This window comes from Chanos chanos, chromosome 11 (genome assembly GCF_902362185.1).
Source record: "Chanos chanos chromosome 11, fChaCha1.1, whole genome shotgun sequence".
In the NCBI taxonomy this organism is placed as follows: Eukaryota; Metazoa; Chordata; class Actinopteri; order Gonorynchiformes; family Chanidae; genus Chanos; species Chanos chanos.
Genome location: NC_044505.1, coordinates 1,647,501 through 1,707,500, shown reverse-complemented (window position 1 = coordinate 1,707,500; position 60,000 = coordinate 1,647,501). Strand labels below are relative to the sequence as shown.

The window sequence follows — 60,000 nt, the reverse complement described above, 5'->3', positions numbered from 1 at the left end:
TCCAGCCTGACTTTGACGGCGCTTTTCTGCTGAGAGGGTCTGAACCATCGTCCGTGTGCCAGCGCGTTTTCATTAACGGATGCTTTTTTCTAGACTGGGGTTTCAGTCGCTGCATTGAAATGGTTTCTCTTTGTCTCTGTCAGGAGAGTTTCAGTGACGGCACGTTCACATGGTAATGTCACATATGCATGTCATTTAGCTCACCGGAAAATTAGAAAGTGTTTGTTTTAAAATTGGATTTTAGAAGAGATGCAACACATGAATTTTCTTTTGTGTTAAAATTGAATATTGTGATGAGTGTGGCGTTGTTCTGACTCGGGGACAGCACAGTGGGTCAGGACTGGGCAGGGATGCGGTGGATTACCGCTGATCGTTCCTCAGATGGAATACAGCGACAGATTCATTTTGTCTGTCTTCTCAGATTATAATCCCACGCCGACCCAACCCAGCACAACTCTCCCCCGTCATCTGGGCCAGCTCTCTCTCTCTCTCTCTCTCTCTCGCTCTCTCTCTCTCTCTCTCTCTCTCTCTCTCTCTGTGGCCTAGTTAACTGCATATTACAAAACAAACAGAAAGCAGAAGACTACAGCAATTCACAATGTCAAATATCGTTTTCATCAACATCCCAGTCAGTCTCACCAAGACAAATCCTAACTTTAGATTCCTGAATTTTCCGTGGCATTTTGGAGTGAGCTGTGAGCAGTGGAATTTTTGAAGCCTGTATTTTAAGGTTTATATTAAGGTTTAGACATGAAATGAAAAAGTACCTGATGTTTTTTCTTATGTTTTATTTGGGACACAAACATTTGGTCACAAACACACTTATATGATGGGGTGCGTAAGGGGTGGTAGACACTGGGTTTTCTGTGTTGGCTTTCCCCACCGTGTCTCTGGTCCTACATTTCAGCAAGTGGTTTTTGGCCAGTTGAGGATTGTAGAGCCTTTAAGTGAAGATTTATACTGTTCCTTCTGTCTGTGATTTTTGTGTTTGGACAGTAGCTGACGGACAGCTCTCAGGGCCAATGAGACTGGACAGGGGAAGAGAGACCTCCCTACGGACCAATCAGGGATCTCACAGACCGGTGCTGCAGTCATCTGCCAACAGACGTACGTTCACACGTACACATGCTTGATGTGTCTGACGTCTTCGATAATTAGGATTGCAGTCATTCTAACTTTAAGTAGTCATTTATGTGTACTTTCAAAGTCCGATTAATCTCGTCACACAATCCGTAGATTAATCTTGTCAAACGATCTGCAGTGATACTGGGACTGTGTCTGTGGTTTACTGGTCAGAGTTAACTGGAATAGTTTTCATATTTTACTGGTCAGAGTTAACTGGAATAGTTTTCATATTTTACTGGTCAGGGTTAACTGGAATAATTTTCATATTTTACTGGTCAGAGTTAACTGGAATAATCTTCATATTTTACTGGTCAGAGTTAACTGGAATAATCTTCATATTTTACTGGTCAGAGTTAACTGGAATAATCTTCATATTTTACTGGTCAGAGTTAACTGGAATGGTTTTCATATTTTACTGGTCAGGGTTAACTGGAATAATCTTTATATTTTACTGGTCAGAGTTAACTGGAATAATCTTCATATTTTACTGGTCAGAGTTAACTGGAATAATCTTCATATTTTACTGGTCAGAGTTAACTGGAATAATCTTCATATTTTACTGGTCAGGGTTAACTGGAATAATCTTCATATTTTACTGGTCAGAGTTAACTGGAATAATCTTCATATTTTACTGGTCAGAGTTAACTGGAATAATTTTCATATTTTACTGGTCAGAGTTAACTGGAATAATCTGCATATTTTACTGGTCAGAGTTAACTGGAATAATCTTCATATTTTACTGGTCAGAGTTAACTGGAATAATCTGCATATTTTACTGGTCAGAGTTAACTGGAATAATCTGCATATTTTACATGGCATGACTCCATTTGTCAGCTGGTGGTTATTTGCTGGGAGAACCACTCACTCACTCACTCACTCACTCACCCACTCACTCACTCACTCACCCACTCACTCACTCACTCACTCACTCACTCACTCACTCACTCACTCACTCACTCACTCACTCACTCACTCACTCACTCACTCACTCATTTTCAAAGCCGCTTATCCTAATTAAGTCGCAGGGCTGGGAGAACTAGCTTTTGTGTAACAATAATAATAATAATAATAATAATAATAATAATGATAATAATTATACAAGTTTATTTAGAGCCCAGTATCACTATTTATAGTCTCAAAGGGCTTTACATGTCCATAACAAAGTCAAATCAAAATTATATTATTTATAAGTTAGAGAAAACAGACAAGTCTTGAGTGTGGTTTTAAAGGTGTGAGGAGCATTTGCCTCCATTGGGGAGGAGTTATGTGCTGCTGTGATAAAGGTGATGCAGGGGGGGGTGACGTTTGGGACCTGTGATTTTAGTCAAAGGGCTTTCGGGGAGTCCAGGCCGCCTGAGAGAGAGATCACAGAGAGGGGGAGAGATGCAGCGAAAGGAAACGGAGAAAAACCATCAGAGAACAGAGCACAGAGGTACAGCGCTTCTTTTCACTCGCACAACTTTACCACAACACCGCGGATACTCATCTCTGTGTCTTTACACCATTAACTACTGTTTTCACCCAAAAACTAGCCTTAATCGCCATATGAAGGAATGGTTCTACATATGACGAAATTTCTCTGTGACATCACGTAAAGCACTGTCGTTATGCTTTTATCTGCCATTTACATGCCAAAAATACGGTCTCCTCTCACTGTGAGAAAAAGTAAACGGAGAAAAATAATCGATAAATCAGTCATAAACGACACGGGGAGTTGGTGAAGGCAGAGGAGCCAGAGCCGCTGTGATGCGTTGGCGTCTGTGATGTGTTGGGGTCTGTCATGCTCTGTGTGATGGAGCTGTCTTGTTCTGAGACTGTAATCTGTCAGCTGGTTTCTTTGTGAAGTAAATGGAAGGTGCAGCAGAATAATCCGGATTACTGAACGCAAACTCCTTTGCGTCGGCCGGCGTTTGAAGGGGGTTTAACCGTCAGACGCTACGCTTAGGGAACAGTAGAGATGACACAGCGGCTTGGGGTCAAAGGTCACACTTAGGGGTTAGGGGCACGGTGGCAGCAGTCATGGGGTGTGCAGAGCCCGTAGAAACAGTAGTGCCCAGGTATGCTGTGGTTTTCTGCTGGTCAGTCAAACCGGGAACCTCCATCTCTTGGACTGCAGCCCAAGCACAATGTGCTACAGCCATTAGTGACTTTAGCCCAACTGAGCGTGCTCAGAAAAACAGAAGAGCAGTAGTGGATCCTTGTGGATCTCGTACAGATTCCTGATTCCGTGGGCTCATAGTAAACCGTTTCTTTATTTTTTTAAGATCTGATTCAGACAGACTCACACTTGCTTTTGGTGAAAAGCGTATGTGAATTTATCTGTAGCCCAGGAGGTGCATCTGGGCACACCCACACGATTTGGTCTCTTTGTTATTTTGAAAAGCTGCTTTTCTGTCGTTTCTCTTTGAGAAACATGCGGTTAGAGTGGCCGGAGTGTGACTGCAGTGAGAAGCTAAGACGAGGGTCTCATTGCTGTAGAGCCCGTCACTAAAACCAAACCAAGAGCATGTTCTTCTGCTCGACCCACTGCTGGACAGCTCCTCCCTCCGCTGTGTCGCTCTCTGTGAAAAGTTCAGCCGATGACATTGGAGTGAGGGATGTAAGGGGAGATCTGTAGACACGGTCGTGTGTTTAAAAGTCTCGACGGCTCCGCGGTGGAGTAACACACACATCACACGCGTCAAGTGACCCTTTTTTTTTTTTTTCGGAAGTCATTTTCGGACCGGGCGTGGGCTTTAGCGGAAGGGCGTGCTAAGGGTGAGTCAGAGCCAGAGCCAGGGCGCGGTTCGCCCAGCGGGCACAGGTCCAAACACAGACGGCAGCATCTCAGAGCATCTCAGAACTCGGCCAAATGGCTTTTTAAACCCCAGATTTGAAGCTCTGTGGTGGTCGCTGACGGGAGGGGTTTTTTAGGGCTATGCACGCTGTTCTCAGCCTACTAATTTCATCTGATTAGGTTGTTTAATTTCTGTGTACGCTGCTGGTTAATTTACACCCACATGAAACAAACGTTAAAATTATACAGACACAGTGTGGTTGTGGTTGTTGTTGTTGTTGTTTGTGATTACAGTGATTTTTTTAGTCATGCTGTTTCATCTCACAGTTTAATGGTCGTTTTAAGTTGACACACATGACACTAAACATTCCTGTTCCACTTCCTGTCAGATGTCACATATCCTGGGTCGACTTCCCCCTCTGAGAACGGCCTCAAATCGCACTCGGAGCAGAGGTCACGTAACCTCCAGGTCAGGGGGTCATCTCGGCCTCTTCACCCCAGGGGTTCTCCCCAAGAGTCACGCAGGCATCCCGGCATTCCCGGCGACGGGGGCAGGCGCCACGACTCTTCCTCCGGCGGCCACCGCGAGCCGGACGCGACGGAGCGGGGGAGGAGCCGGTCGTCATGGAGACCTGTGAGAGAGGTGTTGAACGTGGACAGAGTTCTGAGCGAGCTGGAGAGGCGGAGGCAGCAGCAGCAGGTGGGCAGCCCACGCTGCGCGCGCTCTGCCGGCCAGGAGAGGGCGCTGTTGGACCGCAAACAGAAAGGACTGATGACCATTTATGAGGATGAGTCTCGACACGAGACGGAAAGCCGCAGCTCCCAGGAATCTCAGAAAGGGACGCGGCAAGAGTCGCAGCCCAAAGGGGGCGCTAACGCATCTGCGCGCAGAGATAACTGGACCATCCAGCGCACGGAATCGGGTTACGAGAGCAGCGATCGGCTTAGCAGCGGATCCACTAACCCAGACTCTCCTGGCGTGGAGAATCTGGCTGGAAAAGAAATCCGGTCAACGCCAGAGGCTGAGCATCTGAGGTACAAAACCAAAAACAGGCCCAGTGTCTGCCAGTGCTAACCGATTCAATTTGAGTTCATTTACAAACAAATGATAAATACATTAAGATGAATTAGACTATGATAATTATGTGATTGACCTAAACAATGCAAGTAATTAAATGATACGCACTCTAACTGCATAAATTTCAAAAGCCCTGGATTGATGGTTTCTGTGTTAATTCACTGCTCTCTGTTTTGATCTAAGATCATAATTCTGTAATATTGCACAAAGTCCTCTAGCAGAATGTAACTGACATATTAGCGGTACAGTAAGATGGTTCACGCTGTGTTAATGAATTTTAATGCGTAGTTTGTTATCCTGACTCCTACGGCTGAGATCCGTGATGCTGTTCCCTCTGACAGAACTCTGCCTTTCCTTACAGCCGTGCTTATGAATGAGTAAAGGCAGTTTAATGTGAAACAGTGCTGCCTGCCTGTACACTCTGCCAGAGAGGCCCACAGACATGTGGGATACACTGACCCATGTCAGGCAGTGCGTAAAAATTCACTCTCATGTTTTGCTCCCAGGGGCCGGCCCGAGCCCAGGACTGACCCTGGGCGTTCTGCCTCTCTCTACCACAGTGAGTGACTGCTCCTCTCCATTCAATTGATTTGGTTTTTAAAGGAATGGTTTTTACAAATACTGCAATGACACTGTGCTTTGATACTGGGGTGAACTGTTGTCTTGATTTAGTGTGTAATGTCAGATCTCTGCGTGCTAGGTCACGCTAACGTTGTTGTGTTAATTACGTGTGCTAATTTCAGCAGGCCCTCAGAAACAGTGAAACTATTTTAAGCTGTATTCTAATTTTGTGCATCTGAGATGCTTTGAAGTTGTTATAAAAAGCAGCATGCCTCTTGGTGAAAAGAATGAAATCTGTTTAACCCACATAGTGAAACCAAAGGGGGGGGGGCGGTGTTTCTATGGTGACAGAGGCTGATGATAGCGCATAGTAAGAGATTATGATGGAATGAACCTGAGTGATGATAACTATGATGATGATGATGATGTGGATCTTCCTCACATATGCGCTGGGAATGACAACCAGCCTTGTAAAGCCGACATACAAATCAAAATCTTCATCTCTCCCTGATCCAATCTGCATATGCTCTTTATAAATAAGTAAATAAATAAATAAATGTCCATTTCCAAGAAGCCAGAGTCATGGAAATTGAACTTTTTACTCGGAGAAGGGAAAATCAATTTGCCTGGGCCAGTAAACAAACAGGCATATGGTTACTGTAAACAGAGACAACATAAGCCGACATAACACCATGTAGACATACAGGGAAACTAGAACGCGAGTTTCATCTTTGTTAGTTCAGGTGTCTCAGTTATATGTAGGGACTGACAAAACAGTTACAGTTGCAAATGAAACGCAAAAAAGATTTGGGCCTCTCTGTCTAGACGATAAACTCTAGTTTTACCCTTCCCAAGGCTTGTGTTAGCCGGAGCCCAAAAGCACTGGGTCACATGACCGTTAGCCTGGTGTGTTCCGCTGAGTGCCAGCAGGAATCGCTTACCCACTGTCTATTTATAAAACAGGACGACTTCAGTGTCTCTGCCTCCTCCACATGTGTGTACCCGTCTCTCCCTCTCTCTCTCTCTCTGCCTCTCTCTCTCTCTGCCTCTCTCTCTCTCTCTCTCTCTCTCTCTCTCACTCTCTCTGTTTCTCTCTCTTTCCGCCTCTCTCTCTCACTCTCTCTCTCTTTCAGCCTCTCTCTCTCTCTCACTCTCTCTCTATCTCTCACTCACTCTCACAGTATTTGGGATAGAAATCCCTTTGCTGCCACCATGTGTTCATTTACTGTAACAACATCCATGTTATTGTGCGTCATTTATTCTAGACCAAGGTTTGGGAGCCTCTACAGTGAGAAGAGCCAAACCATACAGCATTTTGTAATGAGCTCATTTTGCCATCTGAATGTTTTATAAATGTCCTTAAAGACTTTATAGTAATGACAGTGTGTTCTCAAGTGTAATCTCAACCGCAGTGATGAGTGAGAGACAGAGTAAACCAGACTTCTGATGTGTACAGACAGACACTGATACAACACAGGCCAACTGTACACAGTACAGTCAGTACCACAGGCCCCGTTTCATGCCCTGAAAGGATACAGGTTCATAGAACTCTAAAGCTGAACAATGCTGTCATAAACAACCCATTAACATGTGTATTAAACACTACATACATTAATCATTCATGAATTAAAGTGTGTTGAACATTAGGATCTTCTACTACACTGAGCATCTCGGAGATTCTTGTTTGACTGAACAAACTGTCATGTGCACAGTGAATGAGACGTATTATGAAACTTGACGTTTCCACAGCCTGGCTTGGATCCACCCTGCAGACTCAATCAATTACTCTGGTCATCTTTTTTCCCTTTTCTCCATTCGCTCTGTTTAGGGATTTACATTATATTTTTAAAAAATCCAGTTATGAAACTTGAGCCGAGTATGACACAGTTATGAAACTTGAGCTGAGTATAACACAGTTATGAAACCTGGGTTTAGTATGACACAGTTATGAAACCTGGGTTGAGTATGACATAGTCATGAAACCTGGGTTGAGTTTGACACAGTTATGAAACCTGGGTTTAGTATGACACAGTTATGAAACCTGGGTTGAGTTTGACACAGTTATGAAACCTGGGTTTAGTATGACACAGTTATGAAACTTGACCTAAATATGACACAGGCTTAGATGTCATCCAGTTAAATTCCATCACCCTGTATTTCTTATCAAATACAGTTTACACTTGTCACAGGCATCTGTCAGTCACACTGGTCCACGGGCCAATCCAGTCACCTTATGACGCTGTTTCATCACACATGAATGACATGTTATGCATGTGTCATGTCAACCATTTCAAATCACTGTGAAATTAATTTCACCGTCATTTCTGAGTGTGTTTGTTTGTTTAACTTCTCGAATCTTTAGGGACCGTGTACGGCCCCCAGGCATACACATAAAACATTAGACATTAAACTCAGTTTATGTAAAGTCATAAAAACACAGCATGGCCGGGGAGTGTTTGGTCATCTTGGTCGAGCATTAGTCTAGAGGATCAGTGGTGATTATAGATGATCAAAGCATTGTTCCGTTCTGTTTAAAAGGGGACCCGTGTGAATTTATGTCGGGAACTGTTGTTTTGATGTTTTTTGTCTTGTAGGTAAACATCTTCTGAAAAATCAGGCCAAGAACCCAGAGCAGTTGGCAAGATGCAGTCCAAGTTCAAGGTAGTGGTTCCAGTTCCGATGGCGTATGTACTGTCTGCAGTGTTTTTGACGGGGGGTATCGTCTGGGGATGTTAAATGTGAATGGTATTCTCTGCCACAGGAGAAAGCTGAAGTACGGAGGATCCTGCAGTTCCAGGAGAGGAAATAACACAGAGAGGGATCCGAACGGCACTGAACCGTGGACGGAGCCGCAGGAAGTTCCCGCGAGGACGTGTCACCCTCACCCTGACGCTGGCTCCCTGCGTCACCTCGCCAAGATCAGCAGCTCCGAGTGCAACAGCTCGGACGAACTGACCAATCAGCTCTCGGAGCAAGAGGACAGCGCCTACCGCTCGAGCACGAGCGAGACCGCTCTTCCCGAATCACCCCGCCCCTCACGCGCCGCCTACCCATTAAAGCCACACCCAGACTCTCCGCTGACCACTCCCCCACCGCACCCCAAACACACCCCCGGCTCAGCCAACGGCAGCCGCCCGCCCCCTTTCCGACCACGCCTCCTCCAGAGTCCCCGCCCCTCCCACAAGAGCACCGCTCCGGCCCACGCCGGAAACACCCACCGCAGGACAGAACCCGCCGGCACGTGGCCAAAGTGCTCGGACGTCAGCTCCAAATCCGGATCGGACCACGAGAGGGGCGATCAGGGGTCCACAGAGGGCGAGGAGAGGTCCCATGGCTCGGATCGTTTGGAGCGCCCGTCCACAGAGCCTCAGGGTCCCGCAGTGGCTCTGACCACCTATTTCTCAGTGGACAACTGCATGACGGACACCTACAGACTCAAGTATCACCACCAGAGGCCCCTGGTCTTCTCTCTACCTGACGCAAAGGCAGGAGGCCGCGGGAGTGAGCCCCGGGACCCCGCCCACTCCGCTCACACAGACAGCCACTCCTCATCTGAACACAGCAAAACCAGGCCTGACACAGGTACACCACCACAGCCACGCCCACACACGACAGTTTCAAATACATCTCCATAGATTTACCAGAGTCCCACCTGAGTGTAAAGTGGGGGTGGGTCAGTTCCAGACCTGGGGGCCCGCTATATGTGCAGGTTTGGGTTCCAGTCATAAGCAGTCAAAGTTTTTTTTTAGTTACAAGAGGTCTGAGAATGTTAGACTTGGGTGTGTGTTAAACCAAGACTGGACCAAAATACTGTTTGAGCGCAACTCTGCAGGTGAGAACTGTCCAGCCAGGTTCAAAACCCAGTCCACAGACGCAAAACTCCTTCAGGACAAATCTGAACTGCGCTTATGAGTGGAGCTCATCGTTCTAGCGATTTAGTCGAAAAGTTCTGAAGATTAAGACTTAAAGGCAGTTTGAAAAAAAAAAAAAACAAAAACGTTTTTGCCTGAGTGTCATCATTTTTGTCTTATATTCTGCGATCTTGTCTTTTCAGGTCACAGCAGCAATAAGGCCACGGCCAAATGGAACGCGGTGGTTCCGAAGGGTCTGGACGAGCATGGCTTTCTCTGAGGCCAACGGTGAGAACCCGACTTCACGTTTCAGCCCTCTTAAAGCTTACACGACCGGAAAAAACAATTGTATAGACATGACAGCTTAGTTTAAGAGAGACTAGAAAACAGAGAAACTTTTCAGTTCATCTGTGTTGAACTGAACACCTATCGGATAGTTCTTGTCTGAGCACCTTTACTAAAGTTCAGTTTTTCAAAATACTGTTTTTTCACACTTCTTTATCCTACTTCAGATAGTGACTACATAACAGAGTATCTGCTAAAACGTAGTCTAAATATTCAGAAAATAAATTACCATAGCGAAGTACAAGTAGTGCAAATCTATGCTTGACCGTCTTTAAAAAATGTTAAATGTTAAAAAGTTCCCTTTAAAACCAGAGAGGATCAGAATGACAAATCTCAGGAAACAGACTCCCTCAAAACCAGTGACTGTCCAGGTTACAACATTTTTGATGAAATGTCGTTTAACAGACTACATTTAACTAAGTGAGTGATCAGCAGACATTGTGACTTTTATTCGTTAGATTTCCATGTGGCAGTTGGTTTGACAACTCCTTGAGTTAATGGTACACGTTGAGAAAAGCTGTTACCCGTTTATAAGTCTTTATTTTTAACTACAAATTGTTTCCTGGCCTTTTTGTTTGAAGGTGTGATGTTGTGTGATAGGTGATATGCATCAGGCGTTTATACCGAAGAGCGACCTGGGAAAAAGAGGGTTGTTTTGACTCAGCGGGGATCTCAGAGAACCACATGCCAAATTCACCCTGCGTTCTCCTGTACAAACTGTGGAAGGTTCAACAGTTGGAGTGGATGTTCAACAGTTAACCACTAGATGGCAGTATGCACCTTGGCTTGTAAAAAATTTTTTTTTTTTTTTTTTTTTTTGCTTGCAAACATGGCTGGCCATATTCAGCGCTTTAGTTTAATATTACAGGTGATGTGAGTAATCAAAGAGTAAAAACTATTTGTCTTACAGACAAAAGGCTAAAATCGTGATTGTTTCCTGGAGTGTCATTTTGTCAAACATTGACTTTGTACAAACTCCTCAAGAGGCTGTTTATGGAGTGCCTTCTCTGAGTTTTTTCATGCAAAAGTTCAACACGATTCATAAAGGATCAGTATTGTAAAATGATGTCACCAATATATATTTTTGGAGATGCCTATGCATTTATTTTTATTCTTTGTTTAATAAACTTTACTCAAACATACACAGGACAGTTTCATTCTTGGTTTGTGTCTTCATTAGTAGCACTAAAAACACATGTGTTAATTTTATGAATCGCTTTCAGAAATGTAGTCCATGAAAAAGGTAAGTTTCATCACTCTATGAAGAATGCATGACCTCTAAAAAAATATGTTTTTAATAATCCAGAATCTATGTATTCCAGTACTCTTTTTCTTAAAGTGTTGTAGTATTTGAAATACTCTGTGGTGGTTTGAAATGATTAGACAGGCAGGACAGTGAGACAGTTTTTTTCATTTCTCGGAAATGTCTTTATTTCTTTAAATATGAAAACTCTCAGTGCAAATGGATTCTGTTTTACAGACGTGTTGTGTAAACGACTGAGCTGTTTGATGCCAATGATATCTGCCAGACTAAGTCCAGACCAACACAATCTTCACATTTCAGGCTAAACTCTTCTCAAGCGTGAGCCCTCGATGGGCTGAGCTCGTCTCAGTCGGGCTGATATAACTCGTGGTTCCTGTACTGCGTCGCTGGCAGAGTTTGGGTTTGGTTTTTTCCTTTACTCCTTCTTAAAAATCCTCTTAGCGTCTACTCCCTCGTAGTTGTAGCTCTGCAAGAGAGGGGGGGGAGAGAGGGGGTCAAGGACGAGAAAAATAAAAGTAGAACGACTCAGACGCGTTTCATTTGAGTAAAATGGGAAAACTGCTAACATCTCGCTTTGAACGTAATTTTGTATCACCGTAAAAGTCATCGGCATCCCTCATTCACTCATTCCTTTCAGTCACTAACACACTAACTTGTTCAGAATAATCCTGTAAATGTTCTCCACATGCCACAGAGCTCAGGTGTGAAGTGCTCTCTCACCTGGACCAGCTCACCGCCCACGATGGTCCTTGTGGTGGTCAGGACTTTGCCGTTGTCCTTCCGGGTGAAGGTTCCCTTCAGCATGTCACCCTCCATGACCCAGGAGCCCTGCGGGTGGAAGGGTTCAAAGGTCAAGTGCATGTGTCGGTGGCAATGTTGGAACAGCGTTAAGAGAGAGGGAGGAGCCGGTAAACACGGCAATGTTTGATGTCAGTGTGGCAATATGTGCTCTGTCCACAGCTCAATGCAAACAGAGCAGGATCAGTGTGGACGTTCTGTATCTCCACCTTTTCACCCACAAAACCTCCCATATCCAATGCATAATAATGAGGCAGTGTGAATATAACAGCGTAAACATTTAATGAACAACAGGTCAGGTGAGAATGTTTTTTGTTTCTTTAAGTTTAGGAGTGTTCAGTCACTGATGTTGCAAGAAAACAGACTGCACCCAGTGGTTTTTCCAATATGACTGGTTTTAGAGGCACAACTACAATAAGAACTGTGACTAGACAGTCATGTCTGTGTCAGGTCCTAGTTACGCTCAGTGAAGCTCTCTCGACCTCTGTTTAGTTAGGCTAAAGCACGATTAAATCCTCTATTTACAGATCAGCCAATCAGATTGCAGAGCTGTGTTAAAGAACTCAGCAGTGATGTTCTGCGTACCTGACCGGTCTATTACGCCCTTACGACGATGACTAATGGAAATATACTGGAATTTTCCCCAGATTTTGGACAGCAGTGGGAGCAGAGCAGGCAGCTGCGGCTGTAGATATGGTCGTGAGTGGAGTGGTGGAGCTTTGGCTCTGGTATGTTACTAAGACGTTGGCCACGCAATGACTCACTCACGAGGCTTTTGTTCAGACAGGTACACACTCGGCATTATTCGTCTGAACGTCAGTTTTCAATGCTTTCACAACCACTCTGTGTACAGTAGTGTCTGTGTGTGTGTGAAAGGTATTGTACATGAGAGGGTGTGTGTAAGTTTGTGTGAGTGCTTCTGTGAAGGGGTTTTACCCGCAGGGGTGTGTGTGTGTGTGTGTGTGTGTGTGTGTGTGTGTGTGTGTGTGTGAGGGGTAGTGTACTTGAAAGGGTGCATGTAAGTGTGTGCGAGTGCTTCTGTGAGGGGAGTGTACTTGCAGTGAAGAGTGTGTGTGTGTGTGTGTGTGTGTGTGTGTGTGTGTGTGGGCGCGCGTGTGTGAGGGAGGGGGCTGTACCTGCATCTCGGTACCGTCGGCGAGAGTGTATTCAAAAGCCACTCCCAGGGTGAAGTCGATCTCCAGAGTGCGAAAGGTGCTGCTCTCCTTCACATGGAACTTATCGCCGGTCTGCTCCAGTGTGATCTTCAGGTTATCATGGGCAGCAAGCTTCCTTTTCACCACATTAACACCTTCACATATACACATAAACACACAAATAAACACATGTCTTCCAGTCAGAGCCTTGAGTCTGGATCAACTCCAAGACAGCACTGACTTCTAATGAAGTCTATGATGATTTCAACATTTTGCAGCGCATAAACAGCCACGCCGTTTGACTTACTGACTGGGTTTTAACCATTATGCAAACTGCAGCATTCTCGCTTAAATTAATTAACAAATACATGCAAATTTGCAGGAATGCAATAATTAGTAAAACTAGTTTCTTGATTGTTGAGTGTAGTAATGTCACAGGAAATGTCAAGTTTACTGTGTGTTGCACAAAAAAATCTTCCTTTTTTTTCTTTGCAGACCTGTACGACAATCAGCAGGTCGCTCTGTACAAAGTCCTCGACTATTGTCAACACACACATCATTTGTGCTTACAAACAGCTCTCTGTCTGTCATCTGTGACCATTCCCTTACAGAAAGTCTTTCCTCAGGGTTTATAGTAAACATGCCAAAACACAGCTGCCAGAACAAACATTCTTCTTACCCATCTGCTCCATAAACTTGTCATAGTTCTCACTGCGGTCCACTTTCCATGTTCCGTTGAAAGTCATTCTGACCAGTGGCTTGTGGAGGCACAGGCGAGGTGTGCGTACGCGTGTGTATTTGGGTGCGTGAGAGGTGAGAGTGTCGTTAAATCGCTGTAAGTCTCCCTTTTTATAATGGGTAGTGTGGAGAAACAGCCTCCCCCTTATCTGTGAATATTATCTTCATGCTGATGTGGCTGTTTAAAGCTCACAAAGAGTAAATGCTTTCCCTCAAGGCTACTCCACGTCCCAGCATGCAACAGTGTGTTCATAATGATGTAGGGCTGGGCAGGTTGGGTGATGTCTGATCCGCGCTCTGTGGAAAAACGAGTCCGCACTTGTGAATGAAAAGGAGACATTCGTTTTGTAGCAAGAGCACTTTGAAACTGGGGCTTCCTGCCTCTGTGTATTGACGTAGGTGTGTGAGTGTATCAGAGAGAAAGTTTCGCAAACTCACAGTGGAAATTTCTGAAAGACTAAACCTCACTTAGTCATAAATTACAAGGGAATGCCATTCTGGAGTGGAAGTTTTCTGACAACATATTTCATTGTCAGTTCATTAATGTGGACATAAATGAATTATTATTAAACAAATCTCAAGTATACAAAATGAGTTCCATACTTATGAGTTGTGAGATGTATACTTAATGAATGCAATTAAAGAAGCATTTGTGCCTGTTCTCAAATAATGTGTCACTGGGCTGCAGAGCGATTAAGCGGTCCTGTTGCTTCAGAACTACACCTCCCAGAATGCCTTAAGATTATTTTCTGCCTTGCAGTTAGAATGATGCTGGTGGCAATCGGGACAGCAAACGGGTGGTCACAATTCATACAATTAAAAGCTGCTAATAAATGAAGCATTCAGTGGGACACATGCGAGTGCAGGGGATGGGAATTAACCGTCACGCATGTTGCGGAAAGAAGAAGCCGCTGTTGGACTTCGCTTGAGTTTTCCCTGTCTAACCGTCTCAGTTACCTCGGCGCACTGAAACACGTTGAATGAAAACGGATGTTTTGTCGCTATTCTTCCCTTCTTGGACCTCACAATGATTTTGATCATGTTACCAGAATTACAACTGTCGTAAATTAGCTATGCCGTGACCATGACCTCTGCTGACTTGCTTAACTCGTCTAGTTGGCTGAGATGGAGGTGAAAGGTCGCCACCCTTTAGAAAACTGTCACTGTCATACTACGATAACGACTTACTAGAGAGATGGAAGAAAATCGTAGTTACCGAAGGAATAAACATAATATTAATACCAGTGCAACCCGACCCCCCGCGAAAAAAAAAAGCAAAACAAAAGTGTTTTATATCATGTGATCCAGTTTTACTGACATGAATGGGCTCCCTCCCTTTTAGTAATGATAGCCAAATATATTTAATCTCTCTTTTCCCAGCATCTGGTTATCTGTACTTATAACAATATAGCGCAATATGAAATCTCAAATCGTTATTCGATAGTAGGCTTCAAAGTCAAATGGAGCCGTATAGGAGTCGCGTTTAGCGGGGGAAGGGGGACTCAGTAAAACGTACACGGTATGACAAATGCACCCCTGTTCAAAGTAGACTGAAGATATAACGATAAGATTAATCTGTCATTATGAGCATGCTTAAGTGACCTTCAGTTCTGACTTTGGCTTTACTTAGTGTAACTCCATTACACTGCTTATCTTTCGACGAGATCATAAACGCGACCTTTATATCTTTAATAGTATTTAATCTGATCAGAGAGATGTGAATCAATGAATGACTTAAACGCATTGTGTAAAGGGAGTAAGTTTCACTTTTTTTTTTTTTTTTTTACCTTACTTTAGGTTAAAAAAAATGAATTTAATTTAACATTGGTCCAGATCAGTGACGGCTGGTAAGTGAGAGACAAACAAACCTCCCCTTAAAATCTATCATTGTTTTCAACCTCCCTTAATCCGCTTCGATTAGCAATAAAACGATTCGCAGGATTCGCAGGGTAATTAACACCAGTCGCGTGGAGTAAATGATTGTCAGTGTCATTTCGTGATAGAGTTACTGTTTTTTGCAAACTAGTTGAGGCCTGAATGCTAAACTTTATTGTAAATTGCACTCAACGCTGATGCATTATAGCCTACAGATAAAATGTACTGTTTTCTCTAACCCAAAAGTTTATTATCAGAAACTGATCATTTCAATAACTTCCGTTTTTTATTTGAATTATGTAACACAGGAAAGCTACAATGTAAACACACTGAGTGATTACTTCTCCAATAAGTTTTCAGATAACTGGCATCCCTGTTAAACATATTCACGCTGTAGAATTCGCTTTAGCACACAAGCTTCAGACAGTCCACGGTGTGTCGCAAGCATTTAAACGGCAGAATCTTGCAAATGAAATGAGCGCATTTGACATTAATGTTCCCTGACGTCGGGCAGAGAGCGAAAAATGCAATTATCCACAAATTACAAGAACGTGTATGTTAAAAAGCGCTGCACAGTTCAGTAAAGAGACATAGTACTATCACGAGATAACATTAGTAATCATTTACTCTGTTAACGCGATTGGTGTTAATTATTCTGCGACTCGTTAGTTTTATTGTTAATCACTGGAGCAGGTGGAAACTAATGACAGATTTAAAGGGGAGATTGTTCCTCCTCTGTTTCCAGCTCACCAGCCGCCACTGGTCTAGATCCTATAGCCTACGATGCTTTCTTTAAACTTCAGACTTCTGTCTTTTACAAAACAAACAAAATCTCGTGTCTGAGTTCTTTTAAATACACAAGTAAAAATGCCTCTAACGCCGAAGTGGATCTTTGAAACAATTTCAGAGTAGTACATCAGCGGACAAACTTGGAGGTGTTAGGCTACAGGTCGAATGTACCGAAAAACTTGACACCGTGCCTGATGTCAGACCATGGCGCCGTCTTTCCTTTTACAATTACATTATCTTGTCACGAAGTTGAACACTAACTCCAGCAACAACAAAAAAACATTCAGCAACCTTTTTACAGCCTATTTATCATTACTCCTTGGCACAGATGTTGCGTTATGGAAATCGATGACCTTTCAGCCTCTTGCACCTTTTGCTCTAGTGATGTAATGTGCTAGAGATGGGTTGGGAGGCGGGCGCTAGATGCTGTTTTAAGATTATTAAGACTCAAGATAAATGAGAAGACTTTGCTCTAAGACAGATCGTTGATTTAGCAGTTGTCCAGCCGCTCATGTCGGAGCGTAAAATCAGTGAACAGTGTTTGAGAACAGTGAGGAGCTCAGGACCCTGTTTCAGAAAAGCGGGTTTAGTGAAAACTGAGTTGGTTAACTCAAAGTAGTAGCCTAAACCTCTTAATAGAACAGCCCCATGGCTTCATTCTCCTAGCAAAACAAAGCCATAGGGCTTTTCTATTAGGATGTTTACTACTTACTCTATTTGCACTAAACCCGCTTTTCTGAAACGGGGCCCTGTAATCTGAAAGGTAGCCTGATTGCATCTCCTAGACTACACTTATTTGCATTAACGGCCACGAAAGAAAGTCTGACAGCACGATGCTGGTGATGTGCTTTAGTCAGTTCTAATGTTTATGTATTTTGCCTTTGGACACGCCCCCCCCCCCCAAAAAAATGTGTATTTCCGGCGCCGAGTTACCACTTGATGGCGGTCTTTGCACAGTCTTCGTCAACTGCTGCAACTACCCATCAAAAGTGAACACTGTCCACCAGGTCAGTACAATAGAAATGGCAGGATTTTGGGTGCTTCTTTTCGGTCTAAAAACTTTAAAAAAACAAACAAACAAAAAAAAACATGGCCCCACGACAACAATCACAGTCTGGACGTTTATATAAATAAAAACATATCGAATCTGTTTTGCCCGCCACTGCTTGAGAAACAGACCACAGGATACGCCATGTAGCCTAACGTTTGTGTTCTGTATTAACCCTTTTCCTTAATAAAGACTGTTTACCGGTCTATTAGACGGTTAACACATCTTTAAGTACAATGTACAGGGCGTTGTTGATGTCGGGCGTTCTTTAGAGCAGGGTTTAGCCAGTGTTTCTGTGTTAGAGGGGAGACGCTTGACATTGTCGGTCTTGACAATGTTAGCAGATGTAGTACCTCACAGAGTACCTGGAAGGCAAAGAACGTTAACATGAGTCTCTTGCAGGAAAACGCGATTTATTTATTTATTAACTATGCAACCATTCGCTATCTGCACTGGTTTAGTGATTTAGTCCTTACATTTCCTTGTCCTTAATGTGTACTGAAAAAAACCGTTACTTCTGCTCTGAGCAAGAACAATGAAGGCTACCCTTAAGGACAGCTCGTACCGACAGACTGTTCCTTTACACGAAATGTGTTTGAATTTTTGGTAAATATTTGCTACTATGTGTATTACTGCTTTTCGTTTGCTGTGTGCTGAAGTCAGACGGCCTTGCAGCATGGTTAAATCTCAAAGGCAGGGGCGACATTTGCGGCAGTGTTTACCGTAAAATGCCTCACACATATATTTTTCCGTGGTGTCAGCACAACACAAATGCCTTGTAATCTACTCAAAATCGCACAATGCAGTCCATGTTATTTTACGCGTTGATAATTCGTCTAAGGTCTAAAAGGCTCTGGATAACGAAGGCCCAACTTATGGTTTAAGTCAGCTGTTCACCCGAGGGGCGAAATATAGGCAACATAATCCTAGTCATACAGAGAAGGAAAACCATGCAAAACAGTTGAGATATCGTTGACATGTTATACTTGTTACACAGAAGAGTTATAATATTACTTAAAAGAGAAGTCGGCACACCATCCTTGTAAAAAGTGATTTTTATTGTGCACGATGGAGCAGAATATTTTGTTTATCTTAAAAACTTTCCACTCATTAAAATATGTCATAACTTTAATAACTTTAAATGTTTACATATGTGTGTGAGTGTGTGTGTGTGTATATACATACATACATACACACACACATACATATGTATATTTTTATATATATATATATCTTTAATAGGCCATAATGTAGAGTCAGTAGTTTGCCTGGAACATTGTCAAGACCATTCCAAGCCAGTGTATGCCTCTGTTTCACTCACTAAAAGCATGGCTGTTATACCGGAATTTCAGAAGTTTCTGTAGTGCTACTTCTCAGTGGAAAGTACACAAATGTTGAAAACACAACTAAAACGTACACTTAAGACAAGTACTTCTTCCCATACAGAACAGTTCTCACACGGTGCCAATAAATTATTTCAGTGAATGGTAAATATTAAAACGTTACAGGAAAGATGGAATGGTTAAGTGTTAAAGACAAGTGTTTGTATGCCACTATGTGTTTTATGCTGGCACGTGGTGACATGATTTTAAACCCTACGTAAGAAACCATTCAAATTGATCCTTTTCTTACCCTCTTACCTCACACAATCACTCTGCTTACTGTCTCTCTTATATTTATTGCAAAATCATTTTTATATCTCTTCATATAATCTGAATACCAGCAGCAAAAATATATGTGTATATATCTATCTATATATGTATATGTATATATATATATATATATTTTTAGCTTTGTGATGTCCTGATGAGAGTTCTACTGATGAGAATAACAGTAACAGAGCATGAGCAGTTGTGTTATTGATTTGGCACAGTTAATCGATTAATCTATGTAACCAGTGTAAAAATAGTGATTGGCAAAAGGTCACATGGTTGCGTTGCAGATTGGCCAGAGCTGGTGACTGGTGATGCTGGCGTTAGTGTGATGATACTGTACCATACACCCTACAGAGACCAAGACAAGACTGGAGTCTAAGTGCAGGTACACTGGGTTTGAGAGGGCAAAAAACTGGAATGGCTCACATGTTCAAAACTGCAGAAGTTTTACACTCTCTCTCTCTCTCTCACTCTCTCCCTCTCTCTCTCTCTCCCTCTCTCCAGCTGTAATCAGTCACGTTTTTAGAGTGTGAAATTACAATGTGTTTGGCAGGTGAGGGGTGAACAGGCTAGCTGGTTAAATATACGGTGTGTCTAACGACACAGTTTAAAACTCCCCGTCCGGATGTACCCTGTAAGACATAAAATAAACTATTTGCTAAAATACTGGTACGAAGGGCTCTGAATCACAGACTGGGGAACGTTGAGAAATTTGGCCCATCAGAGACGTTTAGAGTCCGGCGGTGGCTCGTGGTCGCCAGCGCGGTCGCCAGCGGAGAAAGAGGGACGTCTTTGTACGGAATGACAGCATAGGAGAACAACATGAATACTGACCACAGGGGACAACAAAATGAAAATGTGGCTTTTTTTTTTTTTTTTTTGTGATTCTCCCCCCCCCAGAATCTACTGTACGCTGGTCAGTGCACTCTTTCGTGACAGAAACCACACTTTCATGGGTTCTTTTTTGCCCTTCATGGTAACTGGTCCTCTGTATTCCAGGTGGAACTGGGGATCTGCGTTCTCTGCAGACTGCAAACACCTGCAGTCAGAGCACAGATGTTACATATACACAACGTTAAAATGCAAAGTAAGGCATTTAGAACAAATCCCCAAACCGGACTAAAGCCAGGCATTTAGAACAAATCCCCAAACCGGACTAAAGCCAGGCATTTGGAGCTGTTAGTTAATACATATATGCCATAAACATAAAGTAAGGTATTTAGGGCAAATTCTAAAACCAGAGAACAGCTCTAACCAGACTAAAGCCAGGTGTTTGGAGCTGTTAGATTGGCCGATGTTCTTGCGTGTGTCTGAAGGTTTCTGCTCACCTGTACGTGTACTCGGACACGTTTATCTTCCCTTTCTCTCCCGTGGTCTCTGTGCGACTTGTAAGGTTGACTGTGTTTCCAAACAGGCAGTAGCGGGGCATCCTTTGACCTATGACCCCTGTTACCACTTCTCCGGTGTGTATACCAATGGTGATCTGTTCACAGAAAACACAGCCAGCACAAGCCTTATGAGTGTGTTTGTCTTAACAGTTTCTCAGTGCTTGGTACGCTCACCAGTTTGGTCACTGGAACGGAATATTTTACAGTTGTGCCTGGAAATGTTTGTGCTTCCTCAATAGATGTGAACTCTCATTTTAAATAAATGGGTTAAATTTTTGGCCAGTGGCCATGGAATGAACAGGACCGGCTTCACCTCGCGCTCTTTATCACAGGACTTATTTCACACCAATGCCTTACTGACTTAAAACATCTTCAAACAGCCAACCAAGCCATTCTCCTACATTTACACTCATTCACAGAGCTTTACTGATGAAGACATAGTGTACTTTTCATTGTAATATAAGTCTTCATAAACATTTACTTTGATGTAAAGGAATATCTGTTTTGAAAATCTCTGTGACTGGCAGTTTGAAGCTATATGGTGGCTACCGAGAAACAAAGTCTTAGCTTTGACAGCACTGCTGTTCCCAACACAGCTGTTCCCAACACTGCTGTTCCCAACTCTGCTGCTCCCTACCCTGCTGTTCCCAACTCTACTGTTCCCTACCCTACTGTTCCCAACTCTACTGTTCCCTACCCTACTGTTCTGTACCCTACTGTTCCCAACTCTACTGTTCCCTACCCTACTGTTCCGTACCCTACTGTTCCCAACTCTACTGTTCCCTACCCTACTGTTCCCAACTCTACTGTTCCCTACCCTACTGTTCCCAACTCTACTGTTCCCTACCTTACTGTTCCATACCCTACTGTTCCCAACACTGCTGTTCTCAACACTGCTGTTCTCAACTCTACTGTTCCCTACCCTGCTGTTCCCAACTCTACTGTTCCCTACCCTACTGTTCCGTACCCTACTGTTCCCTACCCTACTGTTCCCTACCTTACTGTTCTCAACTCTACTGTTCTCAACTCTGCTGTTTTCTACCCTACTGTTCTCAACTCTGCTGTTCCCTACCCTACTGTTCCCAATGCGTTTGGATGAAGAATCAAACCTCGCACTGATGCCTTCTATAAACCCAATTACCCATTTCACCTTTTCAAAACAAATTTGCTTTTGTATTTGCAATGAACAGCAATATGACTATTGTTCTTTACGACTGTTTTCCTTGAGGCGTTGTAAATTCTCCCAGTTTTCATGTTGTAGCTGTTCATGGTCAGTTTACATCGCGCATGAAACTCCACATAAGTTCCATAATAGCCAAGTTCCATAATTACATATGATATTATACATTAATTTTCTATATAGAAAAAACAATATCAATTCCTGTAAACTTTAAACTTTTCTCTAATGTTGGAGTGAGCGCTGAGCTGAACACACTCAGAAGTGAGCGCTGTGAGCAGAGACCGGCACCAGCTCCAGGGCTGAAAGGGCTGAACTGAGCGGCTCAGAGTTTTACCCCGCGCCTCTGTCACGCACACCTCTGTGTCACGGCACTGAATGTTCTGGACAAAGTTAATGTCCGTCTATTTTTAAACCCCTGAATGGTACAATGATTTGAAGGGAGTATTTCTTTGCCAGACACAGCTCCTGTGTGTGTGTGTGTGTGTGTGTGTGTGTGTCTGTGTGTGTGTGTGCGTGCGTGCTTGCGTGTGTGTGTGCGTGCGTGTGTGTGCACACGTGTGTGTGCGTGCGTGTGTGTGTGTGTGTGCGCGTGCGTGCGTGTGTGTGTGCGTGTGTGTGTGTGTGTGTGTGCGTGTGTGTTCATGCCATCTGCCCAATAAACATGGCTCCCGTTTTGTCAGTGTCTGTTTTCCGACACCAACCTCTTGTCGGGTCAAAGATATCATAACAAACCCGGGCCGTCCATTTAAACAAACCCTGCACTGCAAAGGCTCAGCTCCTCACCAGCCTTAGTCAAGCAGCCCAGAGATTAGTCAGTCTGTTTCAACACGCACATGCACACACACACACACACACACACACACACATTTGACTGCTCAACTGCACTAAACTCCACTACCCAAACACGTCTCAAAGTGTCTCTGAGTGTGTTTTTAGAAACGTGAAATGTAGCGTTTTGGAGGCCACTACTTCTGCTTCTGGTTTGACTTCCATTTTGTCTGGAACAGGATTACAGAGGCTAATTGAATTTCGGGAGAAAAACCTGTGATTTAGAGAGAGAGAGAAAAAAAAAAGACAACGGTTAAATGCGGTTGGTGACCTAAATTTGGGTGACGCGCTGGCAAATGAGTCAGGAGTCTGTTCAGCTCCAACACTTCTCACTCGTCATCGAAGAACAGCGGGGGCGGTGCCACGTTAATGTCAAGGTTTCGGTTGACATGGCGACGGACGGAACGACAGATTGGAGGATTAAGTCATCTGTCCAAATGACATCCCATAATGTCGCATAAATACACCACTCATCGCCGTGTTTCGACGCCCAGGGGCCCGCGGGGCGGATCGAACAGCCGACGCGCCGTCTCTCTCGCTCAGACCACGAGAGCGTGCCGGGGTACGGGGGCTAAAGCCACGCTCCCATTTCACCTCTGTTTGATCTGAGCCAATTAAGGACACGCAGTGACTGTAATGTTCTGTACTCAGGTCTGTGCTTCACTCATTTTGCACATCCACTGGCACCGTTTTTTTCCATTAGCAGATGGCCTGGATGGATGTTCTCACTCACGACGGTGCCTGCTGGGAGCGCGTCTAGAGGGGCACGCAAAGTGCATGAAAACGGAATGAATCACATGATTTTTACAGACTCTCTTCAAAGGTACAAAAACGCTCTGCGTTTTCTCAGCAGTGTCTCCTGTGCCCTGGTTTATGGCTGCGTTGTATGCTCTCTGACAACCTAAACCATTGGTATCAGCCACAGTAGAAGAATTCCAGTTCAAACAGTTAGTCATGGAGAAACAGAGGCATGATGACCCTCAAGATGATGTATTAGAACTCTCTGTGTCCCTGAGTGCCACGGCACACTGAAAACTGGAGCTATGGGTTTAAAAAAAAAAACCATAAAAAAAACGAGTGTACTTCCTTAGAGGCTGTTTTTTTGGTGTGTGACCCCCTAGCTCTCACCTGGACGGGTTCCTCATCCACCTTTACCTGCCCGGCGATCTCCATCATGTCCAGAGCCAGGTGGCAGATGGACTGGGCGTGGTGTATGCAGGGCTCAGGAAGGCCGCTGACTGTCATGTATTTATCCCCAACAGTCTCCACCTGGTCAGAAAAAACACACGCACACACACACACACACACACGCTTTAGTCCTGTCCCAACAAGAGCAAAAAGTGTTTATGAACTCCTCCAAAGACAAGCTGTTCTTTTTTTTTTTTTTTTCCTCCCAAACAATTTCTGCAGCTCTTAGAGACTCTGCGTTGCTCCATGTTTAAAGCTCTTTAATGTTTTCTGGGCCTTCTCATAAGCCACGCAGTCTGGTGAAATGCAGGAACGTTTGTGTCCTTAACAGTCAGCGCTCTATGACTCCGCTGATGAAACAATATATTTTCCGTTGTGATTTGGAAAATTGCATTTGTCGAGAATATTCTCTGTTTGCAGCCCGCTGACTCTGCTGTGCTGTTTCAGACACACTGGCCGTAGATAACTTTAGGGAACATGCCTGGCAAACACAGGCTTGCCCTAAAATATTAGTCTTAGAATTGAATTTAGTCAGACAAATCATGACCTGTCTGGCTGGCCAACAGCTGGACACAAAGAGAGGCAGTGCGTAGCCAAAATGTAGGATTGTTTCTTTGTGCTACCAATATCTGGATTTGGCAAAAGCACCAAAGATTAAAATGAAAATAACTTTCATTTTTTTTCTTTTTTTTTTTTTTTTTTGTCCATGGCATTAGTTACTCGGCCACACACTCACAGAATAATCGCTTACAATCACTGGAGTCTGAACAACCCGCTCAGCTAAATACCCTTTAATGCCGTGTATGACAAACACTTAAACAGCTGATTCATTTAGAGCCAGCCGAGTCCCTCACGAGACAGTAAAAACCTCAGACCACCTAGTCACCCATGGCCTTAAGTAAATATTACTTTTTTTGGTTCCCCAGCTGTGAAACTCTACCCTCCTATTTAGAGCCGTTAGCACCAGTACTTAGAGTGCATTCTTGTCTGAAAGCCTAACGTATAAATCAGAGAGAGCATTGCGTTCTCTTTCTCTCTCTCTCTCTCTCTCTCTCTCTCTTTCTCTTTTCTTTTCTTTTCTTTCTTTAAGGAAAAAAAAGAACACCTCCCCAGAACACGGCCTCACTCTGAATCGGGGCTTTTAGATTTGAAGAGGTTTTGTAAGCGTCAGGATGGCTGGCATGGCTAAATGCAGTCCTTAATGACTACAGAACGGTAATGAGTCGCTCTTAGTGAGGCCAAAGAGGATGTGATGACCATTTAAAGTTTCAAAGCCTAAAATAAAATACGAATGAAATGATAAATTGACTAATCACAATATTTAACTAATATCACATTTAGTTGCATACTCTCAAGAGATAAGATTCAAATCTATCTGTCCATATAAACTATAGTCCTCTCTTGCTCTGTCTCTTGAGACATATATATATATAAATACACACACATATATACATACATATTTATATACACACACCCACACTACACACTGCATCTCCAGTAGATGTCTACAAAAAGCAGAAATCTATGTTCATATGACCCCTGTATGACCCCTGTGTCTGTGTAATTTGACTTGTTTTGTGTGTCTCAGCTGGGAAACATCAGCCTGTGCTGTGCCTGTAGTCTCTCTCTCTATCTAAATGCAAAACAGCTGAAAAAAGTTAAAACAGTCCCAAATGCCTCAGAACACCTCATCCATTTACGATACCCTGGTTTTATATCCACGTTAGTCTATAGAGGCCACGCATGCCCGGCTGTCTGTCCGACAGAAACACTACGCTTACAGCCGTATTAAAACATGGCCTCCGAACACCAATCAAAAATGGGCATCTGAGGTCTGAGCTGTAACAGGGTGGACACGAAATGCTGAGCTCCAAACGCTGAGGTGGAACAAAACGATCCTCTGTTTTTCGGGAACAGAACGTGACAAAAAAAAAAAAAAAGTTTGCCTTTCTCACCTTGTAGACGTACGGGTTTTTGCGGGAGTCGGTGAGGATGTCGAACCTGGTGTAGACATCGTTTAGGAGGTTGACGATTTTTATGGCTCCCTCGGCTGAGGCGTGTTTGCTGCAGAAGGCGTTGAAACCGACGATGCCGCTGAAGAGGATGGTCACGTTGTCGTAGCGCTTGGCCGGAACGGGACGTTTGTGCCGCAGTTCGTTGGCCACGGAGGGCGGGAGAACTGAGTACAGCAACCTAAAAAAGAAAAAAAAAAAAACCCCACACAGTGAGACACAGTGATATGCTGGACATAGATTAAAGCAGGACTAAAGGGGATTTTTAATGACAAATACCCGATAACGGCAACATTTAATCCCCGTACAGGCTTAATCTGTGTTGGCAAAAATTACCCAAGAATACAGTAACCTAAAAAAACACAGCTGTGTTTGGAAAATGACTTCATATCCTTCTGCACTCATCATCCAGTTTTGTAAACACAATGAAGCAAAATATTATTAGCTCTGGCTTTAACTGTATACTGAGCTCCACCTCATACTGAGCTGTTCACCCAGTCGCCTGCAGCTGATGGGGAAAACAATCAAAGCCACACACATGCCCTCAGAATATACCACATAATTAATAAGATTTGTATGTGCTCCCGTGGTCCATTTCTTTAATAAGATGTTTATGTAGTTTAATAAGATCTGTATGTAGTTTCATGAGATCTTTATGTAGTTTAATAAGATGTTTGTGTAGTCTCTGTGTACACTGATATCAGCCACAGCTCCAGATGATGAGCTGTCAATTCAAGTGACATCAGACCAAGTTAAGAGTGAACATCTTGTGGGATAAAGACTAGGGTCAGGCTACAGGCTAAAGGCTAAACACTCAGAGTATTATGGTCTGTCTGGTTTTGTCTGTGCTGTGTGTCTGTAATGCAGAATGCAGTGAAAGAGACATCATATGTGAGATTGAGGCTTAAGGATTACCAAAGTTCACAGATTTAACACTTTCACCAGGCAGTTCAGGGATTACCAAAGTCCAGATTTTAGAGCAAACTGTTTGTTTGTTTGTTTGTAAATTATAAACAAAATGGGCTGGATCCACTTCAGAGCCTGACGATGGATAGATGATAATTACTGAAACAGTCCACTTTGTCTTTTTTAGGGGGGCAATGTTTTCACATCTAGCCCGCCACTGAAGTGTCTGAGGAGGGTTTTGGGGGTGGGTGGTTCACATTGCCATGGCAACATCAAGGTCAAAAAACAAAAACAAAAACAAAAGAAAAACAAAACAAAACAAAAAAATGTTGTAACTGTATTACTGATCACATCTCAGACAGTGTCGCTAACATTTCAACACAACCCTGGACCAGAGTACAAATCAGCACATCAGAGCAGAGCGACCTCTGTTTTCCTCTCCTCTTTTATAAGGGTCATGAATAAATGTACGAGGTGAAAAGCCACCCCACCCCCCACCCCCCATCTTATTTGCAACAACGGTTCCTAAAAAAAAATCATTTCCCGCAACTTTGTGTGGGGCCTTATTTGCCCTCAGCGCATTCGAATGTAAAAACAGACAGCTCTCTCTCGCTCTCTATCTCTCTCTCTCGCTCTATCTCTCTCTCTCTGTCTCTCTCTCTCTCTGTCCCTCTCTCTCTCTCTCTCCGCCGTCTCTCTCTCTCTCTCCCTCTCTCTCTCTCTCTCTGTCTCTCTCTCTCCCTCTCTCTCTCTCTCCCTCTCTCTCTTTCTCTGTGTGTGTGTATGTAGAGGTGTGTCTCTGTGTGTGTGTGTGTGTGTGTGTGTGCACTGTAGGCCAGAAATGCTATTTTCCTCCCGTTTTCTTTTCGGAAAAATGAAAAGCAGCTCGGAGACTCGTTTGAAATAAACGACGGATGCTTCATTCCGCTGCCTCGCAGAACACAACAGAACCGGCGCCGTCCGACACCACTGCCTTTAGAGATAAGGCCCAAGAACTCCGTATATCCACAGCCTTTTTTTCCCCCGCTCCTGCATTTATCTGCAGCTAACACGCCCGCTAGCACAAAGCACAGGGTGACAGCTCCTCAGGCCAGGGACAGAACTCCTGCTAATACACGTTTGAAACGAAATTACGCATTCTGCCTTCAGAGGCACACTCCGTTCCCCAAACAGCCCCGGCTGTGATGGAGAGAGATGAAAGCTTCTCTCCAGCTCAGTTTAATAACCTAATTATTCAGCAGTGCTGTAGATTTCCCCTCACCGCACACTGCTCGACAGGTACAATTTCATCAGTCCGCAGACTCATCACACGCCCCCCAAACCAACATTAGCACCTTCACACACCAGATTTAAGGACACAAAATTAATGGGAAACCAAATATAACATTTTTTCTTTAGGTTTTGTGCCACAACGTGTGACCAAAAACATTGAGGAATATTTATTCCTGAGCCGTGTTGCTTGGACAGATGTCCTGGGGCACATGCGTCAGACGGGTTTCTTCCTTCACACCCTCACCGGCTCTTACTGCCAGGACTCTGACCCTAACCCTAACCCTTATATCCTTACATTACTCCCCCTGAAGAACAAGAGAACAGTGTTGGTTTTCCTCTCACTCCTCCTCTGCTCTGCCTTTAAGGTGGATTTGGATTTGGTCACTGAGAGAGGACGGCGCCTGCGGCCTCGACCTCACGTCTCAGACGACGTGAACTTTTTACACAGCGGGAGTTATGCAACAGAAGGATCTGTAACATGTGCCCGTGTTTGCCGTCTGGGCTCACCTCCACGCCGAAGTCTCCCTTGTTCTGAGCAAACACGCACGCTGAGGCAGACCACCTACCCAACAAGCTTTTGTTTACTCAAGACATAAACAAAGGGAAGCCATTTTAGGCTGGTATGAGAGGGAAAAAAATACGAACTGACTTTAATGTTAAACCCGCTGCACCAGGGCTATGTTTTGGTAATTTGCGAAGCTGGTAAGATAAAAAATAAAGCGGTGTCTTTGGTACCACCCTCGTGGAAGACCTGGCCATTACTTCAATTAATCTGAGATGCAGACCTGTTTTCAGAAGCCCATTGCTATAAAAACTAACACTGGCCAGCTGTTGTATTCTTAAATACTTCAGACAAGCTTCAAAACCAGTTGGGCGGTTCCTGAGACTTTCTGTAAAGTCCTCGACTGTAGATGACTCTGTAGACAGCTCTCAGAAAACATGAAGCCAGACCAATGTAACAATTAAATCAAAACTCAAAAGCCTATCAGTGTGTTAGTCAAGACATTAACACTAACACAGCATTTCCTTGAGTAACAGAAAAAAATAAAGTCATTGCGACTGAAGTCCAAAATAAGTGATGTTTCACAGACAGGTTTATCTGAATGTTCCAGTCGTTTTGTTTTTGACGTCTGAAAGGAGGGGGAAAGAGGACCTGTCAGTTTTCTTTTTCTCGTCCTCCAGGGCACGGAGCGTGTGCTGGAGACGGTCTGTGAGGATCTCCAGCTCCTGCGTCAGTTTGTACTCCTCTCTGAACTGCTCCCCGAGGAGAACCAGGTCCCGCGTGGCGTCGTGAAGCGGGATGTCACTCAGGTAGAGGCCCCGTCTCGTCAAGTCGTCCAGATTCATCACACTGACAGAACAGACAGAACAAAACGAGAAGAAAAAAAATCAAATGCACAGTCTTCAGAAAAGACACAACATCGGAAAACATGCGACCTCGGATTACATGCAACCTCAAAACGCTCAAAACCTAAGAGTGAACACAACCCCCCAAGAACAAGCAATCCTCAAACACACACAGCCTCAGGAAACACACTTATTAAAAACACACACACACACACACAACCTCAGGATAAACAGAATCTCAACACACACATACACACACACACACACACACACACACACACACAACTACAGAAAAAACACTATCCTGAAACTTCATTCAACCTATGTTTTAAGAACTTGAAGTGCTTCATTTTTCCTGGGAGAGACAAAACACAGCAAGAATCCGAAGACCGTCATAAATAACCAAAGCAAAGTGTAGCTTCATTAAACAGCGCACTGGCCTCTTTCTAACCCAAACAGTCTGCCCAAGGTACCTGCATACACACGTCAGCAATTCAGCATGCGTGTATTTCTCATGTGGCTAGAGAGAAGAGCATTTCCACTGACATTTTGGAGGAAAGTAAGGACCCATCCATGTCATGTGTACGCAGGGCAGGGCCTGGCCCTGTGCTGATAAACAACCTCGACTATTACTCCCTGCTCTCTCTCTCTCTCTCTCTCCCCTCCCTGCCTCCAACACAACCCTTACAAACACTGTACCTCATTGCTATGGCAACTGACAGGATTTTAATTTACCTCCCAAACTCAGCACACAATGAATGGAGATTACTATTAAAGCACTATCTAAACATAAAAGGCAAAAAAAAAACCGAATGAAACGACCTCCAAGGCGGTAAAACAGAATTAACGTTAAAAGCGACATGTTGACACCATTTCTCAAGCACGAACTAATATTCACGCAGAGAATAATGGAATTAAATTTATCCCTCGCCACCAAGTGGTAAAACCAAAGAACTCTTATAGAGGAGAAGGGTGTGGCATTGGCGTGGCCTGTGCTAGCCTCACTCCTCTTTACCGCGGCGCCTGCCATAAGAGGGCCGGACAAAGCCGACCGCTTAGGCAGAGCATTCTACGCTGAAAGAGAGGAGGGAAAATTCAATAAGGAGACGCACTAATGTTGTCTCACTCCTGTCGTACGCTGCTGATACCGTAGCTTCTTAGGCTGTCGCAGTGACTGTTGTTACGGCGACGACTGTTATGCTGCCTGTTGCGGCAGCAGCTATTCTGGTGAGTGTTGCCTCGGCAACTGTCGTGATGGTGTCTGTTGCCAAGGCAACAGTTCTGGACAACTGGAGTTTGTGTTAAGGTGACGGTGAATCCGGGTCGTGTAAATCCGGACTGCGTCATAGTCATACCTGGGAGAACAGAGGAAGAGGATGTTTTCGGTCTCGGGCAGAGAGATCATCTGACCCTTCAGCCTGAGGCAGCTTATCTCAGCACCCGTCAGCTCGTCCTCGCTCTCCGACATCTCCACGTTCAACAGGCCTTCCTATAAGTCAAACATACGAGAGACAGCACTGTCGTTAGTCAGGCCTTCCTATAAGTCAAACATACAAGAGACAGCACTGTCGTTAGTCAGGCCTTCCTATAAGTCAAACATACAAGAGACAGCACTGTCGTTAGTCAGGCCTTCCTATAAGTCAAACATACGAGAGACAGCACTGTCGTTAGTCAGGCCTTCCTATAGGTCAAACATACGAGAGACAGCACTGTCGTTAGTCAGGCCTTCCTATAGGTCAAACATACGAGAGACAGCACTGTCGTTAGTCAGGCCTTCCTATAGGTCAAACATACGAGAGACAGCACTGTCGTTAGTCAGGCCTTCCTATAGGTCAAACATACGAGAGACAGCACTGTCGTTAGTCAGGCCTTCCTATAGGTCAAACATACGAGAGACAGCACTGTCGTTAGTCAGGCCTTCCTATAGGTCAAACATACGAGAGACAGCACTGTCGTTAGTCTCCGAGATGGTAAATCTACGTTACTATAAATGTCTGGTCTGTGGTGGGTCTCTGAGATGGTAAATGTGTGATATGATATTGTAAATGTTATAGGCATAGTCAGGGGCTAACTAACGAGTGATACTGTAAATATTTGGGGTGCGATCGGAAGTTCTTACCTTGCTGCGTAGCACAAACACCGTGTTGATGTGAGACAGGATGCCGTGGAAACTGAAGTCAATGTGTGGACGCACCAAACTGAAGACAGATGACAGGTTGCAGATTCCAGGCTGAAGCTGAAAAAAAAAAAGATGAAAAAAGATAAAAAATAATAAAAACATTAGGAATCCATGACAGCACATGCTGGTTGTGATGAAACAGTCAGCCATTTGATTGGTTGATGAAGGTGAGAGGTGGCCTGTTAGGCATCATTCTATTACTCTCCACGTCTGCAACCTTCTTAATATCAGCTCCAACAGGAAACTGCGTTTGGCCACATAAACACGAATATCAATTCCCCTCTCACACTGACAAGCCAGAGCTGGTTACTGTTGTGCAGTCCAATAAAACGTTTTAAAACATTTTAAAAAATATATATTCTGCAACAGACAAGGGCCAATGCAAGTCTATGTCAAAGTGGAACGAGGCAAAGAGCCTGTAAGGATGGTGTTAAAAAACCCATGGGGTCTGTTTTCTGTTTTTACCTCTTGGTCATAAATGATACTAATCAGAGACAGCACATCCTAAACAGCTCTAATGTATCACTTATTGATACATACGGCAGACATCACTGAGGTGTTGCTATGGAGAATGCACTGGAATGGAATCTTCTGTAAAGCACCAGGGTGACCTGATATCGCACCTTCTGACTAGAATTTTCTCAGCACCTGTAAGAAGCTGCACTATGAATAGGAATGTAAAAACGGGAGATTTTAAAAGCAATGCCCCCAGCATTGGTCTAAAAAAAGATCATTCATTTTATTCGCAGTGTATTTCTGGAGCGCTTTCTCTCTCTCTCTCTCGCTCTCTTTCTCTCTCTCTCTCTATCTTGCTCTCTTTCTCTCTCTCTCTCTCTCTCTCTCTCTCGCTCTCTTTCTCTCTCTCTCTCTATCTTGCTCTCTTTCTCTCTCTCTCTTTCTCTCTTGTGTGAGGGAGAAACAGAGGAACAGAACAGGAAATACTCATTAAACACTCATTAAATATGGTTCTATAGCTCCAGACCACAGTCCCAGAATTTGTGACCACAGTAACAGAATTTGAGGTCATATCTCTACATGTCTCACATCTCACGGCTGGCTTTTGCATTTCTCATGTTCGGTTTTAAAATTCGAGTTTTAAACTGTGGGACTGTGTTTATGCTCTGGTCTGATGAACTGCAGGACAGATTAGTCCTTCTCTGCTTGGTCTCTCAGGTTAACACACAGTGACACTGACCTTGGAAAGGAACAGTAGTCTTTTTTTTTACCACTGTGTTCTTTCTACAAACAACAGAACACGAGCAGGGGCCTGTCACTTTCTCTGGGCTTTGACAGATGACTTTCAGGATGCTAATAATTAGCATCTGTATTGCCTGAAACTATGGGAGCCTAGCGGGCCAAGGGAATCCAGAGATCTGAGTCGCGTACACTTTCACTGTTTGTCGTTAGCAGGCAGCTTACGTTAGCATTTTGGAACTCAGCCATTGCCAGTAGTGGAAAGAATCAAACCATCTATGTACTGAATTGTTTTAAGGTAGAAACATGATGGTAAAAAGATTTTGAAAATTAATGAGAACTTCCCTTAAGGTAAAAAAGGACTGCAAGCAGTGATAATTTTTTTAACGATCAGTCTATCGCCGATTTTAAGTAATTGTCTAATCTAATGATTACTTTCCTGATTCACGTGTGTGCAGATTGTATTGCCTACAACCATACCATTACATTGAACCAAAATGTAGCCAGGAAAAATGAATGACTGAATCGCTTAATGGTCATTTGTGTGAGGAATGCAAAGTAGAGTGGTTAACAATTCAAATGAATTGTCTTAAATGTCAGAAAAACGACCAGAGAAGACAGGCTGCCGCGGTATATCATTGATGTACTACACTATAGCCTTCCCCATGAGACATTTGGTTGTCCAGTATGTATAGGGTACAGGGTAAGCCCGTGATAACAGAGCAAACATTAGCCTCTCAGTTGCTCATTAAAAGCATTCCCTCAGTCTGTCTGTGCAATAAGCGACTTCTTTTTTTTCATGGTACAAAGAAAACAGACATGATATTGTCCCTCGTGCTTCCTGCAGTGTACCTCACTCTGCTGAACATCAGACGTGTGGTTTGCACTGTACAGCTCTTCATTATTGTTCATTCATTTATTTATTTTGGTTGTTTGTTTTTTCCATGCAACAACACTAAAAATCGACGTTTAGAATATTTCATATTAGATGCCGACTTGAATAATTGTCGCAACCCTCAGGTAAAGTCAGCCAAACATCTGAGTAAGTCTACTCAGAAAATGAGATGTAAGTGGATGTGAGAGACAGAGGTGCATGGATGCTGTTACCTGGGGCAGGACTCTGAAGATTGCGTTCCCACACTGAGTCAGGGTCAGATCCTTGTCAAACATCAGGTGGAAGGGAAACGCTTTGCAGAACGTGTAAGGGCTTATGCGCGTCTCCTGGGTCCCGTTCTCCTCCACACCGTCCAGATCCTCATAAAACGCCTCCTCCTCAGAGTCTTTCTCTTCAATCAGAAACTTAATATGATCACACTCGTCGCCTTTCTGCTGGATCACCTGCCGGAGAATTCCAGAACATTCCACCGTTACATTTAGTCAATTAGCTGACATTCTTATTTAGAACATTATATAGTTATTGCTCTCTGCATTCAAAGTTACACAACGCTGGAGCGTTTAAACACCTTGTTTGCACGTCGGCACTGAACCGTCATACCGAGGGATTCAAACCCACAACCTGCTGATTGCTGAGCTGCTTCCCTTTTTCCTCTAATCTCCATGGCTTCATTGCCTTGACTTACACTTTGGTCACGGCTAAATTAAAAACTGCAGTGTAAGGGTTGAGAGGTTGAGTCCCGTCTGAGGGTCATGGGTTCAATTCCCAGCCTGACTGGAGAATTAAATATGTGGTGAGATACAGTTGACCTGACCCTATCCCTAAAATAACTCTGAGTCCATAATACCACGTGACAGCTGTCTCCCCACAGACACAGTGGGTCAGTGTGTGCTGATGGTGTTGTCAGTAGTGAGGTAAAAGACTAAACTGATGATGAAGGATGCATTGTAACTGCACTGCCCATCTCTGGACTGTCCCACTGCACCATGTCCTGGACAGGGAGAGAAGGAATACTCCTATTGGCCAATTGCTGCTGCATGCGTGAGAGAAGACTCACGACAGTCCGTGAAAAGTAAAAACGTTTAAGGGTTTTTAAGGTTTATTGGCTTTGGAATACAGTCATGCTTCTAAAGGAGAGAGACCTTACATGTCTCGTTATTGTTTTCTGTTTGTTTGGGTTTTTTTGCTTGTTTGTTTGCTTGCCATGGCTGAGTCGATACAGATATCCGGCTTCACATTTGTGCTATAGAGCACCAATACAAGCATCAGATCAGTGTATTTAAGCCAATGCATAAAGACAGATGTCATTCAGTTATGATCTCTGCCTCTTACAGGATACAGCCACCCACCGCATCCAGTGGCTTTAGCTTGTGCTGAGCGTGGTGATGTTAGCATAATAACAGACAGAACATGTATTTTTCGCATTAAAAACATGACCGGGCTTGATGAGGTACAGCCTATTGATTCGATGCCGCGTTTCAGTGAAAACTCTGCTTACTACATTGTAAGCTTATGAGTGATTCAGCAGAGTGCGGTAACTGGAAAGCCTAATCATGGCGTTATTCAGTAAAGCTGAGAGTGCAGGAGAGCTGTGGAAAAAACGGAGGACAAGGATAGATCAGAGTTTGGCGAAGACAGCAATATTTTTTTTCTTTCTTTTTTTTTTTTTTTTTGCTGGTAACTGAGCCCATATTATTGACGTCAATGCGCTGTCTCTTTGCCCTGCCGTTTCCATGGCAACCTTGGCTAACATTTGGGGAAATCAGGTGTTGCATTCGGAGAGGCTGTCAGCTCTGCTCTTTCATTTCACACTAAGCATGAGGAGGAAAAAAAAAAAAAAGACAGCACAGTGTCGCAAAGATGATTAGGACGGAATCCTGAAGAAGCCTTTCGCCGAAAATCAGACAGCAGCGGCGGTCTCTCTCTCTCTCACTCTCTCTCTCCCTCTCACTCTCTCTCTCTCACTCTCACTCTCTCTCTCTCTGACTCGCTCTCTCTCTCACTCTCTCTCTCTCACTCTCACTCTCACTCTCTCTCTCTCACTCTCTCACTCACTCTCTCTCTCACTCACTCTCTCTCCCCACCCCTCACTCTCACTCTCTCACTCACTCTCTCTCTCTCTCTCACTCTCTCACTCTAACTCTCTCTCTCTCACTCTCACTCTCTCTCTCACTCTCACTCTCTCATTTTCTCACTCCCTCTCTCTCTCTCTCACTCTCTCTCTCTCACTCTCTCATTTTCTCACTCTCTCTCTTCCTCTCTCTCTGGTTTGTAATGAGATATTTTGTGTGTAGAGACAATAGCGTAATGATATTTCAGGTCTCCTCTCGCTTCACTGATATCTCTCTGTAGAGCCCTTGTCACTTTGGGTTGTTTACATTGTCAGACTGTGTTTCATCATCATTACGTGCACCCATAATGAACAATATCGTTTTGATTAATTAGCGTAATTCTAACCATGAAAACGTGTGTGTGTGTGTGTGTGTGTGTGTATGTTGGCACTCATCATATATTTGCTCTCATAGGTACATTTGGTCCACACAGTGCCACAAGATCATGGCTCACACACACACACATACCCACTATGACATAGGGCTACTACTGGCATGAGACCAATTTAAGTTTACTCTTATGTAGTGTATGTTATTGTTGTCTTGTGTCACCCTGACGGGCAAGAGAACACTCCTATCCTTCCCTTCAGCACAACCACACCTCCCAAACAAACACAAACCTCCGCTTAGCAATAGGACAAACCTCCCAAACAAACACAAACCTCCCAAACAAACACAAACCTCCGCTTAGCAATATGACAAACCTCCCAAACAAACACAAACCTCCGCTTAGCAATAGGACAAAGGTACAAACCTTCATCTCAATCTCTGTCCCGTGGATTTGCTGAGCGACGGTCTTGATGATGCCGATGACGATGTCCTGGAGCCCCTCCCTCTCGGAGTAGTAGTGGAGGATCAGGCTGTTTCCCTTTTCCGCGTCCGTGCAGCGGAAGGACGGCGCGCGCATCCCAGGGTAGATGGTGCCCAGGTGATCATGGAGGGCATCCAGGTTCTGTCAGACAGAGCGACCAGTCCCACCAGTCCATTCATTCACAGTCAATCCCAGTCAATCCACTGGGGCTTTCCTGAATGAGGACCTCAACCATACCTGATGATTACTAAAGCACCGTGTTTCTAGACCACACAGTGCAGTATTCTTAAAATACTTATGTCTCACACAGACGCACACAGAATGTTACTTTGTCTCATCAAAGAAGATCCTTCACTAACTCTGTATGAAGTGGTCATAGAGTTGATATAGTAAAAGCATGACACATTTGATGCAGTGGTCGCGTGAGCTGATGACCTCTAACAGAGCATTAGTGGTAATTACTGCGCTGTGCGTTGTGCTTTTGCTCTCTGTTCCTGAGCATTCCGAAAACTGTAAATAATAACAAGGATTCTCACTTGTAAGAATTCTCGAACGTTGGAGCCCAACACGCGGAGAATGGTGTCGTAGCCAGATTCCTGACAGAACTCAAAGAACATCTTCCCAAACATCTGAAGGATATCTCCGGCATCGATCTCTGTTTGGAACAGAAACACACTTCCAAATCTGACAGCGCAAAAATGTATTAGTTTATAAAAAGGATGTTGAGGTTTTCTGTGACCTGGTTTTCATACGTGTAATTCAGTCCTCTGAACATCAAGACAACCCCCCCTATAAACCCTTGGTTAACTATTGTCTCATTTGACCTCCACAGTCACTGAGGTCTTTCACTACCCTTAATTAAACATAAACCTCTGGCCACAAGTCACTGTCACCAGTTCTTATACGCTTAAGTACTAACTGTATGATTTCGTTACGCGAGTCTCGCTGATAACTGAAAGGCTGTAGTGATGTGATGGAGGACTATGGCTGAAAATGCAGGTAAAGAAAACTGTGCAGGCCAGGCGGTGGGGAGAACTAGCTGGAGTTTATCTGAAACACAAAGAATCACAAACACAGACTTACTCAGTACTTTGCTTGCAGCGGCCACAAGGTCGTATGTTTTGGCATCTTCATAAATGATCCTGACCAGGAACTGGCCCTCCACATCCAGCTGAGCCTCCCTCCTAATGAACAAACCCAAACACACAAGACCGCAAAAAACGATCATGTCAAAAAACCTCATGATAACTAACTATAACTAACATATAAAACAGTGTAACTTTTTTTTTTTTTTTTAATCTGAATCCTCAGGACTGTCCAGACATTTCTGTGTCAATCCAAGGGCCATCACACCAAAATCAGTTTGTCTTCTGATGGACGAACAGCATGATTAACAAACTCAGAGGGCAAACGCACTGTTCATGAGGTCACATTATAAATGACCTCTGTGCTTCATAGAGATCAGTGTTTCCTAGAGATGTTTCATAGAGAACATTTATGTTTCATTTCCCGTCATGAGCGGTGTAAAAGAACGGAAGCGTCACGTGCTTGAGAGAGGAGACTGTTCAAGGCCTCAGGATCTCCTCAGTGATCACAGTTACGCTGCGTGTGTTTTAAACGCCATCGATTCATGAACGAACGGCGTGGATCCGTTTACCGCAAGAGTTCAGTGCAGCAATTAAGAGTGAATTTTCCACGACTGTTATCAATCTAAATGAGATCTGTTTGGCCTAATTAGTGGTTTGACCTGGGAAAACAAATATTGATTTTCAATGCTGACCTGCAATGATAAATGAGAACATGGGCAAATACACCAGAGAGGCTGAAAAACACGTGAGAGAGAGAGAGAGAGAGAGACAGAGGAGGCAAAAAAAAAGAAGAAAAAACCCCCAGAGCAGCAGAGTAAAAAGGTAGAAACAGAAACACGTCCGTTTTGGTAAGTGGGCTAAAGTAATGTTGCTATAACGTTAGGCTGGATTGGTTCCTCCTGAGATGACAATACACAGACTCCTCACAGCTTGTTTACGGGAGAGAACAGCTGGACCTCTGAGAAAGCCCGATACTACAGGTCTGAACCGTGTGACAGAGCAGCCGGCGCGTCAACCCGAGCACCGTTCACGCTCTTTTAGAGGAAGAGAGATGAAGCATTTATGTAGCCTCTATAGCTTGTTCCTATAATGTCTGTGAAAGAGTTCTATTTTAAACACACACACTTTCACAGAGCTGAGACAGCCAGTCACAGTCACAGAACAGTTAAGTTACACAAGTTTGGTTTTCAGGAATGGGAGAATCTGGGAGCTGACTCACCCGGAGAATCAATTTTGTTTTATTGTAATGATATTTTACTACTTGGAGTTTGGGCTGCAAAATGGCTGGCCAGTCTGTCTCTACAGTAATTACATTAGAGAAGTAAAATGGCAGATCGTTCTGTTTCCCCATACAAACATTAAATACAGATTTGTCAGTTTTTTGAAAGAAAAACATTTAACCAAACGTCCATTACTAGTCAATAATAAAGAGGAATTCCACACGAGGCAGTTTTGATTTTTGGCTTCGAGTTTTACTAAATTGTTAAGTCTTGTTTAATCGAACATCCCTCAGCAATAAATTCCCTTCAGAACAGACAGTCTCCAGTCAGGATCTTTTGTGTATATCAGGATTAGGTTTAATCCTCGTCTCAGAAACCTGGCCTAGGCTTTACCATCTAACAGACAGCAGATAATATTGCTATTGCTACTATTACTATTATGATTGTTGTTGTTGTTGTTGTTGTTATTATTATTATTGGTAATAATAATAATAATAATAATAATGATAGTAAGGACAACTCTAAAGTGCTGAATGTAAATATTTTATCAAGAAATGTACACATGCAAACGTTTTTAAGTGCATATGGAAAAATTATGCACAATTTTTTTTTCTAATTTAACAGCCTACACGGCAGTTATCAAAATAATGGTGAAATACTGAATTGTTTCAAAAGAAGGGAAATGTTGCATTGAGCGTGAAGCGTGAGGCCATGCAAAGCCCTTCAAACTCACTTAATGTCTTCCCACACATCTGGGCCGTAATTTCTCAACACCAGAAGTTCCAAGGCGTGGTTGACAAACCCGTACTGCAGAAACAGATTAAAAACAAACAAACAAACAAACACATCTTATTTTGTCACATCTATACATGGTAATAGCATAGTCGTAAATACTGAAATCAATAGCGGCATATTCCTGCAATTGCAATAAAATGACATCACCATGGCACCGTTTCCCTGACCCTAATTTGTCATTTGCTTTTGGTAGGCGTCGCACTTAAAATTAGCGTTAGGTTATTTCTCAGTGTAATATTTGCCTCAGAAAAGCCCATCACAGCATTAAACATCGAGCTCTTGAACCCGCTTATAAATTACCAAGACGATGCAACTAGAGGCTCTACAGACTTGCGAGATTTTTTTTACTGGAAAAAAAAAGCGTCTAAACGTTCATTGGAAAGGTCGCGATGCATCGGTAAGTACAATCGAATATGATTAGCGCTACATACCATTATTTGTCAAATTCTTCAATCCTCCTTTCGTAAAACAGTCTCAAAACAGCAACACTGCACCGCTTGCAGCTGTTCCGTGAGATACCACCATTCCTGAAACTATGTCCGGAATGATTGGCACACGAAGTATCCAATGGTGGGTCGCGGATCCGCGAGCGTGGGCAGTGGAGCACCGATAGCATGCATGGCGTATGCCCTCGCGATAGTCCTCGACGATGCTTATGCTTTGATTTACAAGATCAGACGCCAGCTGTCAACACCTGACTGCTATTCAAAGTCACCTTGCAAGTTAATTAGAGTGGAATGTTCAAACAACCATACCTCTCTTACAACCGTCTATTGCCAGATCAAGGAATTGCGCACTGTTTCATGCTTTCATCTGCTCATTTCAGCTGCTTGTATTTTTAGTGTTAAATTGTCATATTACTACTACTAATATGTTATGTTGTCGTGCATCCAGCTTGGCTATAGTTTGTTTGTGACCGTTTTCTTTCTTTTCTTTCTAATGGTGTGTATTTTTCATATTTTAATATTAGGCAACCAACATCCCAGGGCTTTTCTCATCGCTGTTGCGGATGTAAATAGATATTGATGTTTCTTTGATCCAAAGGTCTAAAAATTTCAAATCCTGAAATGAATCCTAACATTGCTTTACCTGAATAATAGCCAGAGAAATGAAGTCCAGTTTGTTTTGTTGGAATCTGTGCGTAGAGGCTGATTCAGAAGTATTAGATGCTTGGTAACGATTCTAAGTAAAAGGAGCTAGACTATGCAGGAAACATGTTAAAGGATGCATTAGACTCTAAGTACTGCAAAGTTTGCCACTGACATGGTTGCTGTATAAGAGTGACTCTGTTACTGTCTCCATAAGCAAATCACTAACAATATGTACTGAGGAGAATGAACTGTTTGAAGCGCTGGCGACAACAGCACTGTTACATTTAGTCACAAGTTTACATATACCCATCTCAGACACATCTGTACACATCTGTATTTATATCTCTAGTGTTATTAATGTCTGCAAAACTAATGTTGACATGAGCGTAGCTGTGGCCAAAATACAAAGTGTCCAACCGTGGTCCAGTCTGGTTCGGTCCAGTCCGGTTCGGTCCAGATGTCAGCGTGGGTGGCCCCCACATCTCTCCACATACGGTTAAGGACATTAAGAGAGAAAAGGCACGGCAAGAAATGATCTATAAATAGCTGCCCTCAAACCATGACTGTGGAATCTGTGACGGTAAAGAATGTCATGTTTCTTACTTTTGCTTTGTGAGCGCAGTGATTCTGAAATGCCATGGATGTAACGGTCCACAGAAAAAAAGACGCCTAACTCACCCCCCCCCCCCACCCCCACCCCTCGTGAGCTTCTCCTAATATCAATTAATCCACCATTTCAGATAACAGCTGGAATCCCACTAGGAGTCTTTGGTGAACACAGAGAGTTACTGCACAGAGTTGTTAATTCATTTGGTGCTTGTTTCCTCTCTGAGTTTAGCGATCACTGAGAGTTTCATTAGTGTTCCTCTCTGGGCAGTTTGCTGCCAACAAGCACTGGATGTATGGTCGCCATTGAGGATTTCATGTTTTTGTCTTCTGTGGTGTTGTGTGTGTTTTTTCACCAGTAATCTTCTATTCTTCAGCTAGACAGTCATTTTTGCAGAATTACTGAACATGTGTTTGTAGATTAGTGGTGGGGGAGACAGAGTGGACTGGATCCCTTGCCTGGAGTATCACAGGTCTAAACTGCAATGATCTGATACCACACACCTCAACTTAAGACACTTGACCTCTCGTTTCTACCAAAGCCATGTGTCCTTTCATACTGTCAGCGTTGTAAATTGCCTGGGAAAAGAGCATTGGCCAGTTTACTGAGCAGCATTGTGAAATCTTAAGAGCACAGAGGAGAACATAGACACAGAGGATTAGACTTAAACTTTAATGGTTCAGCCTTGCTTTCACTTATTTTGTTTTAGCTTTCAGTGCCATTTCTGATTATTAAATAGGTGTTTTTTCCATCTATAAATCTACAATGGTCCAAATACAGAGGCCTGTGGGACTCCAGGCATGACCTGAGCTATATTTACAGCCTGATTATCTTCTGTCTCTACAGCCAGAGATATCTGACTCTCTTTCTTCTACAAGAACTTAACATGCTGTTACAAACACTTGCCTTTGGTTGGAAAGGAGAGCGGTTTCTTCCTGCCGTTCCCGAACAGGCTTTGGCTTTTTTTTTTCTTCTTTTTGTAACAAGGAAAAACCACAGTGTCAGTAAGGGAACACATGGGGGATATTTGAACTTCTTGATTTGGTGAAATGAATTCTGTGTATTAATATAGGTGACTGTGTGTGAACCCATGATTGGTGACAGACTTACACTCATGGAACCGAATATTTAATTTTGATTTCAGTCTCTGTTTTGGTAATGCCATTTAGATATTCCTAACAGCATCTGTGGCGGTCAAAAATTTACACGGAATTATATGAACTTTTAATTTTGCACAAAATTTTAGAATAGTTACAAACACATTATTTCAACTGAGGTCACAGTATCACCTACCCCCTAGTCTGTTGTTTAAAATCCATAACAAATTCATATTATAATTCCATATGAAAATTTTTACATTTGTATTTGCACACAAACACCAATTTCTCTTGCGTAATCACATATTTATTGTAGCTCTATTACAATACAAAAATTCACAATGAAACATTATAAATGATATTTTGAATATTATTGTTATTTAAATTTTTTTTTGGATGGCTGAACATTCATTGAGGTCAAGCTATGCAGAGGTGATACAGTCAGAGTGAATTTCTAGCCACCCGGGGAGGGGGGGGCGGGGGGGGGGGTTGTGATATTAAAACACAGTGATTCAGGCCTGGGTCAAACGCTGTGTCCTCGTCCTTACCCCCCAGTACTACACTCCTCTCCTTTGGCTCCAAAAACCAAAGCTTTGTGAAATGTCCTTCAAACATTCTATGAAGTTTTGTTTGTTTGTTTGAAAATTGCATTTACATATTTGACCCAGGCTTGGTGCAAAATGACTTCATGAAACTACTAAGTGAAAAAAAGTGCGCACAGTGAAACCTCTCTTTTGTCTTTTTTGTTTTTGTTTTTTTTTTAAAAAGGGGAAAATGTTTGACATTTCCGCAACTGATATTGCTGGAGGACTGCTACCTCTGACTCAGCCCAAAATACAGTGAAAAGAATTAACGTGTGCACTTTGAGCATGGGGGGGGGCGGGGGCGGTTGTCCGAGTCGTGTTTATGTCTGCTCCGCCATGAAGGTAGAGTTGCCAAGTGCCGCCACTCCCCTGAGCTCTGAGTCTATGGGAGCAGTGCACTTCCTTTGATCGCGAGCCTCGAGGAAGTAACAAACGCCAGGGATGTCTGTGGGGAAGTTTGGAGGAAGCTCCTCTCTCGTCCGCGGAATGAAGACAAACTCCGGCCGATCTTTCAGCAGCCTGTGGAGAGGAAGCAGATCCTCCGTGTTAGCTTTGGGCTGCTGCAGCTCTTTCAACAGGCTCATCACTCACTTAGAGCAGGCAGAGTGGAACCCGTGTGGTTTATGTGTGTTCATGGCTATTAAAGCACAGTTTTCCAGCTCCTCCTCTCCTGAGTCACATTCAAGATTGTCATTACAGTCTGTGGTTGGCAGTGTGTGTGTATGTGTGTCTATGTGCAGGAGTGTGTATCTGATGTGTGTGTGTGTGTGTGTGCATGCACCTGTACGTCGTGGGGCTTATATTGATTTTCCTTGGAAGGCTGCAGGACTCAAACTTGTTGGCCAAAGTGACATTGTTACCGAAGAGACAGTATCGGGGCATTTTGACCCCGACGACTCCAGCGAGCACTGAGCCTGAATGGATACCAATACGCATCTAAGGGCACAAACAGAGGTCACAAGTTCACTCACAAGTTCACTCACAAGTTCACACACATCTGTGACCATGGAGGCCATTTTAGCTGGCATGACCATCTGAGAGTGGATGTGAATTATGCGTGCGTGCGTGTGTATGCGTGCACACACTGCACTGTGTTTGGCATGAAATTCATTTAAATTTAACTTTGAATGACTTTTTTAAAGTTCATGCAAAGTTCACTTCAAAAATATTGTTCCCATGTGCTTATCACTACCATGTATCATATTTAAAAATGACTCATTAAAATGTCATGTATTCATTATTTATTAATAATAACGAGATGATAAGTCATGTTTGGCTGGCGTGCAGACAGGCGATGGGAAGGGAGAGGACATGCTGCCTGTTTCAGATGCCCCTCCAGGCTCTGCCAAAACTCTGAGCACTTCCATCTTCACCATCTTACACACGGGCTCACTTCAGCCACGACTCTCCTGCTCACACGCACGCACACAGTGACGCAGGCCCCGAACGTCAAACACGTAAGTCTATTTCAAACACGGATCTGCAAACAAAGTCTGATTTAGTCTGGAGGTCATGTTTAGGACAAATCCCGGAATTTTTGCTTGTTTTGGTGTCTATCGTTCTGATGAACACAGCGATCGCTTTTTTTTTTCTTTCTTTTTTTTCGACATTCTGTTAAAAATCTGTGACAGAAGACATCTTGTTATTAAGTCACTCATGAGAAAATTCCAGATTAAAGCTCGTTATTCTCTCGGGATGTCCGGACCTCCCTGTTGAAGATTAGAATGTATAGCTGTGTGTGGCGATCAGCGCCGCGTCTGGAAAGAGTGTCATGTTTATCATGTGTGTGTGTCATGTGTGTGTCGGCTAACGCTGCGAAACTGGAGGGCACGGCCCAACACTGACCCGGATGACCTCCCCCATCGGAGTGGTGACCTCATCAGACAGTTCCATCATTTTCAGGGCCATGAGTGCGATTTGAACAGCGTGAATGTCGCTCTCCCTGTGCAGCCCGCCAGCCACACAGTACGCGTCCCCGATGGTCTCCACCTGCAGCACAGAGCACGTGCCAACACACACACACACACACACACACACACACACACAATTCTGCATGACATATATACTGTCACACGGAGAGACGTTAACACCCAGCCCTATTCGCTGACCGAGCACATACCAAAGACCACAGTGACAAACACCTTTATCATCATCTTTTGCTTTTTTTAAATGAAAAACATTAAAGACATTTTGTTCCCCTAATACTGTAACAGTTACAGGCTTTTGTTTTTTTTAAAAGCTGGAGTTCGACTGGTGTCGTTTGATTCAGGCTTGTATGTCGAGCCCTGTTTACAGTGGACTCTCTGACAAAGACACTCCATGGCAGCTTAGCCACCTCCCTAAGCCTCATTCACACAGCTGGGATGAGCACAGAGCACAGGAACAAGAGAAAAACCTCCCCTGCTCTCAACAGGTGTTGAGACCCTGGAGGGGAATCGAGATTGAAGGAGTGGGGGTGGGCAGGGGGGGGGGGTTATCCAAGCCAGAATTAAGGCTCCAAACGGCTGTTTGTTTTGGCCTGTTGTTTGCGGTAAATGACAGTTAGAAACTGACGTGACTGAGCGGGGTTTGCACTGGCTTCAGAGAAAATCAGATTTCATGAGAGGCAGTGAGCGTTTGACCCGTAGCTGCAGAGGTCTCTGTCAGCGGCAGAGAGGAGCAGCGCACAGATGCTTGGCTGAGACGGAGTGAGATCTATTTTAGGACAGAAATGTCCGTAAGAATGTAAGCAAAAGCAAGGTCCTAAACTAAACTTTGACTTCTCCCTGCTTTACAAGAGATCCATCTGCGGTCAGGATGGGCTGTTTAATTTGAGCAAGACAGTGATTACATTAGCCAACCACGCAGCATATCACAGACGCTTGGCTGAAAATGCCTCTGAGCCTGGCTCTGCCTGTCTCTCTGAAAAACGATCCTCTCTAAAAGGCATGTAGCCTACACGCACATGTATGCATATCTGTGTGACTGTGTGTGTGATTAACTGAATTTGGTGACCTGGACAAAAAAAAGAAAAGGTTTTTTTTTTTTTCAGTTACAGCCTCAGCCAGCAGGTTGAACAGATTGGTCATTTGCAGCTCTACCAAAAGCAGCCACACCCTGGAAACAGTTCTTCCATCTAATACTTGGACAACGTCAACAAAAGATGTGCCATTTAATTGAGCAGAAAGCTGTTGAGTGAAAGTCTTAAATTAGTCAAAACTGGTGCTGAACCTGGCTTGAAAAATTTAAAAGATAAATATTAAATATTGAAATAAAATATTTTTAAAAGAAAGCTAAAAACGTATCCCTTCACTTTAGCCTTTAACTAGCCGTGACTTTCCTGATGAAGGCCTAAAAAAATCTTTTTTGGACTTTGCTTTGCACTGATGTACCACTGTACTTCCTTTTTATTTGATTTGACTGGGTTTTAGTTTTCCATTATATGTTCTATCTTATTTTCCATGCTTTTATTTTCATTCATGTGAAGGTGCATGTCATTTCTTTATTGTAAAGCGCTTTGAGCTGCATTTTTTGTATGAAAGGTGCTATACAAATAAAGTTTATTATTATTATTATTATTATTATTATTATTGACTTTAACCACATGTACCGTTAACGTGTCAGCTGTTTGTAGCCATGTCCCTTTTACATGTCAAATCAAATCAAAACAAACATTAGAGCAGACAGATTTATGCCTGCACCATGCCATTGTCAGGGCCACGTACCTTATAGACGTCCAGGTCTCCGCAGTGCCGGTCAAAACGAGTGTATAGCTCGTTCAGCATCGTCACCACCTGCATGGGCGTGCAGCGCGAGCAGATGGCCGTGAAGCCCACGATGTCGGAGAAAAGCACCGTGACGTCGTCAAACTTCTTGGCCTGGACGGGCAGGCCCTGCCACAGCCTCTGGGCCACGTTCCCGGGGAAGATGGTGAAGAGGAGTTCCACGGTGCGACGCTTCTCTTCCTCCAGGGCCTGGTGGGCCAGCTCCAGCGCCGCCTTGGCTTTACCCAAACGCTTCTTCAGCCCGTCCTGAGCCTTGGCCTGCTCCCCGACCAGAACCACGTCCCTCAGGGCGTTGTGGATGGGGATGTCGGACAGGTAGAGGCCACGCCCGGTCAGCTCCTCCAGTTTATCGACACACGGAGAGCCCAGGAACAGCACAGCGTTACACTCAGACATGAAGATCATCTGACCTTTCAGATCCATCAGCTTTGCACAAACAGACAGACAGACAGAAAGAGAGAGAGAGAGAGAGAGAGAGAGAGATGGAAAGATGTTAGTGTCAGGGGACTGTAACCATGTTATCTCGCTTTAGGAGATAAACTCAAAACATGTTAAGTAATTGGGAAGCAGCAACAATAAGCCTGAACACTGGGACCTCAGGGTCTTGGGTTATATTTAGCGACTGGCATCCATTACTTAACACATATGATTCAGCAGCAAAGCAGCACCAAGCCAACTCTCAGCTCGCTATCTAACAGAGTATATCTAACCACCAATAACCCCCAGAGCCCAGCCCATTTACCTGTGTCCCGGATGGTCCTTTTCAAATGCTTTACTGTGTTAGCAGACAATGAAAAGCCCCACTCTGAAACGTTAATATCAGAGTGGACTAGCGGTGTTTTGGTTATCTTTATGAAGCGCTCAGGAGAATGTAATCAACCTGCTTTGGGCATGTTTGCGTGAACGTTCTCAGAATAAGGGTGCTGATCTAGTTTCTTTCCACAGACCTCATAAACAGCACGACCTGAACTACAGGAAGCTGACTGTCACTCTTACTGTGCGATTAACATATGGGCTGTGGAGTCGTCTGAGGGGAGAAGGTCGTGCCCTGTTTCGGAGTCTTTGAGGATTATTCAGGATCAGCTGTGCGTGGGTCAGGGTTTGATTTAAACGGGCGGCCTGTTTGGGCTGTGAAACATCACATTTTGAGTAATGCTGATTGCTTTGAAGTGCGTGGTCGTGTAGCAGTCCCAGGGTACTTGTGTGAGTCATGACTGAGCCGTGGAGAAGGACGACCAGTGAAGATCTTATCTGTTTCCTCCTCTCGGCTCTGTGAACTGATCCAAGGGAAGGATGAATAATCGGTTGGAAGAGCTTTGTCTTGTTTAACCCAAACCTAGATGCCTCTGGTCCTTTTTTATTCGTTTAAAAACCCGACGTCTAGTTCTAAAGCTTCGGTGATGTTGCGTTCAGGTGGCGCATGAAAGTCCAGTGTTAATCAGTAACCTAGAACCCAGCCAACCAGCAGGCAGGTAAGGCATTAGGGCTGTTAGATGGTTTGCTGAGTGGTTGCTGAACATGAAGGAATGGTGCTGCGTGACAGTCAGATTGTGGTGCTGTGGATCTGGTTCTGACAGCACGACAACCTTTCTTCACTGAAAACCAAGAGAAATAAGCTTTCAAATGATCTACTTTCATGAAGCGAATCTTTCATTAAAGAAATGGTAAAAATGCTGTAAGTAATGATGTTCCATATACCTGCAACTTTTGGGAAACGGTGAGTGTAGAGAAACAGCATGTCTTAATTTACTGTTCCAGAGGATTTGCGTGAATACACACGAAATCAGAATCAAATACTAAGACAAATCAGTTACACATTTGTGTGTGTATATGTCTGTGTGTGTGTGCGCGCGTGCGTGTGAGTGTGTGTGTGCGTGTGCTTGTGAGGGTAAAATGATAATCAGATTTGATGGCTTTGTTTTGTGTTTACATGTAACGCACTGCTGCACAATTCTAAAACTTTATGCATAAATAGGGGTTAAAGTCTCGTTATGTGTCGTCCTGAAGGTTGGATGTTTCCGTGACAACTGGCCACTAAACTCCTATCGTCATCATCATCATCATCATCATCATTAGTGTTAAAGCCATTGGAACAAGTCTTCTAATTGCTCTGGTGTCTGATGAGCCTGACTACCGCAGCTTTACTGACTCTCTAAACACCGGGCTGCTGAGGCTAGACCACAACCTTTCATTTCCCCAGTCCCCTTTCATCTGAGCGTGATGTAAAACACTTCAGCCGAGCCCGGATCAGAACCTTCAAACAAAGACGGAGGCGGAACATTTTGCAGTGTTTAAGGAAACGCTCTCAAATTCATTCACTCCCAGACCTCACGGTCTTGGAAGCATAACAAAACCTTGGTCTGGAGATACAGTCACGAGATTCCGCCCAGAAATCCAGACACACTCCTAAGCCTTAACGAAAGGGTAGCTTAGTGGAGGATTTAGATATGAAACACGTCGTGTACCTTTGCGGAGCCGTGACCTGCGGAGGTGCCGTGTCGGACCCTCAGAATGAACTGCGTGTTGAGCATGGTGAGAATGCTCTGGAAGGTGCAGCAGATCTCCGGGGACACGATGGAGAAGTGCTCTTCGAAGGCCGGGCGTCGCTGGGCGTCCCGGCGACCGAGACGCCGCCGCAGACCGTCGCCCATCTGCAGCACGGCCATGTCCTGATCCAGCAGGATGTGGAAGGGAAAGGTGGTGTAGAGGAGAGAGAGGGGGATGTGTCCGGACGAGTGCGTTCGCATGGGGCTGGGGGTCAGGGTTTTGGCGTCCCTCACAGACACCGAGTACAGCAGGTGAGGCTGTTCGTTGGCCTGCACGGCAGCGTCACCGGCCCCCACCTCCATCCGTACCTCCACGCGCGTGTGGTAGAGCAAGGCGGCGGCAGCCTGTATGATCCCAGGGAAGAAGAGCTCTGTGGTGCAGTGGGGGTTGAAGTAGTAGACAGTGAGGAGCCCAGGGTCTTTGTCCAAACAGAGAACAGAGGCTTGGCGGAGGTGGTTCTGGCTCTCAGGGGTGGGAGGCGTGCTCTGTTTTAAGAGGACGTTGAAGCTGTTCAGAAAATCGTGCAGAGCTCCTCCAACCACACCCAGAATCTGGCCCTCCTCCTCATAACAGTCCCTGAATACCTCCAGGCCCAGTGAAGTCTTCAGCACGTCCATGTGAATACCTACAGACAATGCCACGGGACACAAACAAACAAACATTTTTACAAAGACGCTGAAATAAATGTTACAGACGACATACAGCTATTTCTGTCAGCTTTGTAAAAACAAGTGGTGTGTTTTGTTTTGGTTTTTTTTTACCTGTTTTGAGAGAATAGTTCTTCATTATGTCTACGAGGTGCTCTGGCTTTTCAAACGCTCTCTCCTCACAGACTTCAGTGTTACACATTACAGGGCTGAAGACACAGCACATGACTGATCACCACATCAGTAAACAGTCCGTCAGAGAGAAAAAAGACGTCTGGTAGCAGAAGCTTATTAATACAAATATAACTTTCACAATAGATAGATAGTTAGATGGGTAGATAGACAGATAGATAGATAGATAGATAGATAGATAGATAGATAGATAGATGGATGGGTAGATGGATGGGTAGATAGATAGGTAGACAGACAGAAGCAAACAGGCAGACACACACACATTGATCCTGACGGGGAAATTTCATTGCAGGAGCAGCACATAGAGTCGTACGCCTCTATTTAATAATTTATCAGACTCGTCTATGGTGAAGAATTTTGATTTAGTATTAATTCTACAAGGGAAATCATCAGCATCAAGCTGAAGTACCGTTTCTCTAAAGCTGATTGTTAAAGATACAGTATTGGACACAGACATCAGGAAACAGGCATGGGATTTAGAACCAGCTCCGTGACTAAGCACCTACCAGTCCCCTCCGCGCCGACAATCAACAGCCGATCAATACCATGATACTGATTCAGTGTAATGTAATGACACGATGTGCCTTTTTTCCGTTTTTAAAATGCAGCTTATTTGCTTTAAAATCTTACCAGGAGTTGTCTGAGTGCTGGTTCATCACTCTGACGAATGCACCTCGCAGTCTTTCAAACTACAAAGAGTCGTGTACAAAAGTTAGTCATTAAATCTAAATTTAAAAATGCAAAGTACGGGTAACATTCAGTAAAATGTACGTTGTAACTAAGAGAGAAACAACATATTTGATCGGATGGAGCCAGACCAGCAAAAGCTGAATTTAGCAACTATTTAAGATTCAGACAGTGTAGGCAACACTATGGTACATAATACCCTGACAGGACCTCATGCAAACGCGCGAGGCTATGCGTAACGGGCAATAAATCTGATTTGATGGTTCATTACACGACTGTAATAACCCCGTGGATGGAAAAAAAAAGATATTACCTCAGGACACACTAATTTTCGGATGCATTCTCCGAGCGCGTGGAGATTAACTTTGCTTTTGCTTGTTTTCCGTTTAGGTAAAATGTTCGCGATATTGCCATGCACCTCTTTAGATATAGGCAGAACATCGTCGCTACGGTCCCTCGCGCTCTCCTCAAAATCCCCCGCTTCTTCATTCTCTACCACCATAGAGAACGGGCACTCTCCCGAAATTTTAAGCTCCTTCAGTTTGGCGCAAAACATGTTCGCCTGTGAAACCTCTCCAGAAATGCAAACGAAACAAACGTTCACATTGTGAAACTCTTCTCCCAATCATAACCATTCCAAACTCCATTCCAATACGACGACATTCCTAGAAATGTTGAAGGAAAAAAATAGTTGACAGCAAAATCCTACGCGCAGTTGTGCACCTGCCTTGTCGCTGCCTCAGCTATTTCAAACTTATCAACACCTTATACCGAATACATGCAATACTCATAGTAAATTATAAGGGCAAATGACAAGCAAAAAGCCCTTTAACTGTGACCAGTCACAGCTCTAGAAGCCTCGTAACTGGCCAATGAGAGCGCCAGTAGGCAGGGCTGGTTAAAAATGTATTGGTATGAAATGCCGTGTTGCCCGCGCGTGCAGTGGACCGTAAAGGAGTTGGATGTTGATGTGAGCGGATTGCCGTTACGCACGAAGTGCTCCGGGTATATACTGTACTCCTTACTCATTATAGATATTTTTAGGGTTCGTCTGTGAAAAATAAAGGTGTCGCTGGTACACATGATGCCTTCTGTCATATATATCCGAATTGTAATGCTCAAAACAATCTTTGGCTTTTTTCCCCCTTCACCCTGAAGACTGCTATCAGTAGAGGCATACATCTGGGGTAGGCTACCGGGCATGCGTTTTTTTCCGTGACTGTGATGTCTCAGAGCGCTTTGTTTGGCTAATAACTATGTTGATACATGCAGCATCTCAGCTGTCGGCCAGATGTTTTGCCACCGCGTGCCACAGTGCAGAAAGGAGCCCGTGAAATAATTGGCGCTCGTATCACACTGACAAATGCGTGTTATGTAAGTGCCCCTGGATCGGGCAGAGTGCATTAAACCCCTTAAACCCTTTTTTTGTCAATGACACGGCCAGACACAGGGATACCGCCAATATCAGAACCGATGTCGAGAGACGCTCAGAAAAAAAGTCTTACATTTTTTTTATCCACAGTCTGTTTAATGAGACCATACATACATTTCCTTCTAAACACCCGTGTGCAGTAAACACTAAGACTCAAACCAACAATAATAGATGAGAAAGTCACCGTTTCTTGACTGGAATATGACAGCAGGATGCTGACAAGCTTAAACACGCTACTGTTTTAAACGTTAATTGCATTTGTTTTCTGATTATGGATCATAGTCTACACTTCCACAAATTTGAAACAGGAAATGCAGAGCTGGAAATTGACATGGAAACAATATTGATTCTGACGATGCGACAAATTGAATCACTGACGTGGGTAATGCCACTGTTTCGAGACATTTGGAGCAGCTCCCCGCGCCCTTTGTCAGTCAAGCTATTCAGCCACTGAAAAGGAGATTTATCAAATGTCGTGTGGCTGCCACTTTCACCAGAAGAAAAGCGGAGACAGAAAACACGTAAGTGTGTCTTGTGTGAAAATCGATAGGATAGCTGAGAGATCTCGCGGTCGTCTTTTCTGTCCTCAGCCTCGTTCTCTCAGCCGGCAAATCTCCTGAGCGGGGCAGGTTATCTGCTCCCAAAGGCGTGATATTAGCATTGAACTCTCTGTGTGAACGCCTGTCCATTGCAAAACATTCATTTTTTATATCCCTAATTATTTTACCACTATTGTTCACTGAAGAAAAATTATTCATCATTCATTAGAGTACAAATGTCATAAAATTGGTAAGTAGCTACTGCATACAAAAGACTTATTTATTTTTACAGTCTGTGAATTTAAGAGGAGATCTCGGATAGTCCCTCTCGCTCTCTTGACGAGCTTGTCAAAACTTTTCCCCAGACGATTGTAAAACGCGTCTGTGACCCAGTTGCTGTGGAAACGAGTAAGAAATCTGGCTATTTGGGAACAGAGCTCTAATGGTGTCATTTGATGAGAAAGTGGCATTATTCATTTTGGGGGGGGGGGGCGCCTAAGACATCTTATTCTGCGGTATAAAATCCCCCTTTCAACCGCCAATTTTTTATTCTTACTGTCCCTCAGACTTAAAAACTATCAGAGCTGATAATGTTAACATAATGGATGAAAGCTAAAGCTGAGACGGTCCATTTGATGCCCTGATAATTAATGAAAACAGAAGTATACGTCACAGCACATTTCTCACCGCTGCACCGTAATGATTCGTCCACGTGTGAATCTAATGACTGCATTGGCTAAATGGATGAGTTATGTTCTTGGTGGACGGGCTACAAATGTAACCAAAAAAAACCACAAGTCTTGTCTTTGGCCTCTTTATTCTATGGAGTACAGGTCTGATATAGGATTAGGGTTGAGTTTAGGATTAGGTCTGAATTTGCAATTGAAGTTAGGATTAAGGCCCAATTTGAGACTGAGTTTGTGGTTACAGATGAGTTGAAAAATAAGGCTGGATTTGGGATTAGGTTTGAGTTTAAAAGTAGGGATGATTGGGGACTAGTTCTGAATTTGGTCTGAGGTTAAGACAAGGACTACATTTAGCACTACAGTATTATGAGGCTCTCAGATTTTGAAAAGGTCACCAGGCCATTTTGTGGGAGGACAGTCGAGTGTGTCTGATGTTGTTTAGTGAAGGGAAAAGTAGAGATGAACTGGGGTAAAACAGCCAGTTCTCTCTGTAACTGGACCTGGGTCATACAGCACACTGAGCTGTCAGACTCTCTGTAAATTTTGGTGAAACCATAAGACTCATTATCATACAGATCTGCGGTGTGCAGCTAGTCTGGCCTTGTTTTTTGCAATGTGCCGCTAGTCTGGTCTTTCTTTGCTGGGAGACCCTTTAGTAGTGGTGTTGAGTGTGTATAAGTGGACTTACTTTAATCCACACGATTATTCCGCGGAGTGCTACAAAAGAGCATAATATTTTAAGCCACTGATCACACATGTTCAAAAGGATTAGTGAAACCCTGGTAAATCTCTCCACAGTCATAATATGTCTAAAACATTTCAGTTATAGTTTAACATTTTACAATTACAATCACAAGTTTGTTCAGTTAGCCAGTGTAGGAAAAAGACCAGGGTCTTGAATCCATCAGTGCAGTGACACAAAGCTAGCGCACCGGACAAGCCGCAGTGGTTTGGTTGTAAAGGCAGGAGGGCTGGCAAGGAGAGATGTGAATTAACTGGGTCTGGAAACAACACGAGCTTGGGTTCAGAGTTTCGTCCTGCCCTCGGTGCTGAGGAGCCGAGGTGTCTAAAAGTGACACGGCGCATGCTTACAGGGTCAGGCGGTCAATGAGATGTGCACACCAAGTGACACTGGACTGTTCAGGGTCACACCAAGGCTCTCAACTGTGACTGTGGGAGGGGCAGAGGTCAGTGGGCAGCCAGTCCTGACCTGGAAGGAGGAGCAGTGTTGTCTTCTCCAGGCGATGCCCCAGGGAGATGTCTGATCTGAGGACCTGAGTGTCTCTGGGAGGGGAAGGTGAGGACAACTGTGTGTATGTGCGTGTGTGTGTGTCTGTGCGTGCGTGTGTGTGTGTGTGTGTGTGTGTATGTGTGTGTGTGTGTTTGTATGTGTCTGTATCTGTGTGTGTGTGTGTGTGTGTGTGTGTCTGTGCGTGCGTGCGTGTGTGTGTGTCTGTGCGTGTGTGTGTGTGTGTGTGTGTGTATGTGTGTGTGTATGTGTGTCTGTGCGTGTGTGTATTCTGTGTGTGTATGTGTGTCTGTGCGTGTGTGTATTCTGTGTGTGTGTGTGTATGTGTATGTGTCTGTGCGTGTGTGTGTGTCATCGGCATATAGGGTGGCATCGTGAATAAATACATTTAAATTGCCTGCAGCAGGAGTAAATTGTATGAGTCATTTTGTGGACTGTCACTCAGACAGGAGCCAATAACAGAGTGTGTTGAGTTTGTGGTGAGAGTTCTCCGCGCCTCTGGTGTCTGGAGCCCGCTCCGTCTGCAGAGACTCCTCTGTCAGATAAAACCAGAGTGTCTGCTGCACATATGAAACAAGTTCTCCAGGATGGTGGAAAGCACGGGGAGTCTCAGCAATGCACTGAATGATGGTTTTTAATGTTAATATGATTCACAATAACAATAGAGCTCTATAAAAACCAAAAACAAAATTACATTTCTCCCTGGAAATGTCGACTCTCACAAATCTGCTGGATCAAAGGTGCAGGAAAAAGCATAATTACACTTCAGTTTATAATTACACTTCAGTTTATAATTACACTTCAGTTTATAATTACACTTCAGTTTATCGCATTAAGGTAAAAAGTATACCTGTGTCCAAAGTGTAGTGTAGTGCTATCTGTCTATCTATCTATCTATCTATCTATCTATCTATCTATCTATCTATCTATCTATCTATCTATCTATCTATCTATCTATCTATCTATCTATTTATCTATCTATCTATCTATCTGTTTATCTGTTTATCTGTCTATCTAGCTGTGAGTGCACATTATCAGGATGGACTTTGGGTTCAGAGCAGGGTAAGAGCCAAGGAAGGCTGATTTTATGGCTGATTGGACTGAATTCAAACTGCTGACGTTTGTCTGAATTCAGCTGTCAAGGTGAAATCTCATCGCGTCTGAAATGTTTGCATGTGAAAGGCCAGGGCCCACTGCTCCTCTATGGCAACTGGTCAACAGAACACAAGAGCACAACTATTCCAATACTCCCTCTATCACTGTCTTTGTCTAATCATTACTAACACACACACACACACACAGACACACACAGACACAGACACACAGACACAGACACACACTCACACACACACACACACACACACACACAGACGCCCTGCTGTCCAGCCTGGTTTCCCCACTGCCTGCCTCTGCCCTCATTTGCCTGAGGCTCCTCTGATCTCTGCCCTCTGATGCCCACTCTACCTTTTGGCACAGCCACAGTGTATGTGCTACTGGGAGTTATACCCCCCCCTCTCTCTCTTTCTCTCTCTCCTCTGCCCCCCCCCCCTCCTCTCTCTCTCTTTCTCTCCCCTCTCTCTCTCTCTTCTCTCTCTAACCCTCCTCTCTCTCTCTCTCTCGCTCTCTCTCGCTCTCTCGTTCTCTCCACACACACATCCACACACTCTGGTCTTGCCGGCCAGCTCTTTGAATACTGTTTCATCAATAATTAATACTTCTAAAGCCCATTTATCTTTGGCGCATATAAAACCATGTTCATTACGCTCTGAAAATGATCTGGTTTTGACTGGAATCAGCCTGTGTTTTTAAGATTACATTATAAATTATTATATATCGTACCTCAAGAGGGAAAATTTCAGTCACGTCCGTCGTTGGCGATGATGTCACTCCTGTGGTTACACCTTATGACAGGACATTTATAATACACTTTCCTTACAAACATCTCTTTTAACATGTTTCACCCTCTCTGTTTCTCTCTCTCTCACACACACACACACACACACACACACGCACACACACAAACAGTTCAGTAAGTTCTCTAAGATGTTGTTTGTTTTTCCTTCTTTAAATGAAACAATGTTTTTATCATTTTCACTTTTGTCATTGCTGGGAATAAATCTTTCCAGTTTATCCTAAATCTCGCCTTCATGACGATGGGAATTTCAGACACACACACGCACACACACACACAAACACTTCTACTGTCCATTGTAGAGCAACGTGAATGAGGCTATGCATTCGCTTTCACAAAGAGCCCGTGAGTAATTAACGTCACAGTAAACATGCATGGCTCAGAGCCGTGAGGGTGGGGGGAGGGTGGGGGGGGCACGGCGCCTTGGCACGGTGTGGTCTGGAACTGCTTCATAATTGAAAAGAAATTTTGGAAGTGAGTTTGTGAGGAGCAGGAGCTGTGGTGAGGGTAGGAACCAGGATGTGCACACTGCTGGAATGCTGAGAGACTGCGTTCCCGCGACGACCCAGCATCCTCATGCTCCAAGCAGATCTGGCAAAGAAAAGGAGGATGGAGGATGGATGTCTGCGCTTTGTCCTTCAAAAAGAGCAAAGCCTCACAAACGTCTGAGACACAGTTTCTGTTCTGCCACACTGTGTGTATGTGTGTGTGTGTGTGTGTGTGTGTGTGTGTGTGTGTGTGTGACTCACACACGCACGCACACACTGTGTTTTTAAGGAAGATCTGTCAAGCTATGGATCAAACAGGGCGGTTAGACTTTTAGAGCCGAAAAGCATAAACAGCTTGCTGTTGTTTTCTGTCTCACATCACATAATCAAATAACTACAGTGCTTCACTGCTGACCATTTGACATCTCAAATCAAAACACTTCACCATCAGATTTTTCATGTAAAGGACAACTGATTCTTTCTTTCTTTCTCTCTTTCTTTGCTAGAATGAACAAACAGAGTGATTGTCAGAGTTACATTTCCTGTGAACCTGGAGCTGTGGGAATGTGTTTGTTAGCCTTGGCAAACCTTGTTAACCTTGAGTTGAAAAAGTTACAGGATCACGTGATGGCCTTGTGGAAAGAGCTGGCCTCTCTGAGTCGACTTCCTGTGTTTCTCTGTGACCCCATGCAGAGAAACCCAGCAGCGTAGCACTCAGCCGCTGCAGAACAGCATCTCCCGTCAGCGCGGCGTTTCACAGGCAGGCAGGCAGGCACACACACCACCCCTGCACAACGCAACACTGAGGGTGGGGTGCTGCTGCATTGGCCTGGTCCCCTTCAGCTTGCCAAAAACTGCCAAATCTCCCAGTTGCCCCCCTCCCCCCGCACATACACACACAGTACCTTCTCATGCCCTCAGATCAGAGAAAAGTGTGTTTTCAAAAAGAAGAGAGAAGAAAAACAAATGGAATTCAAAATCTCCGATGAGTCACATTGGAACCCTGAGGCCCTGCTGGGAGAGGCTGTGAGGAGTTCCAGCCTTATGTAAGTATTACACTGTTACACAGGCAAGGGTTCTCTTTTTATCTTTTCACCGCGTTCTTATCTCAGCTCTGTTCATCGGGGACCGCTGCGTTCCTCTGGGTTCCAGGGCTGATATCCAGCATTTTGGCCGACCGCGCTCATAAAACTGGAAACCGTGGGAGGGCCCGGGGCTGAGAGCTGGTCTGGGCGAATCCTGGGCCCTCGTTTCCAGCCCTGAGGAGAATGACGGGGCGATCCTGAAGCGTTCCTGTCACCGACAGAGCGAATCGAAGCTCTGATCTACAGAGTCATTTCAGACAACACGATGGATGCTGGAAAATTACAGTCATGTGGAGAAATTAGCATAAAAATGAACATTTAAAGTGATTGTGCCACAAGCATACTGCAGACACTGGGTTTGTGGCATTTCCACAGATGCTGTGAGTGATGCTTCCTGTTTCACTGAGGATATTAAACATTTGTTCTGCAGTGAGAGAGGAAATGCTGAATCCTCCAACAATCATCGGCCCTTATGTCTGTCTGATCTGATAATCTCCTATCTAAAGTCTGTCTCCCTCTCCCTCACTCTGTCTCACTCTCTCCCTCTCTCTCTCTGTCTCACTCTCTCCCTCTCTCTCTCCGTGTGTGTGTGTGTCTGTGTGTTTAGGGGGTGTGAATATTAGTGGGGGGGGGGCGGTGAAGATGTGTGTGTGTGTGTGTGTGTGTTAGAGAGAGTGAGAGATGTGTGTGTGTGTGGGTGTGTTAGAGAGAGAGAGAGAGAGAGAGAGAGAAAGAGGAAGTTGTGTGGAGATGTGTGTGTGTGTGTGTGTGTGTGTGTGTTAGAGAGAGAGAGAGAGAGGTGTATGTGTGTGTGTGTGTGTTAGAGAGAGAGAGAGATAGGAGGTGGTGTGGAGATGTGTGTGTGTGGTTATAAGCACTGACAGAGGCCAGTCTTGTGTGATGCCTCCCTTTGTGTATGTGATCAGAATGAGTTATAACTGACTACCATAGCAACATGATGTCTGCAGAGAGCAGAGACACAGTCAGCACAACCCAGCCTAATCTTCTCTAGCCAGGCATCTCAGAGACACTCAGCACGACACAGAGAACACTCAACACACACAGACACGACATAGACCGAGCACAGAGAAGACTCAACACACACAGACACAGCACAGACACACAACATAGACCGAGCACAGAGAAGACTCAGTACACACAGGCACAGCTGAGAGACACACAGGAGAAAGACACACAGCACATGGAACACTCAACACTCACAGAGACACAGCACAGAGAACACTCAACACTCACAGAGACTCAGCACATGGGACACTCAACACTCACAGAGACACAGCACATGGAACACTCAACACTCACAGAGACACAGCACATGGGACACTCAACACTCACAGAGACACAGCACATGGAACACTCAACACTCACAGAGACACAGCACATGGAACAGTCAACACTCACAGAGACACAGCACATGGAACACTCAACACTCACAGAGACTCAGCACAGAGAACACTCAACACTCACAGAGACACAGCACATGGAACAGTCAACACTCACAGAGACACAGCACATGAAACACTCAACACTCACAGAGACTCAGCACAGAGAACACTCAACACTCACAGAGACACAGCACATGGAACACTCAACACTCACAGAGACGCAGCACATGGAACAGTCAACACTCACAGAGACTCAGCACATGGAACACTCAACACTCACAGAGACGCAGCACATGGAACAGTCAACACTCACAGAGACACAGCACATGGAACACTCAACACTCACAGAGACACAGCACAGAGAACACTCAACACTCACAGAGACACATCACAGAGAACACTCAACACTCACAGAGACAACACTCACACACACACACACACAGAACGCATTCAGAAATTGTGAAGTGAGTTCATGTGAAAATGTGGAGTACAAAAAGAAAAGAACAGAGGGAAAAGAAG

At 44.1% G+C, this 60,000-nt stretch overlaps 4 protein-coding genes across 4 annotated transcripts in view; 1 reads left to right on the top strand and 3 right to left on the bottom strand.

Moving 5' to 3' along the window:
* The window catches only part of usp53b (ubiquitin specific peptidase 53b), a 19,834-nt gene extending 9,470 nt beyond the window's left edge, over nucleotides 1-10,364 (top strand). The window contains exons 10-17 of the mRNA XM_030788252.1: nucleotides 1,000-1,107; nucleotides 2,450-2,557; nucleotides 4,291-4,936; nucleotides 5,486-5,538; nucleotides 8,135-8,201; nucleotides 8,302-9,122; nucleotides 9,595-9,679; nucleotides 10,318-10,364. Of these exons, the coding sequence (XP_030644112.1) occupies nucleotides 1,000-1,107; nucleotides 2,450-2,557; nucleotides 4,291-4,936; nucleotides 5,486-5,538; nucleotides 8,135-8,201; nucleotides 8,302-9,122; nucleotides 9,595-9,671 (1,880 nt within the window). The 3' untranslated portion in view covers nucleotides 9,672-9,679; nucleotides 10,318-10,364. The remainder of the gene's footprint in view (nucleotides 1-999; nucleotides 1,108-2,449; nucleotides 2,558-4,290; nucleotides 4,937-5,485; nucleotides 5,539-8,134; nucleotides 8,202-8,301; nucleotides 9,123-9,594; nucleotides 9,680-10,317) is intronic.
* A 773-nt stretch (nucleotides 10,365-11,137) lies between these two features.
* fabp2 (fatty acid binding protein 2, intestinal) lies at nucleotides 11,138-13,836 on the bottom strand. Its single transcript, XM_030788096.1, has 4 exons — nucleotides 13,632-13,836; nucleotides 12,935-13,107; nucleotides 11,721-11,828; nucleotides 11,138-11,466 (listed from the first exon to the last, which is right to left on the bottom strand). Exons 1-4 carry the CDS (start codon nucleotides 13,696-13,698, stop codon nucleotides 11,416-11,418), a joined length of 399 nt encoding a protein of 132 aa, XP_030643956.1. The 5' UTR covers nucleotides 13,699-13,836; the 3' UTR covers nucleotides 11,138-11,415.
* Nucleotides 13,837-19,960: 6,124 nt separating this feature from the next.
* On the bottom strand, nucleotides 19,961-39,951 carry gucy1b1 (guanylate cyclase 1 soluble subunit beta 1). Its single transcript, XM_030788251.1, has 13 exons — nucleotides 39,903-39,951; nucleotides 39,410-39,483; nucleotides 37,452-37,552; nucleotides 36,905-37,023; nucleotides 36,312-36,509; nucleotides 33,659-33,889; nucleotides 31,298-31,414; nucleotides 30,534-30,667; nucleotides 28,985-29,182; nucleotides 25,597-25,834; nucleotides 23,582-23,722; nucleotides 20,386-20,540; nucleotides 19,961-20,096 (listed from the first exon to the last, which is right to left on the bottom strand). The coding sequence occupies exons 1-13, from the start codon at nucleotides 39,903-39,905 to the stop codon at nucleotides 19,961-19,963; spliced, it is 1,845 nt and encodes a 614-aa protein (XP_030644111.1). The 5' UTR covers nucleotides 39,906-39,951.
* A 3,108-nt stretch (nucleotides 39,952-43,059) lies between these two features.
* Nucleotides 43,060-51,416, bottom strand: gucy1a1 (guanylate cyclase 1 soluble subunit alpha 1). Its single transcript, XM_030787937.1, has 8 exons — nucleotides 51,001-51,416; nucleotides 50,631-50,689; nucleotides 49,923-50,017; nucleotides 49,080-49,786; nucleotides 46,555-47,040; nucleotides 44,696-44,839; nucleotides 43,632-43,786; nucleotides 43,060-43,369 (listed from the first exon to the last, which is right to left on the bottom strand). The coding sequence occupies exons 1-8, from the start codon at nucleotides 51,241-51,243 to the stop codon at nucleotides 43,171-43,173; spliced, it is 2,088 nt and encodes a 695-aa protein (XP_030643797.1). The 5' UTR covers nucleotides 51,244-51,416; the 3' UTR covers nucleotides 43,060-43,170.
* Between the last annotated feature and the right edge of the window lie 8,584 nt (nucleotides 51,417-60,000).

Coding starts and splice junctions, on each gene's coding strand:
- fabp2 (XM_030788096.1), bottom strand. CDS start 13,698: ATGACTTTCAACGGAACATGGAAAGTGGACCGCAGTGAGAACTATGAC. Junction 13,108..13,631: donor CAAGTTTATGGAGCAGATGG/GTAAGAAGAATG, acceptor GTATATGTGAAG/GTGTTAATGTGGTGAAAAGG. Junction 11,829..12,934: donor CCGACGGTACCGAGATGCAG/GTACAGCCCCCT, acceptor TTCCACCCGCAG/GGCTCCTGGGTCATGGAGGG.
- gucy1b1 (XM_030788251.1), bottom strand. Junction 31,415..33,658: donor TCTTCAGAGTCCTGCCCCAG/GTAACAGCATCC, acceptor TTTTTTTTTCAG/CTTCAGCCTGGAATCTGCAA. Junction 29,183..30,533: donor CTCTTCCTCTGTTCTCCCAG/GTATGACTATGA, acceptor CTGTTCTGTCAG/TGTGATGAATCTGGACGACT.
- gucy1a1 (XM_030787937.1), bottom strand. CDS start 51,243: ATGTTTTGCGCCAAACTGAAGGAGCTTAAAATTTCGGGAGAGTGCCCG. Junction 50,690..51,000: donor GAAAATTAGTGTGTCCTGAG/GTAATATCTTTT, acceptor GACTCTTTGTAG/TTTGAAAGACTGCGAGGTGC. Junction 49,787..49,922: donor GAACTATTCTCTCAAAACAG/GTAAAAAAAAAC, acceptor CATTGTCTGTAG/GTATTCACATGGACGTGCTG.